The 72,089-nt window shown below is 35.4% G+C and overlaps 1 pseudogene; it reads right to left on the bottom strand.

Moving 5' to 3' along the window:
- Positions 1-17,656: 17,656 nt before the first annotated feature.
- On the bottom strand, positions 17,657-63,651 carry LOC143681559 (vasculin-like protein 1 pseudogene; annotated as a pseudogene).
- Positions 63,652-72,089: the final 8,438 nt, after the last annotated feature.

Raw genomic sequence — 72,089 nt, 5'->3', positions numbered from 1 at the left:
TTCAAGGCAATTTAAGCCTCCTCTATCCATGTTCCTTGACATTCTTTCAGACTCTGCCCTCTGCATGGTTTCAAAATCACTCCCAAATTTTAGCTGTTTAGTTACAGCAGCAGCCTGCTTCCTAATATCAAACTCCGCATGTGGTCTATTGCTACCTAAAAAATTACCTCAAACAGATTTGTCTAAAACAATATACACTTACTATCTGACAGGTTCTGGGAGTCAGAGGTCGTTTACAGATTAGCTGGTTCCTCTGTTTAAAGTCTCACAAGGCTGAAGCAAAGGGTCACTTGGGCTATGTCTTAATTTCCCTGCTGATATGACAAATAGTGCACAGAGAGTCGACTAAACAATGGGAATTTATTGGCTCACAGTTTCAGAGGCTAGGCTTGCTTCTGCGTTGATGGTAATCAACTCTTGGCTTTTCAGTCACATAGTGATGTTCACTTTTTTCTTGTTGTGTTGACTTTTCTTTTCCAGCTCTTCTCTATAGTTTTCTCTTTTATGAGGCCTGCGAAAACAGGATTAAGAGCCACCCTGACTCAGTTAGCCACCTTAATCAAAAGTTTCTATTTACAGTGGATATAAACACATAAGAATGGGATTAAGATTAGGGACATGATTTTTCCTGGGATTCATAACTCAACCTACCACAGGATGCCTTCTCATCTAGAGGCATGGCTAGATAAAAATCAGCTTCTAAACTCATTCAGTTTGTGGGCAGAATTCATTTATTTGTAATCATAAGATTTAGGGCATAGGTTTTGTTGGCTCTTCTTAGAGGCCCAGGCTATTGAGGCACTGTTCATTTTGTTCCAATATTTTTCTTCTTTTTTCTCTTCATTTTCTTTAATTGATACATATCTATTTATTTGACTTAGTCTTGCCATTTCTAATTTGTCAGTAACCTCATCCAGCACATTTTTATTTCTGTTATTGAAACTTATAGTTTTAAAATTTCCTTTTGATTCTTTTTTGGTCATTTCCATTTCTCAGCTGAGATTTCCTACTTCTGCACTCATAAAGATTCTATTTTTGTTTATTTTAACATACTCTTTTGAATTCTTGGAATATATTTCTAATATATACTTCAAAATCTTTTTATGCTAAGTCCACCCTTGTCATGCTCATTTTTTGTTTAGTTTCTGCTGCTTGTTTATGTTATTTTACTGATTATGGATTTTTTTTTCATTTCTTCATAAACCTTTTGATGCAGTACCAGGTGTTTTAGATAATACATTGTCTTATGTGAGTTTTGGTCTTTTCTCCTGAAGAATATTGATTCTTATTACAGCAGGCAGTACAAATACTGAATGATCACTCTGAACTTGTCTAGTTTCGATTTTACACTTTGTTAAATTGGATCTGCAGAAAGCTCAAGGTGTTTCCCAAGCCCATTTCCCTTTGCTGGACTCAACTCCCCTGTTAATTTTGTCAGGGCTTAGTTTTAGGCCCTGTTGGGGCATATCTGGGTTGTGGTGCTTATTCTTAATGCGTGGTTTATCTGGTTTCTCAGCCAAGAGATAGGGATCTTAACAAGGTTTAAAGATATCTTTTTTCCTTGGCACCAAATTCTGTTTTCTGTATCCTCAGCTCAGTGGGACAATTGGACTTTGCTTGGATTCTATTTTTCTGTGCCATAACTGGGAAATTGCTTTGAGTCACGAAATCATATATTTGTGATGCCTGTTAGTGTCCATTCTTTCAGATATTGGACTCTTACACACCTATTTGCAAGATCCATTTTTTGAAAACTTGTCCTATACATTTTGTACAATGTTATAATTATTTGTGGTGGAATAGCTTGCGATATATCAGTTTTTGCTTTCTGGTTAAAAGCAAAATCTAAGTCATCTTTTATAACTACTTTTGACTCACTAAATAAATTATTACTATTTTCAGTAATGATATCATTGCCACAAAAAAGGTGAAAAATTAAACAGCTATTATTAGCATTTTGTTATTATTATTATTAATTTTATGTCACAGCACATAAGAAATCACATTAAATTAGGAATTTTTTTTAATCCTAATAAAGGATATGGTTTCTCTAAACAAAGTTCTGAAAATCTTCTCAAATGAACTACTTCTTAACTAGCCCAAATCTTAGAGCAGAGAGAGAAAGTTGGATCACACAGCAATTAACTGGTGATTACCTACTGGATTGCTGTTTTGAAGAGGTCACTGAATAAGCACATAGCATTATGAAAAGAGTTCATGATGAATTAACAAAGTAGTCCCAAAGGGAGGGATTGGTACACCTTATGTTATCATAATTTTTGAATTTTCCTACTTCACAAATTATGCAGATACATCAAAAGTCTCAATCTTGCTAAATATGTTTCAGGCATATACTTTGCAAAAAATGCATACAGTTTAATTGCTGCATATTGGGAACCGATGGTAAGGTACATAATTCTGCCCACAATTACACAAGATCTGTCTTAAAAGACTGAAAGAATAATCCTATTAAGCCATTCAAAAAAAAAGTATCTCACTCAACATTAAATGAAAGATGATCCAAGGCTTTTTGGTTCTGACCAAAGACTTGCTAATGCCCAACTAGGCTAACAATGCATTGTCAGAGTCTCCTTTGCTTCTTTTGAGTGAATTCTTGAATTGACTAGCTAATATTTCATGTGACCATTTACTGATTTGTTGGTATCTACACTAATGTGAAATATGCTTAACTCCAAGAAGTTTAATGAAAGGATGCAGAGACTATTTCAGCAGTTTTGCAAGTTGTCTGTGATGAGAGCCAGTTTAACACCAAGCCTAGCATTGTACAAAAGGACTATCTTGTATTTGTATAGCCTTCTGGCGCTTTAATGGTGTCACATACTAATATATTTGACTTCACATTAGCCCTGAGGGTAGGTCGGTAAAGAATGATTATTCCCATTTTAGAAATGAAGAGGAGAGTATGAGACTTGTACCAGGTCTTACAGTTGGTAGAATACATAGTTAACAATTTTGAATCCAAAAGCTTTTCCTTTCTACTATATTGCCCTTCTGCTATAGCAAATATTCTTCTGGATAGAGATAGGACATAATCCCACTGCTGCTCAGGTTTATATGCTATTTAACTTTATTGTAGCAGCTAAGAACTTCTGTTCCTTTCTGTTTGTTCAAAGTTCTACTTGAATGACACACTTATGGGGCTACCCTGGTGCATGACGGTGAAGAATGCCTACAGCCTTATATTTATTTGATGCAATCTTTGAAAATTGCTCTGGCTGAAAAATGCAATATAAATGCAAAATAGTATTGGTATTATTGTGTAAATAGTCAATAGTTAATAAATATTTTAAACATTTTTCTGCCTCATGAGGCAGCTATTATTAATATTCTATAAGATACTTAAATAGCAGCTATTCCACCTGGTTTCCTATTACACAGAAAAGCCCTACATAGCCAAATAATTGTAGTATGTTAGGAATTGCAACACTGGTTTAAGAAACATGACAAAAAGTGGGATCTCATTAACTTTCACTTCAATACTTGGAAGTCAGTGAGAATATGCTCTGAGGGCAGCTTTATATAGACCTTTTTCATTTCTTTAGCATAAATAGAATAAAAACTCAAGTTGTAATTAGAATATTACATTCATGTTTACACCATTAAAAAGAGAAGATTCTTCCAAATGTATATATTGGAGTATTTAGGAAAAAATAATTTTTTTCATTATTATCTAAAGTAAATTACCAGGGCTCCGAAATAGAAATTCTTTGTTATTGTGACTAGTGTGGAACTTGAATATGATAAAATTGCATCTCCACTAGAAAACATTACATAGCAGATATTCTATTAATTTTATTTCCCTATTCATGAACTTTTATAATGCTTCCATTAAATGTGCACTATAAATTAACTCTCAAAATTTATAAAACCAATTATTTGGAAGAGGGAGGTAGAGAGTTTTGCTACTTACTGACAACATGACATTGAGCAAGTTATTTAAAGTTTCTAATCCTCAGTTCCTTGATTTGTATTTAAAAGAAAAGAAGACTAACATATAAGGATTTAAACATTTATATTCAAATGTAAAATGTATTCAAAATGTTTAGGATATAAAAGGCACTCAATAGAGGATAGAAATTATAATATTTGTCACTATTAACTAGTTTTGTGATATTTGAAAAACAAGAAACAATATTATGTTTTCTGTTTAAATTTTCTTAACTATTCAATGTAAGTTGAAATAGCACCTGCCTCTTTTCAAATTTGCACAAATGAAAAAATGCAGACAATAGTTGCTGGCTTCTTGTCCAAACCCTTCACTTTATTTCACCTGAGAATTCACAAACTTAATATGAAAACAAGCAAAGAAAACTACTTTAACTCTTGAAATAACGCTGTTCCAATACAATGAATATATCAGTGTACACCATTCTCCTTATCTGCTACATACAAGTACCCTTTTATGCATAGAAATCATGCTCCAGAGAATATGTAATGCACACACAAACACACCTGCATATGCATGCATAGACCATTCTATATGTTACTTTCATAGCGGCTGCTACTCTCATGGGGGAGTTATTTGATGAATGTAGAAATTATTTTGATGGTGAAAAAAACAAAAGCTTTCAAAATTCCAACTAAAAATGAACAAAGGACAGAGCCAAGTTGGAAAGTCATGTAAAATACTTAAAGTCAACAAGATTATAAACATCCCATCTTTTGTATGTTGTCTCACCTTCCCAAACAGTACTGTTTTATCCAGAAGACAGAAACAGACAAACAAATTCCAAGATGCATTCTATGTTCTTCAGTACCTACTCACCCATACATATGGGAAGAGCTATGTATTTACTGCAGTCTCGTCTATCTTTGTGTAGCATGTAAACTGATCTAGGTCTTTATTTTATGTATTAAATATATATGACATTACTTTAAGAAGAGGTCACTTAAATAGAGTGGTTGCATTATTTATTAACCTGCTTCAAGTAATTCTTATATAATGTGCTCATGACTGCCCATAGTTTAAAAGAAATCAACCGTATCAAAGGCAAAAATATAAGAGCCAGAATTATCAAATTCCTAGAAGAAAACAGCAAATTATCTTTGGGACCTAGTGCTAATCTATGAATTTTTAGACTTTAGATCCCAAAACTAGCAACAAAATAAAAAATAGATAAGACCGCATCAAAATTAAAAACTTCTGTGTCTCCAGGAAATTTATGATTAAAGTAAAACAACCGACAAAATGGGAGAAAATATTTGAAAACCACATAACCAATAAAAGTTCAATATCCCAAATATATAAAGAAATCCTTCCATTTAACAACAGAAAGACAATAACCAAATTAAGAGAATATGCAAAAGACTTGAAAAAAATTTCCAAAGATATACAAATAGTCAGAAAACACATGAAAATATGCTTAACATCACTAGCCCTCAGGTAAATGCAAATAAAAACCACAATGAGACACCATTTCACACCTGTTAGAATGGCTATTTTTTTTAATGGAAAATTACAAGCACTGAAGAGAATGTAGAGAAATAGAACGCTGATTCATTTCTGGTAGTGATGTAAAGTGATGCAGCCGCTTTGGAAGACAGTCTAGTGTAGTTTCTCAAAAAGTTTGGTACAGAATTACTTAGACCTGGAAGTCTCACTACTAACTTTTGTACCCCAAAGAATTGAAAGCAGGGACTCGAACAGATATTGGCACACCAATGTTCATACCAGCATTATTCACAATTGCCAAAAGATGGAAGAAAGCCAAGTGTCCATCAACTGATAAACGGATAAAAACATAAGGTACGTATACACAATGGAATATTATTTGTCCATGAAAAGGAATGAATTCCTGATATATGTGGCAACATGGGTGAACCGTGAAGACATCATGTTGAGAGAAATCAGCCAAGCACAAAATGACGAATAGTGTATCGTTTCACTGATAAGAAATAATTAGAATAAACAAAGTTATAGAATCCTATTCTAGAATATAGGTTATCAGCAGATAAGGTGAGAATAGGGAATGGGAAGTTAACACCCAAAATGTACAGGGTTCTTATTTGGAATGAAGGAAATGTTTTGGTAATGGATGATGGTGACGGTAACACAACATTGTAAACATAATAACACTGAAATATCTATCTATCTATCTATCTATATGTATATATGAATGTGGTTTATAGGAGAAATGTTGTTTTAATGGTAACAGAATAAAAAGTCAGATAAATTCATGGAACTGTACTACACAAATAGTGAACCCTAAGATAAACCATGGAGTATAGTTAATAGAACAATAATAAAAATGTGTTTTCATCAAGTATTGTAAATATTCAACACTAAAATGCAAGGTGTTTAATATAGGATGGTGTTTATGGGAAGCCTGTATTATATGGGTGATTGTTCTATCAATCCACAACTTTTCTAATAAAGATGAAAAAGTCATCAACTGAATATATCGAACATTCTTTATTATAAGTAAAAGTCTTAAATACTGATTTTAATCTAATTATATTTCCCCATGTGAATATATTTTGTACAATTATCAAACTTGGCAACTGAGTCAGTTTTCATCCTAGTAAACGATAATTATTTGCATGCATTAATATTTATTATTTAATTTTATTCTTATTTATATAACGTATTTTTGTGCAATATAATCCATCTATTTGCACTGACTGAAGAATATTGAATGTGAATTCTCTAAATTCTTTTACCACTCAATATTTGTTTTGTCATGTTCATCTTTATCTCTGATTATAAAAATTATAACTTATTTTTAATACATTCAGATATAATATGTATATATTAAATGTAAGCATTTATAAACCTAAAATTTCATATATGTAATCTTTATTTTAGTGTCTATATTTAAAATACATTATTGAAATAGTATAACATGATGTGTTCACTCTAAGAGATAAATATAAGTTCAATGTGTAAATCCCTTGGAAGACTAAATAGCATTAAGATGCCAATTCTACCCAAAATGATTTCCATTGTTCAATGCAACCCCAATCCAAATTCCAACAGCCTACTTTGCATAACTGGAAAAGTCAATTATTAATGTATTTGGAAAGGTAATAGGCCCTGAATAGCCAAAAACATCTTTAAAAAGAAGAACAAACCTGGAAGACTCACTCTTCCTGCCTTGAAGGGTTATTGCAAAGCTACAGTGGTCAAAACAGCATGATTTGTCACAGGGACACACATATTGACTGATGGAACTGAAGTGAGGTTTCAGAAATCGACTTTCACGTATAGCCAATTGATTTTTTTACAAGGCTGGCAAGTCCACTTAACTGATATAGAATAGTCTTTTCAAAAAATGGACACCCACATGCAAAAGAAAGAGGACCACTATCTCCCACTATATATTAAAAAGAAAACTCAAAATGTAACAATGGCCTAAGTATAAGAATGAGGACTATAAAACTCCAACAAAATTATATGGGGAAGCATCTTCAAGATCTTGTGTTAAACAATGGATGCTTAGACTGCACATACAGAGCACAAGCAACAAAATAAAAAAATAGATCATTGAGACCACACCAAAATTAAAAACTTTTGTGCATCAAAAAATTTTATCATGAAATTAAAAAGACAACCTACAGAAAGGGACAAAACATTTCAAAACCACATATCCAATAAGAGTTTAATAACTGTAATACATAAGAAAAATTCTACTACTGAACAATAAAAAGACAAAAAATATTAAAAATGGGCAAATGACTTGAATACACATTTCTCCAAAGAGGATGTACAAATGGATAAAAATCACATGAAAAAATGCTCAATATTACTATTAGGGAAATGCAAATCAAAATTACAGTGAGATACCATTTCATACCCACTAGAACAGCTACTTAAAACACAGAAAATTACAAGTGTTGGAGGGTATGTTGAGGAATAGAGACACCTGTTCATCACTGGTGGGGATGTGAAAGTGTGCACCTGCTGTGGAAGATAGTTTGGCAGTTTCTCAGAAAGTTAAGTATAAAGTTACCCTATGTGTCAGTTTGACGATATTATGTACCCCAGAATGTCCATTCCTTTTTCCTACTCCAATCTTGTGGGAGCAGCCATTTTTCTTTTAATTCTGATTCAATATCGTGGAGTGGAAACTTTGATTGTATTGTTTCCATGGCTATGTGACATACCCAGTTATGGGTGGGACATTTTGATTGGATTGTTTCCATGGAGATTTGACACACCCAATTGTAGCCATGAGGTTTTAATTAGTTGAGATTTGGCTCTGCCATTAAAGATGGGTCTTGACTGATTTACTTTAGTCCTTCTAAGAGGAAACATTTTGGAGAATGCTAAGAGCCAACAGAGATACAGGCATTTAAAGGTGCTTGAAGTGCTGGCAGAGAGAGCAGAAGCCTAGACACAGATGTTTGGAAATTCAGAGACCAGCAGGTATCACCATGTGTCTTCCAATGAGATGCTAAGCAAGTCACAACCCAGAGTTGTGTCCTGGAGGGGCTATGTAAAGGCTCACATATGTGTAGAGAGGAAAACACTGGAATCAGAAGCTGAAAGCAATGGAACCAGGAACAAGGACAAACAGATGTCAGCCATTGCTTTCCCACATGAGAGACATTGGCCTTTCTTGAGTCAAGTTATCTTTCTCTGGATGCCTTAGGACATTTGTATGGCCTTAGAACTGTGAACTTGTAACTTAATTCTCTTCTTAAAAGCCATCCCATTTCTGGTATATTGCATTATGGCAGCATTATCAAACCAAAACACCATATGACCTGGCAATCCATCTACTAGGTATATATTTCAAACAAATGAGTCAGGATCTTGAACAGATATTTGCACACTGATGATCATAGCAGTATTATTCACAATTGTCAAAAGATGGAAGGAACCTAGGAGCCCATTGACTGATAAATGAATAAACAAAATATCACACACACACACACACACACACACACACACCACATAATGGAATATTACTCAACTGAAAAAAATGAATGAAATCTTGATACATACAACAATATGGATGAAGTTTGAAGACATTATGTTGAGTGAAATACATCACACACAAAGGAAAATAAAGCAGGCACAAAAGGACAAATATTGTATGATCTCACTGATTTGAAATAACTAGAATACACAAAATCACAGAGTTAGAATCTAGAATATAGGTTACCAGGGGCTTGACCTTGGTTAGAGAATGGAGAGTTAATGCTCAAATTATACAGAATTTCTATTTAGGTTGATTATAAAGTTTTGAAAATGGATGGTGGTGATAATAGTACATTACTGTGAATGTAATTAACGGCACCAAATTATATGTGTGAATGTTGTCAAAAAAGTAAATTTTAGGTAATACATATGTTACTAGAATAAAAATAAAAACAAAGGATAAAACATAAGACTATATAACACAGTGAACCCTATTGTAAATGATGGAGCATAGTTAATAGCACAAATACAGAAATGTTCTTTCATAAATTATAACAAATGTACTACACTAATACAAGGTGTTATTAATAATGTGGTGTATAGAAAAATATGCCTAATATAAACTATGTATTAAAGTTAATTATACATTTTAATATTCTTTCATCAGCTGTAACAAAGGTGCAATACTAATGCAGACTGTCAACAATACAGGGGCATATGGTAATTTTGTATTTTTTACATGATTTTTCTGTAAACCTACAACATCTTTAATTAAAATAAATTTTTAAAAGTGTAATTTCCTATTTGAATTCCTGTCTTAATCTAACATCTTCACAGAGAAGCCATGTATGTGTGTACTTGAAACATATTTTTAAGCTGAAATAAAATATATTTTTATTCCATGAATTTATATTTTTGGTAAAAATAGTGGATACATATTTACTTTACACATTGTAACAGTTGAATAGCAAGTCATAATATTATGATACTGAAGTTCATGTAGCCATTACTCTGTTTTCACTGGTTTTCTCTTATGAGAATGTTACAAAAGTTTAATGGACAATTCTACAAGTGCAAAGGTCTTTGCTTTCTACAAATTATAGAACTTGTAGAAATGTAGCAATGCTACGTTGCTCTCCACTGATACTGTTGCAATTTTTAATTTACACTGGAAGCCAACATTGATGTCATCACATAATAACTTTTCTTTATCTAACCTGATGGGTGAAAATTGTATTTCACTGGTGCTTTAACTTAATGTGATTATTAATTAATCTGGGCATCTTTTCTCTGTGCTTGCCATTTTTATTCATTTTTGATTTCTTAGATAAGTATTATGTCTCAACTTCTTTAGGTCTTTTTTCTTTTGACTCACACTAGCATTTCATGTATTATTAATATTAATCTTTAACGATATTTATCAAAATTATTTTCCTCAATTATCTTATTTAAATTAATCAATAATATCTTTTTTTCAAAAGCTAAATTTCTTACACTAAAATCTATTAATCAGTTCATTTGACTTTACTCCCTTTGTTGTCATGCTTCTAAAGTCCTTCTCTCCAAATTTCAACCAACATTTATCTACATATTTTTCAAGTCTTTTTACTTTTAGTTATAAAATACTTAAATTCTGGGCAGGCCACAGTGGCTCAGCAGGCAGAATTCTTGCCTGCCATGCCAGAGACCCAGGTTTGTTTCCTGGTGCCTGCCCATGCACAAAACAACAACAACAACAAAAAACTTAAATTCATAATATAGGCACCAAGAAATAACAACTACTAACATTTTCTTCCAAATCGGAGAAAAAACAGACAGTTTTAGGTTAAAGGCTTCAGCTTTTCTCTTAGACCACCCTGACTCAATTTTGAGGTGTGATTATATCATAGTACCATTTTATTAATTTATAAATAACTTATTTTAATGTGGAATCCAAGAACAATCTATGTCTTGATGTTTTAGAAAATATGAGATATCTCTGGAAATAAAGTGCTGGATACCAATTATAGGCCTGGTTCTCTTCTTGATGCTGATAATAGAGCAGAGAACAGACAAAGTTTCACCATACAGGATCTGTAGATGATAGACTGTGTGTGCGTGTGCATGTGTGTGTGTGTGTGTGTGTGCTGAGAGGGAATACATAAGAAACCCATTTGTGGTAAAAGTAAGTATTAAACCTATAGGTATAGTAGAAACTTGGCAGTCTTCTGATCTGTTTGGTCCATGCAGATACACGTACCAGTAACATTGTTCTTTCTTTCTTGAGCTCATCTCTTTTTCATATTAATTTTCAACCTCTGTAGGGAGAAATCAGCGTTCACCACAATTTGGATTTTTCCAAACACTTTCTCTAGAGCTATAGGTTCAGGAAACCCTTCAAAGTTGTCACAAATGGTAGTTATACAAAATATATTGCCAGAGAATAAGAGGGAATAACCACCATATTGATGTTTTTTTTTAATGACATTCTTCTGGATTGCTTTTTTAATGCCACATAATTGAGGTTTTATTTCAACCACCCAAACTGAATGTCAATTTCTGAATAATTAGGACAGATTAATTTCATCAACAAATAAGTTATAAAATACATAAATCACTCAGAGACAAACACAAGATAAATTTTCATAAAAAGCTCAAAAACAAGCAAAATTGGCTTTCATATCTGGCCATGACAATATAATCTGAAGCTAATTATATCATTGTCTTAAACAACAATAATATATGAGCAAATGGTTTTCAGTCGCTGGATAACAGACTGTGAACTTTTAGAGATGGTGAACTCATGAGGTAAGTCCAAAGTTTGCTCCAGCTTTCTGTTTGAGGCACATTCCAAGCACCATGGAATTAGAAGAGAGTATAGGGTAGGGAAACCAAAATATGCTGCAAATAACCATAACAGACTATGGCAGCCTTTCTGAGATGAATAGGTATATATTAATATTCAGGGTTGCTGATGAACTGAAGTTTGTGAGATAACATCCCAAAAGCAGAGAGCTGTTCATCCTGAGAACAAATACAAAAACCTCAGAAATACCATGACAAAAGATGAAGAGCAAAGGGGTAAGAAATAAATAAAAAGAGAATAAGAACCTATAGGGTATTATCACATGATTCAAAAGAGATTTAATGGGAGCTGCAGAATGAGATGAGAGAAAAAATTTCAAACTATAGTTGTGAGAAGTTATGTGAGATCCCAACAAGATAAATTAATGGCATGCCAAACTGCCAAAAAGATATATAAAGAAAAAAATCTTAAAAGCAGCCAGAGAAAAAAAAGAAATGCAGACAGGGCTCAGGGAAACAATACAAATAATTACTCATTTTTCATCAAAAACAAAGAGGGCTAGCAGACAATGGAATTATATCTTTAAATTCATGAAAGGGGAAAAAAACTCAAACTGTATCTAGCCAAAACGTCTCTTGAGAAATTATGTGATTTTAGCAGAAAAGCAAGAAAATAGCTGAAATATTTAATGATATAAAAATATTAATCTTCAAACTGCATGTATGTTTACAGCAGGAGCTAATGAGAGAATGAACGCATTAACCCAAGGAGTTGCTTAGTAATTACAGATTTTAAAAAAAATCACTTTGATTTTATGCTCAGAGAATATAAAAACCACGTTTTACAAGAGATTTATAAATTTTTATAGGCATGAATCATTTTTGAAATTTCTGGGGGGTCCTGTAAATTAAGTATCTTAGCATTTTTCACAAAGTTTCCCTACAACAGTTTATGATCAAGAAAAACTGATGGACCTGGAAATGTACTAAGTCTCCCAAATAAACAAATGCGCATTAAATTGTTTCTGGGGCTATGAATCGGAGATATCTTTAATACCGCACCAAACTTTGGGCAATACTGGATTGACATGATTCTATATACATATATATACATGCGTTACTTTTCATAGACTGCTTGACACAAACTGAAGAAATCACCCACAGCCCTCTATCATATGGAAACCAAGAATGTAAACGGTGGAGTCAGATTGTAATCACACACTCCCTACACACATATACCTAGATGAGTTCAGAGTATGAAAATAGTATATTTGAATGTCTTCATCACAATTGATAAAGCCTCTGAAGCTATTTAACTCTTGTAAATAATTTGAGTCTGCTAAAATTGATATTTTATCTACATGATTCACCATTCTAATTACATAAGAGAGAATGCAGATGATTCACACTTGAAAAATCATGTGACAAATTAAATAATATTCTGAATCTCCTTATAGAGTACCCCTCTCCCATTTTACAGCTCAGAGACTTGACAGTTAGAAACTTGGAGTGAGTTAGCCAAACTTATACAGCTTGATTTGGGCAGAATCATAACTCCCAGCAGACTGCTTATAATCCAACATCAAATAGCAAGGCAGAACCCGTGATGGTCAAAAAGGAAGTTTACCTATAGTCAATTCGAGTCCTAAAACAATAAAAAAACTTTAATAAGATTGTATCTAACAATCCTAAAATAAGTAGAAATAAATATATAAACTCTAAAGTACAAAGATTTTGGTGATAGAGTTAATCTCTGTAAGGAAAAGAGAATGTTTCTATTTTTAAAAAGATAGAATGTGAACAATCTGAGGGTATTTTACTTTCAGAACAACTGACAAGTATCTAAGCATGCAGAGAACAGAATTGATTATGCGAAATTTAAGTATATTTAAATTACCCAAAGAACGGAATTCTGGTTGTACATATTCAGGGATGTTAAAATAAGGGAGAAGATCTATCAGAATCTTCTTTTTGAAGGCTTTTATGTTCCCCATGAAGTCACTCATTTTTTCTTACTCATAGCAAGGGCCCCATTATACAAGATAAAATACCTCTGTGAATAGAGTTAAAAAAGAAAAAAGCATTTATCATAGTAAGAGAGAAGAAACATGAACAGTAGGTGGTCTCTTTTTAGGCATGTCAATCAGCTGCTCACATACAATTTAAAAGTGTCAGTGCCAAATAGTCTTATGACTATGTCCTTCAATAGATAGGTGTATCTATTTTGTCCTTTGCCTACACCAAAATGAGCCATCATTTTTGAGCATACTTTATTATTACCTTAGTATATAAAAACAGAACAATAATAACAAACATTTTGAGCTTTTAATACGTGCCGTGTCTATAAATGCTCTGTACTTATATTAATTAGCACATTCCTCCATCCAACAAACCTGTGAGGCAGGTACTGTTAACACCAATTTACAAACTGAAAAAGGGGGTTAGTCACTTTTCTAAGTTAATAAATGCTGGAAACAGGACTTACATGCATGCGGAATGAATCCAAAAGTCTCTATATTACAGGCTATATATGAATGTATAGATCATTTGGTTGAACACTTTTGCATGAATTAATAATACCTCCCTGCAAAACATGTAACAAACTGTATCAGTAGGAATTAGGTTTAACTGCACATGAGAGTAAGTCTTAATTAATGGTGTCTTAAACAATTCACCCTCATGTAGAAGATGAAATAGAGTCATTGCAGGGATGGTGTTCTGTCTCTACACTGTCTAGAACGCAGTTTTTCCAGCTTTCTCCTTCACCATTTTTAAGTTATGGTCTTTATTCTCATTGTTTGTTACGGTCAAATGTCAGCCAGCTATTACTTCCATATTCTAAGAAATCGAAACAGAAGAGAGTGGAGAAAAGGGGCACTCCCCGTCCTTTTTTGTCTTAGAAATTGTTACATCATATTCCTTAACAAGTTAATGGAAACATATTAGTCACTTTCCCATATCTATCTAAAGAGACAGTGGGAGACTTTATTCTGGTAGCCACTAACAAATATTAACGATTCTATTAATGTAGGAGAAGAAGATAAGATATTTTGGAGGAGAATGTGATTTTGATAGATAAAATCACATTCTATCATTTACACATGCATACATGGATGAATAAACAAAAGCCAAAATTTTCAGTCTCCATACTAAAGGGAATATATAAAATAACATTTTTAATTAAATAAATTCTATAAAAATAATTGTACACAATGTATAAAACTAAACCCTCAATTTTTAAACAAATAGAGTATTTGTTTCATTTTCATAAAGTATATAGGAGGCAAATATATTTTCTTGTCCATTGAAAAGGAAAGTAAAATAATAGAATAAGACAATGTGTCTAATGGAAGAAAATCTTCTACAAAATAAATTGTTTAGGATGAACCAGTTCTCACTGCCAAAGTTTAGGGGGCACCAGAAATAACTGCTTGAACTTGAGGTATAAGATGTGTTTTTAGAAAAAAAAATTACCTTTGAAGGGAAGGAAGAAGAATTGGGCAGGTAATGTAAATGAGCTATTATGCAAATCAATCAAAGCTTTGGCCAACTCAGCAGGAAATTTGGAATAAGTGTAGTTTTGGTAGAGCTGCCTTGTGTTGGTCTCAAATAGCAAGGCCTTTCTAGCTCACCTTGCTTGTTCTCTGGTTATAGACTGTCGTGGAAAGGCTTGACCTGTGCAAGGCCACTATTCAGTAAAGGATTAAACTTGACCAAAGAAAGGTTTGGCCTTTTGTCCCCCATTTCTGGGAGGAGACCTCTAAGGCCTTGGGCATTCCCTGACTGATAAAAGTGTCTTTATAACCAGGGCATTGGCCTATGCTGATGGTTTATGCTAACACTATGATTCAGGCTGGGACTTGCAGCTTGATTGCTTGGCAGGACGGCAATTGAGGTTAGCCCCATAGGTGGTTAGTCGTGTCTAAGTGGCTGACACCCAATAAATTCCGAGAACCCTAAGACTTAGGTGAGTTTTCTGGTTGGCGATATTGCATTTTGTCACAGATAACTGTGGGGAGAAATAAGTGCAGTGCATACTACTCCACTGGGAGAGAAAAATAAGAAGCCACACGCCTGGTCACTCTTAAACCCTGCCAGATGTGCTGCTTCTGTTTGCTGATTTTAATCTATATCCTTTCACTGTAATAAACTGTAACCATAAGTACAGTAAACTTTCTGGATTTCTGTAAGTCCTTCCAGCAAATTACTGGACTTGAGGGTAGTCTTTGGAATAACTGAGACTTGAAATCACTCTTGCAGCTGAGATGAACACTGGCTATCTGGCATCTGGAAGAGCAAGTGGTTTCTCTAGGGTATGTGGTTTGCACATTTTTGTGTCTATTACACAGAAGTTGTGAATTCATAAGATAACTTAAATTTTGGAGCAGAAATATCTTCAGAAAAAGCAAAACCACCAAGGATGGAAGTACTTTCAAGAGGTTAATATAAGATTGGGATGATTGAAAGAATCATTTGGGGGATCAGTGTCTATAAAGTAAGTTGATCTGGAGAAATCTGGAAGAATTACAGAGGTGCTTTATTGCCTGGATTTTTGGATCCAATATCCAATCTTAATGTGGTATTAATTGGTGCTGATCACCAAATCTTCAATGTTCTCCCTGTTTCCTTCTCTAGCACCTTGATGGCTAGAACATGTGACTAATTCAGAATCAATCATTTGCAAGCTGAATTATCTGCCACTCCCAGGCTGAAGCAATAAATTGTTTATGTCAGACCTTCCAGTCTTCTTTTTCTCCCCTCTAGCATAGTAAGGTGCAACATATTGATAGTGAATACCCAGTTAATCTGGGTATCTGAAAGATAATGATGAGCAAAGCCTCCTGTTGATTTCTAATAGTCATATAGAATGAAAGACAAATACATCATTTAGATTAGGGGGTTATTTATTACATCAGCATAGCTTAGTCAAGGACTGATATCTTCACGCTTTCTTTACTAAGAAGACTCTTATTTTTTTTGGTTGGTATGTTGACATAATTTTACCCAAATGCTTATGCTCAATTGGAAGCTTTGCCTTGTATTTTACATGTTTCTTTTCAAGTAGCATACTCTTGAAAAAAATCTAGTCTGATATAGATATAAACTAAATCCTATCTGATATGAGTATCAAATAATTTTATGAAGCCAGTCAGTGCAATGTTAAATTGCCAGCAGAGAACACACAATTCAGTCAACCAATGATTAAATCCATGTCCAAGGATGTTTATGAGAGGAGATGGAACATATTTTTCCAAACTGATGTGAAATATTTATTCTGTTAGTTATTTCATGCAGTAGTTTCCCTTTCATAACAGACTTGTGATAACTACATTATTTTTTATTTTATATATTTTTGATAACTACATTTTTTAGATGTGTAAATAATGGTATCAAAATAACCTTAATCTTTGAAATCTCACAGCACTGAATATTAAGGCTGCAATAATAATAATACAACATTTCCTATATCCAAATATTGTACAGCCAAAAGGGGAAAAAAAGAAATCACATATGTTTAGTTAAGGGCCAAAGTCACCCAAGCATCCAAAAATAAAATAAAATATCCAAATTATTGGCATTAATTTAATACAATTATAATTTTGATAGTCACTTTGCCATGGACAATGATTTTTTGAGCACCAGGGCGATAACAGGGCTGACAGAAGCTGTGGCTGCAGACCAGTGCCTCCTTTCTGCACTGCCAGCTCCCACGGGTCTCACCCCATATATTCTGTCTGTGTGTATATATATCCATATGAATCTTTCCACCACACGAACTTCTCTCTCTTCAGAGGGTAACAGTGAAGAACAACAACAAAAGCTGAACAAGCCAATCACTCTCTCTTTGGGATATGATTATTTCCCTTGCACATGAAGTGTTTAACAACAGCATAAGAAAAGTGAAAGTAAGAGTGGTTTCTTTTGTATGCTCCCTAAACACACAAGCTGAATTTACTTGGTCAAATTTAACTGTGATCACTTATATATCTACTTCCACGCGTTGTCATCTGATGTTTCACTGCTGCTGGTTTCTGTGACTGAGCCCTCAAAACTCTACCTTACAAGTGCTCCTCCAAGGGGAGAATAGGCTGGAACTATGGCTTGGTAAGAACACATTCTTCCCAAAGCCATTTCTTCTCAGTTGTTCTGACTTCATGTGGAACTCTTTGAGGTTATCCTCTGGGAGAGGAAGATGGTTCTCATCATTTTCAGGATATTCCTGCCATCCCCTTGCTCTCAATAACCTGTGCTCTGTCTGCTTCCAGAGACCGTGAGAGGCCTTTCCCTTCCTTAATGAACAAGGCTGTTCTGATGACAGTCTTCCTTTCCATTTTCCTTCGGTTCAGGTGTGCTATTCGCCAAATCCTCCAACTTGTCACAACTCCTGCTCTCTGAGAAGTCTCCACTCTAATCATTCTTCAGTGCTCTTAGGAACTCACTCTTCCTATTAGTAGCTTGGTGGGTCAATTTGGTAAGATGAAAGGAGGTGATCTCAGTTGGAGGGGTGATGCTGGAGAGACTCTGTCTGGGCGAGTCTAGAACTGCGCTACCAACCAGATTGCTGGTTTGGTAACAATAATCAGACAAGTACAACAGACTCCTGGCTAGGGGCAAGGGAACTTGATTTGTATTCCATCCTGTAAGTTTTCCATGCACTGGGCTTTGAAGGGGGTGGAGCAAGCTTAGGAACCAGGTTCTTAGAGACACTTGGGACCATGGTTGATGATGTGTTCCATTTGCATGTCGAGATTCTAGAGAGGTGAATGCAGCAGAGAAGGCAGCAACAAGATCCTCTTTGGAAACTTTTTGATGACCAGCATCTTGGAAGGTTGCTTGGCACTAGGTGGGTTTTCCCACATTCCAAAAGACACCCCAATAGGTCTGCATGGCTGATTCTGTTTACCAGCTTCTGGATTCAAAGATGGAAAGTCTTCCTCTTCAAACTGCAACTTTTCACCTTGTCTTCTTTCTTTTCTTCCCTAGTCTCTGTAGATGGCTCTTTCTGAAAGGCAGAGCTTTCCGGGAGTGGAAGCTGCCATTCTGGTGGCCATGGTTCTCTGTGCCATCCCTGCTATGCTGGCTTATGCCATCATGCCCTTGGGAAAAACCACAGCAGTGAGATAGGTTCCCTGTGATTCCAGCATATGCTCCCTTAGAGACACCAGGGTCCACTGAATCATAACGGAATAGTGTGGGCAGGTGCCAGGAATCTCCTGTAACTTGTAGGGGTCCATCGTTTAAAAAAGCCATCAGAGGAATTATGTCGGGAAAGCTCACTCCAAACCTACCTTCTCCACAGGATAGGGTGCTCTCCGTATTTTTCAAAGTGACTTAACTGACTGTGGTACTGAGAAATTTAGCCAAGCAGGAATAAAATTATGCTGCGCTACTTAGGTCCAGTGTCTCTTTTCAGCAAGGTGAGTCATCCAACCTCATGGTCAGGATCCTAGAGTATAACTTTGTGGTCCTGTTTCCAGAACTCCTTGAGTCTGCCAGCTATATCTCCTATGTGGTTCTCTTGTTAAAACGGGGTGCTTAAATAGCCTAGCAAGGAACATGCTTTGTGATGAAACATAAAGAAGTCAGGTTCCATGTGGCTCGCTCCCAGTCCCTTCAACTGTTCACCCTAAATTATCTAGTTTCTGACATTTTCCCAAAAAGGAGAAGAGGGAAGGGGAAGGGAAAAGGAGAGGTGGATGTAAAAAGCATTTTTTATGTTTAAAAGGGGAGAAGTGGAAATCTATTTCTATGTTCTCTTTATTCAAACTTTCTTGAGCAATAACATTGTCCTGTTGCTTAAATGGATGATACATGGACATTTTCACAGTGAGTGAAGACACAGCTCATGCTAAGGTCATAGCAAGAAAAACAGGTGGGCTCATGTTTTGAAAAGTGATGTCATTAAGGTGGTGGAACAAAAATACAACTATAAAAGATTTTCTGAGCAGTTATTCCAGTGGCAAAATGGCCACATGACACAGCCCTTAAAATATAAATCCCATTATTACTCAGCTACTAAAGATGGAGTGTAGATATCTATTTATGTGTTATCCTTTAAAGTCTAAGGACATAAGAAATCTTATTAAAAAGAAATCAGACAGGAAGTTGATATACTTTCCCTTCCATGGAATAGCAGCTTTAGAGGCAATTTCTTGGCAAAAGCTTCCAAATATATCTTCTATTTCTTTGGTCTACACTATTCACAAATTCAGCATAAAACTGAACGAAGTAGAAAGAGGGTGAGGGGATGTTGAGGAGGAAGACAGCTCCAAAGTGAAGTTTTCTTCTCTTCAGTTTTCTTTATTTCTCTTTTTCTGCCCCTTCCTGAGGAACTAATTGAACTACAGGAAGGTGAGATGAAGAATTTTCTATTGCTTCGGTAGAGAAGTGACTTATTCTTTTGGATCCATCTGTTATTATTCATATCATTTAAAAGCACAGGAATCTATCACTCGGGCAACAGCAGGTCTACAGTTAGGGCCAATGCACTGCATCGGATGGTGTGCCCCTAGCTCCTACACCCCACAGTGGTGACTATTCCGTGACCATAACAAAGTTCTCCCCCAAATCTGGAATGGGTTTTGACAAAGCATATGTACATAAAGCATATTGCAGCTACTGAAGAGCACATTAAAGATGAAATACAAAACAGTCCATACAGCTTTCTTCTTAGTGACTTAGGTAACATTGTCAGGAAGGGAGATTGAAGCTGATGGTTGATACGAGGAAATTAAACTGAGGTGGGGGCCTTGTGTGAGCCAGGAAATTGCTCCATTTCTATCAAAATTGCCATCCCAACACTATTAGTTAAGTTCTGAAAAGCAAGGCACAGGATGTTTCATGTAAAGCCCTACCACGTATATTGTTCATGCCATCCATTTGTCATATAAGGTATTTTCTGAGCTTTCATATCATTTGTAACATAACATGTATTGAATATTTTTATTATGTTTCTCTCTTCCTCCTATGTAGACTTAGCCATTTATATGCTGAATTCCATCAGGTATATTTCTAAATTGTCCTGTGTCATATAACACAGAACCTAGTGTTGTGTTAGAAATAATTTGGTTTTGGATGTCAACACTTTTTCTATTTCTGCCTGTGACCTGTATGTCTCTTATCATATTAATGAACTTACAGATGAAAATGCTTCCCCAGATGCCCTAATGAATAAAGAGAGAGGGAGAAACAAACATTAAATCATGTATCTCATCTCAATAATATATCAATAAAACGTTAATTCCCTTTTATCAATATGATCAGATGATCGTATGTCTAAATATTCATCAGTATATGAAAATTTGATTCTAGTCTTCATTTTATAACTGTCTAGATGGAATTCAGAAAGTCACTTAGATTCTTTAAATCTTAGTTTTGCAACAATAAAATAACACATTAAGTATGTATTTTATCATATGTCACCCTATTTATTCTCAGAATACAGCAAAGAGAAATTATATCATTACCTTTACTTGAAAGATGGGGAAAAAAGCCCTTAAAGATTGAATATTTTGCTGACATAAAATGAGGAAAATGGGATTTGAATTTAAAACTTTAGGAAGGCTAAATTCACACCTGTTCCAATAAACCACATCTAAATATTAAATTTATTTTTAGTTGTTAAATTGTTTTATTGAATAAAATCATCCATAGGTGTAAATATTGCATTTATAAAATTGAGAAAGGGACAGTATTTAAATAATAAGGTTGAAAATAAATGTACTAATTCATCTTTTTCTTTGAGGTTAGACAAAATCTAAACTTACAAGTTTTAATACTACTAATAGTATAACTGCCATAACAAAATAAGTAAATGATTTCAAAATCTGATATTTTGATATGGACTATTTTGAAGAAACTAATGTAGCTCATAACTAACTTAAAAGTCAATGCTTATTTCATTTTCAACTATTTGAAAATAAGTAAGTAAAGAAAGATCATCAGAAGAAATAAATAATTGGGACTTAAAATAAGCATTATTGTGTGTCTTTTTAGTTAGGGTAAATTTCTGTGTTCCAAAACCTTGAACTATAAGATAACCACAATTATAATCCAACTTGATATTCTGCACTGGAGAATTGCTGTTGTTTGAGTACAGTATAACAACAGAGTCTGTATTTTCCATTAGCTCCATTATAATTTTTAATTGTAGCTTTATTTTCTCAATATATAATTGCCTTTCATCTTTAGTATATAAAAATCTTAAATGCATTCCATTAATTTTAAAAATTAAACCTTTAAACTATTGTGTAGCATAGCTAACATATAATAATCAATCATTAGGAATCTAAACAATCAGCTACCAGGGTCAGCTTCTTTAGTTAGCACTTGTTACTTTGTATAAATATGATCTTATCACTTGACTTATTTAATAGTCATAAGACTTATGTGTTAATGCAATCCTCTTTTTACAGATGAAGAACCTGAGGTCCTAGGAAATAAGAGTGTTTTACAAGGACAAACACCTAATTAAGATTTTCATTAGCTCACATCCACATATTTTCCAACTATACAGATAGTAATGTCTTCTTTTACAGGCTATTTCTAGTTTTCAGTTTTATTAAGGAAATTGTACCATTTCAAAATTCACAAAATGCAATTTATTTCATTGTGGGTTGTAGTTTATGTAAAGGTCTTTGTGATTCAGAATAGCAGTAGAATACATTCGTTAAGAACATGAATTTTTGGAGTCAGAAGAAAATAAGACTGACTTTCAGTTTTACCACCTATACAAGCTGTGTCATCTTGGACAAGTTACCTTATTTTCTTATGTTTTACACGACATTAGTGGTTGTGTAGATGTTACATTGTTGAAATAACGCATAAGGGATTTTTAGCAGAGTCTGACTCCTAATACTGGTCTAGTATTCAAAGTTTGAATACTATTTCAAAATTTGAATATTTGAAAAAGTATTCAAATATTGCTTATGTTTTTGTACATAATTATTTTGTATTTTATCTTATTTTATTTTTAAGAAAGGTGCAACATGTTTTGTAATTTGGATAATATAGCGCGGTGTTTGTTGTTTATTTTTTTCTAACTACAAAATGATCTTAAAAAGGTTTCTGTTTTTAAGAAACAAAGCAGCAAGGATACAAAGAGAAGGGAATGCTTGGAGAATATAAATGAACATTTAATACAATTAAACTTTTTAAAGTCATTTGGTATTGTGAGAACAGTTGCTGAGATACTGAGAAATAGAGAAGAGCTTTCAATGCTCTCAGAAGCGGGGAGGACAAAGATTGGGCTTTAGGGATTAGAGTCCCTATAACTAGACTTTAAAGTAGAATACCAAAATGCTGCATTCTGATACTAATAAAGAATAATAAATAATTAAAAAAAAACCCACCAGGAGTGAAGTTTTACTTTGTCAGCTTAATAATTGGATAGATTAAAGTTGTTTACCTTCATTGAATGTCAGAAACAAAAACTAATTCTCTGAGAAGGAAGAAAATATTATCCATTATCCAATGTTAACTCTATGATATTCCATCGTAATATCAATCACTTACTAAAAAGCAATCAGGAATAAAATTATACAAGATAGCAATATCAAGAGAAAAATGAGACAGTGTAAACACAGAGACATCAAAATATTGAGTATATCTGACTCAATTCCTAATGTAGGTGTGATTAGCATGTTTCAGAAATTGAGCGAAAGATAAGAATGTAGAGTACAGGAAAAAATAGGAAAGAATCAAGTAGACATTTTAGAAAAGAAGTATTTTAACTGGACAAAAACGTGCCTGGGATTTTTAATATTAGATTGGAAACCAAAAAGAAAATGATGAATTTGAATGTAATTTATGTCTATTTCTGTCCAGGTGTAAGCATGAAGAAAACAAAAGCACAAAAGAGACAGGTAGGACATTGAAAATATCTTACATATTAGTAACTAGCGTCTCAAAGGAAAAATAACAAGGACAATGGGGAAGAATAAATAGTTGAGGAGAGAACGGCTGAGAAATTTCCCTAAACTTCTACATTTATCAAGGAAGAAATTCAAGTAGTCATCTGGATAAAAGTTGGACAAATATAAATGATACCAAATCTCAGAATACTAAAAAAGCCAATGAAAAATAGAATATCTTTAAAGTAATCAAAAATTAAAAGAAATACCACATTCAAAGGAGTAAAAATAAATCTAAAGTTGACTTTTAAAAATAACTGAATAAGCCCAAAATAATCGGACATCTTAAAAGTCATGAAAATTATTATTCAATCTAGCAACTATCCTCCAAATTGAAAGTGATATAGCAATTTATTTTGACCAAAAAAAAAAGGGAGAAAATTTGTCTACAATATAAGCACAGTAAGGAAATATTAAAAGAACTCTTTAGCAAAAGGAAAAATATCCTACATAGGAAGTATAAGATGCACATCTAAGAATTTATAGCAATCCTAAATTTGCATTTTACATTATATTAATCATAATATATAAAATGAAAAACTGTTAAACTGAAACGGAGGTATAGTCAAACCTATGCTGATATTGTGTATTTTAGAGCATCTCTCTACCTCTGAGAGAACAAGACAAATAATCCATGCAGATATAGAAGATCTGAACAATGCAATTAAGAAATATAGCCTGGTTTATATAGATTTTATATTTACATGACATATTATATATGCATATATTAATACACAATACATAATGCATTGTATGCATATATAGTACATATTTAATGTAATATTATATATTAAATATACACTATGCTATAGAATATTGCACCCAGAAATGGCAGAACACAAATTATTTTCAGATTAATAATAATTCACCAATATCAGCCATATACTGTCATTAAAAAGTCCATAAATTTCTCTAAGTTAATTTGTGTCAAGTGCATTTTCTTACATATGGAAACACAAAAATATAAGAAGGAATAAAAAAAGATTGCCCCAGTAATTATGTGGACAAATAGAAACAAATATTGAGGTATAAAACTGTAGCAGTAATGCCGTATTGAATTTAATATATAAGTTGAATTCATGTGTTGATTAATGTATATGGTGACTGAGTTAATATCTTAAGACATTATCAAAAAAGGGACAATAGTACAATTGCATTTAGTAAGTCAAGAATGCATATTGTAATGTCTAGGGTAACCATAGAAACAATAATGAAATATAATTAATAGTAATTTAAAGAAGGATAGAAGACAATAATTTAAAAAAAATAATGAATCCAAAAGAGAGCAAGTAAAGACAGAAATTATATTATTAAATAGGTGGGTCAAATTGAAAGCAAATGGTGAGATCATATATACAAGCTCAAATATAGCAGTGCATGTACTTAAGTATATGTATACCAAATAGGAAACAAGGATTCTTAGACATAATTTAAAAAAAGAAAATATCAAAGCAAAACATAACCATACATATACCTATAAATCATGAACTTTAATATAAGGAGAAGAATATGTTGCAAATAAAAGATTTGAAAAGGAAACATCCAATGCCCAATCACAATGTCACATTTAAACAAATAAAAGGGCTGACTGATAGAAAAAAGCAGTCCAAAATTCAATAATTACACTGGTTTATAATATAAATTAATATTTCATAATAATTATACTTAGATATAGTATTATATCCGATAGCAGTTTTACATGGCTTTATAATGGCTAGTATATCTAAAAATCAAACACTAAACCTTATAATCAGAGAACACATATCTTTTATAATTGTGCTTGAAATATTTATCAAAATTGTCCCTTGTTGGGACATAAAACAAGACTCAAATTATTCGAAAGACTGAAATAATTTCAAGATATTTGTAAACAGTTGGATTAATCTAAATATCAATAATAAAATGTCAATTAGGAAATGCCTAACTCTTTGCAATTATATATTGATTCTCTAAATAGCCCAAAGAAAGTATCACAACAGAATATTCAGAGTTTAATTGTAAAAATTATACAAAATATCAAAAGTTCTAATGCCATTAAAACAGAGTTTAGAGATAAATTTTATAGCCTATAAATCTAGCAATTTCCTCAAGAAATTTGAGGAAGAATAGATCAACCTTAGGGAAAAAAAGGAAAGGCATAATAAAAATAAGAGCAGATATCATAAACATAAAACCACACAATTATTGCAATTATCAAAACCAAAGGGTTGCTTCTTTGAACAGATTATATTGATAAACCCTTACAATAACTATTCTAAAGTATAAAAAGAAAACACAAAACACCAATGTCAAGATTGGAAAAAGTGACATAACTATAGATTCTGTAAATAATCAAAGGTATAAGTTCTGCAAATAATCAAAGATAATGAGAATGTATCATGAAAATTATTTAGCAAATTGTCATGGTCAAGTTCACATGTCAACTTGGCCAAGTGATGGTATCTGTTTGTCTGTTTGTCTGTTGCTATGAGGACATTTCATAGAATTAAATCATGATCACGTCAGCTTCATCCGCAGCTGATTCCATTTGTCATCAGCCAAGGGGAGTGTCTTCTGCAATGAGTGATGCTTGATCTAATCACTGGAAGCCTTTTAACGAAGATTCAGAAGAGACAGGCTCTTCCTGCTTCAGCCGGCGAGCCTCTCCTGTGGAGTTCATCCAGACCCTCCATCGGAATTGTCAGCTTCACAGCCTACCCTGTGGATTTTGGACTCTGTGTCCCCATGGTTACATGAAACACTTTTATAAATTTTAAATTTATGAATATTTCCTATTGATTTTGTTTCTCTAGAGAACCCTAACTAATACAGAAATTTCACAAACTAGAATACTATAGAGAAAATCTTCAAGTACAATTAACCAAACTAACAAAAATTTATTCTGTATCAATTGAAGAAAGTGAATCCATTGTTGGAAAAACATATTTACACATATGCATACACACAAACTTCCCAGAAACAAATCTCTTTTTTTGTTGAAGAAGTCTTATAAACACTGAAAATAAACGTATGACACTGAAGTGAGCAAAGATTTCTTACACAATTCAGAAAATCTACATAATAAAAGGAAAATTACAAATTAGATTTTATTAATGTTACTCATTTTTGAGTAGCAAAAGTTACCATTAAGAGAGTGAAAATAGAAATTATTTGCCTGACATATGTACAAAAAAGGATTTATATACACAGTATTGAACAGCTTCCTCAAATCAATAAGCAAAAGACAATCCAAAGGAAAAGTGGTCAAAATACTTCAAAGCACTTTATAAGAGAGATTGCTTGAGTGAGTAATAAATCTATAAATAGGTATTTAACATCACTGCCAATAATTAAATTATAATTAAAACCACATTCAATAGTATGGCATACCATCAGATTTGATAAACTGGAAAAGAAAGACAATACTAGGTGTTCACTTAAAAATAGAATATCCAAAAATAAAATTGAGCACTCAGATTTCCAATATGCAGGGATGTTTGCTTTGATTGTTGTAATCATTTTGGAAAACTGTGTGGGACTTACTTTACTTACTATAGCTAAATATGCATATATGTAATGTGTACAACTTGCATGAAAATGAGTAAAGGTGGCTTCCAAACCATGAACTTGTTTTGGTAGTGTTTTCACCTTTGTCAAAGGGTAAAGATGTTTTTAGGAAATGTGATAAACAGGTTCATTTTAACCTTGTTTTTGAGAACCTTGTTTTTGTGAAAGTTAAAAAGTGGGAATATGCTTTTACTTTGAAAAGTGTGTAACACAAATATGATGCTGGTATTTGACAAAAGCAAAACAAAACAAAAAAACAAAAAACCCTCTGAGGAAGCAATAATAATCTATTTTATGAGGACTGGATCCCTAATTCCCCAGTCCCTTAATAAAAGTTTTAAAATTATGGCCTGCCCAGGTAAACTATCATTGAACAAGGAGATCCAGGTACTGATCCCCCTGTGTCTCTCATGGGGAAAAAGATATTCTGCAAATGGTGACATATAAATCATGAGACAATCTCAATGTTCTTTTCAGGTCAGGGAAAGAAAATCTTTCTAATAGCAGTTACTGATAAACCAATCCTGATTGAGAGATGGCTAATGCAGCGTAAGGCTGACTGTTCCTATAACAATGTGTCCAGGGTGTGTCCCTAAACCCTTTCTCTTCCTCCTTAGTTTATTTCCTCAGCTTGTTGATGTTTCCCTATATTGTGTACTCTTTGGTGTCCTGAACCTAAGGCCAGTGATGGCAATTAGTATTGAAAGAAGGTTAGGGCAGAAAATGTAGCTTAAGTATTAAAACTTAACTGACCATCAGATCACAACCATTGTGGCCTACTTCAATAACTCTTAAATGTGGATTAAAAGATGCTAATGATGAGTCTCTGGAAGCTAGAGCAATGATTTTAAAGGGAAGGTCTAAAGCAGAAGGAATCTAAGAAGTTTTAGAAACCAGAGCATACAATGGGAAAGACTTACAAAATTTAAGGAAAATATTTTGGAAAATCAGAAGCTCCATGGGTCCCACTTAATATTTAAAGGAAGGAGACACTGGCTTTCTTTTTTTTTTTTTTTTTTTTAACATGGGCAGGCACTGGGAATCGAACCCAGGTCCTCTGGCATGGCAGGCAAGCATTCTGCCTGCTGAGCCACTGTGGCCCACCCAGACACTGGCTCTCTAGCAGGCCAAGAGCTAATAACATAGAGCTGAACGATATGATCAAAAACTAAAAAACAATAAACATGCAAAAAAATAGCACCAATTATTTCAGGCTATTGAGCTCAGAATTCAGAGAATGAAAACATTGATGGCCTGGGCTTTATTAAAAAACAAAATATGAAAAACCATATCAGCTTTTGTTAGTACCAATTAGAAAGCAATTTGGAAAGATTAAATGGGTATGAAAATCACATTCATAAAGATGTAATGGATTTATATGTAGAAAGAATAGAACAAGGTAAGAAATATTAATGAGAATTGTATCATCAAGAGAATAAACTAAACTACACAGCATTATAGCTGCTAGAGAGAAAAAAACTGAGCAATTAAGAGATGAAAATGATTGAGGAAATGGCACAGGATAGATATTGCACTTTTAAAATTAAATATTAAATGAGAAGTGTTTTCTTTAAACACATGTACACAAATTCACAACATAGTCATTATTTGCTCTTTAAATGAATAATGATAGGTTGCCAGTGGTAGAGATCACCTTGTGTGTACACTGAAGATAAAATAAATAAAGATAAAGTTTAAAAATCCAGCAATGATTCTTACCAAAATCTAAGGAAAAACAGTATGTTTAACTATAGTGGACATATTCTGAGTAATGGAGCTGCCCTAACTAGTGTTTAAGAATTATTCAGAATCCACTTCAAAGGAATTAATAATTTGAAAATTATCATATGAAGTTCCCCAACCACTGAGAGGGACCCAAGATATTTATTTTATGGCTAAATAGTTCAGAACTCATGTTCTAGTTTGCAAGTGGCCAGCATGTGATAATCCATAAATAGAAAGGTTTTTAAAATGGGGAATTTATTAAGTTACTTACAGTTCTAAGGCTGTGAAAATGTCCAAACTTAAGGCAAAGCTATGAAAATGTCCAAATTAAGGCACCAACAAGAGGTTACCTTCATTCAAGAAGGCAACTGAAGTTCAGGCTTTCTCTGTCAACTGGAAGGGCACATGCAAAGTCTCCTAGCTTTCTCTCCTGGCTTCTTGTTTCATGAAGCTCCCATGGGACATTTTCCATCTTCATTTCCAAAGGTCTCTGGCTGTGTGGGCTCTCAAGCTTTTTTCAAAATGGTTCCCTCGTTAAGGGCTCCAGTAAGCAACCCCACCTTGAATGGGTGGAGACACATCTTCATGGAACCCATCTAATCACAATTACCACCCACAGTTGGGTGAGTCACATCTCTATGGCAACATCAAAAGTTTCCCACCCAGCAATATTGAATAGGGGTTAAAGAACTCGGCTTTTCGAAGGTATACAACAGATTCAAACCAGCACAATTGGACTAATGATAATGATATCATGTGGAATGTACATGTACCTTCTAGCCCTACAACAATAGGGAACAGAGAAAAGTGAAAAAGGGCTATTAAAAACAGATATAAAGAGATAGTGTGTGCGCGTGTGTGACTGAAAGAGTAAATGAATGAGTGTGCTTTTGTTTGCCAGGGAGTGTACTGGACTTGTTTTCTGTGACTTGCCCCTCCCCTCCATCCCTGCCCCTGCATATGAATGAAATGAACAATCAGAAAGTAGAGAGAGAAGCTGATAAACAGTCCATCATAATACACAGGAATGAAAACATTGAGGGTGCATCAAAGGAAGCTTTCACAGTTTGTGGGACTCCAGTACCATCTCTTTAAGAAGAAAAGGCATCCTGGGCCCCAATCCTACCCCAAATTACAGAGTATCCAATACATGCAAAAGAAAAATCATACATATGCGCAAAATATTGATAACCTCAGGCAGCAGAATATTTTTCTGGAGCAGTCGGTATTTATGGAAAAGGTGAGATCTAGTGCCCCGGTGAAGACCAACCAGTGTCCCCCAGACAACTGCCTCTACACCAAGGCCAAGAGCAGCACCATTTCTGCCTTTGCCGCGGTCCAGCCGCAGCAGAGGGAACGGGCTTGAAGGTGTGGAGGGTTGTCGGCGCGAGAAGAACACCAAGAGACAGCTTAGAGAATTTTCTTCTGAGAAGAGTTGCTTAGATTTATTTTTGCTTAACTGATTTTATACCCTTATTCTTGGCAAGGAAACAGGTATCACAGAATCATGGTTGTGTCATGGCTTACGTTTTAGGTAAAGTTACAGGTTCAGGGAAGCAAAGCGAAAGTACACGTTCTGATTTTCTTAGGAAAATTTACACAAGATTTTAATAGCAGCAAGATATTGGCTTAAACCGCAGACATTGTGTTTGTAGTTTTCTGAGTTTAGACTTTCTTTTCCTATTATTCTACAGGTGAGGCAATATGTCAAGACCTATTTTAATCTGGTTAAAGGTTAGCTTGTTTTGATTAAAAGGTTACATTGTTTACTTAGATTTTTTATTGTTTTATAGCAATGGACCGGTGCCGTGGTGGGGAGTAAATTTCTAGGATGGCTCAATGCAGGGTTTTTTAATTGTAAGTGTTTACTTTCTATGGGGTACTTTTCTGTGACTTGTTCTAAAAGCACTTCTGCCTGCTGTATCTGCAGCATGACTTGCTTAATGGGGGCGTCCCAACCTAATTTTTTCCAAACAGTCATTAACAAGGTTTTGCAATTTGTACAATTTGTATCATTTTTTCCAATTCTTTTGCTTTCTGATTCGTTTTGATATAATGCTTGGAGCACAACCAGCAACAAGAAACACACAATTAGTGTCGTTAATCCCAGTATTTTTCTATTACACCATTTTATGCCTCGTCCTCTTTTGGGGCGTTGAAAGCCTTGCCACCGCCCTTCCTTCCAGGGAACCGTGTCAAACTGGGGAGGAAAAAGAGGGCGCGGCATGCCTTCAATGGAGGTTTGGAGTCCAGCTCAGAGTACAAACCTCCATCAGAGTCCTTGATGATGTTATTGGTATAAAAGGAAAATGGAGACAGTTATTTTAGGCAGTCTTTGGCATGTTTGGGGTTCAAGTTATGGTCAATCCATTCCATTAGAATTCATGTCTCCCAGGGCTGTCTAATGGAAACAAATTGAAATATCTGTATACAAATAGAAAAGGAGGGCGCATTAGGAGAGGCCTAGGAGATGACCATCAGGTAGATCTGTGACTTCCTTAGTAGGTTTGTAGACAAACCAAATTAAGTTAATTGAGTAATATATTTAGGTGAATTATAGATGCATGGGAAACCAGGACATTTTTATGTATAACTACAGAAAGAATAGGAAACTGAAAATAATACAAAATAAGATATAAACTTGAAAGTGTGTTGAACTACACAAAACTAATCATAAATTTGGACAAGCAAAAGAATTGAAACTATATTGCTTAAATAAAAAAAAAAGATCTATGCTTGGACTCCTGACTGCTGAAACCCTCAGTCACAAAGCAAAAGGTTTAGCATTAAAGTCCAGCCAGCCATTCTGTCATTGGTCAGAATTCATGGAGCATCCCTGCATCTCTCAGGAAAATGCTGAATAAAGTTTACTTCAGCCTGAGACAACAGGTCATGAGGACACTTTGACCTCTTTATTCAGAGCAGAGGAAGAATATCCTGCAAACAAATGACAGTCTGCAATAGCCCAGGAAATGATGGACTGACCATTTCTAATAACTGAGTTGTCCCTGTAGTCTTTTCTTCTCCCCACTAGTTTATACTCTCATTATCCGTATGAAGAAAAATAAATGAAAATGTGGCATTTAGAAATGTATGTCTGTGTGATATGGACAACTTTTCATTTTTTGTATTTCCTAATCTTTAGCATCCCAACCCTGAGAGCATTATTTTTAACCTTGAGTCAATACAAAGAGCTCAGCAATTTTCCTCCTAGTTGTATACTCAATATATATGCATACACATATTCACTAAAATATACCGTAAAAGCAGCAATATCCCTAATAGCCAAAAATTGGAAAAAATCCAATTGCTCGTCACTAGAAGGATGGATAAGTAAATTGTGGTATAAACCATTGTATGGAACATCATATAGCAATACAAATCATCACATTAATACTGTTTTTGTACCCAAATCTCACAAAGATAATGTCTAGTGAAAGAAAGCATATGAAATGTATGCTTTCCTTTCTGTAACCTTCAAACCAAGCACAGGTGTCTGTAGTGTTAGAAATTAGAATAGCAGTTTCCGTTGGGGTAGTTAGTGGTTGGAAGGGGACAAACGGAGGTGCAAGTTTTCTGTTTTCTGATTTGTGTGAGCAATGGTTCCCTTCACTATGTGAAAAATTCAAGAATATCTACTTTTTTTATTAATTAAAAAAATTAACAAATCATTTAGAAACCATTCCATTCTACATGTACAATCAGTAATTCTTAATATCATCACATAGTTGCATATTCATCATTTCTTAGTACATTTGCATCGGTTTACAAAAAGAAATAAAAAGACAACAGAATAAGAATTAAAACGATAATAGAGAGAAAAAAAAACCTATACCTCACATGCAGCTTCATTCAATGTTTTAACATAATTGCATTACAATTAGGTAGTATTGTGCTGTCCATTTCTGAGTTTTTATATCCAGTCCTGTTGCACAGTCTGTATCCCTTCAGCTCCAATTACCCTTTCTCTTTTTTTTTTTTAATTAACAGAAAAAAAGAAATTAACCCAACATTTAGAGATCATACCATTCTACATATGCAATCAGTAATTCTTAACACCATCACATAGATGCATGATCATCGTTTCTTAGTACATTTGCATCGGTATAGAAGAACTAGCAACACAACTGAAAAAGATATAGAATGTTAATATAGAGAAAAAAATAAAAGTACTAATAGTAAAAACAAAACAAAACAAAAACCTATAGCTCAGATGCAGCTTCATTCAGTGTTTTAACATGATTATTTTACAATTAGTTATTATTGTGCTGTCCATTTTTGAGTTTTTGTATCTAGTCTTGTTGCACAGTCTGCATCCCTTCAGCTCCAATTGCCCATTATCTTACCCTGTTTCCACCTCTTGCTGGACTCTGTTACCAATGACATATTCCAAATTTATTCTCGAATGTCCATTCACATCAGTGGGACCATACAGTATTTGTCCTTTAGTTTTTGGCTAGACTCACTCAGCATAAAGTTCTCTAGGTCCATCCATGTTATTACATGCTTCATAAGTTTATCCTGTCTTAAAGCTGCATAATATTCCATCGTATGTATATACCACAGTTTGTTTAGCCACTCTTCTGTTGATGGAGATTTTGGCTGATTCCATCTCTTTGTAATTGTAAATAACGCTGCTATAAACATTGGTGTGCAAATGTCCGTTTGTGTCTTTGCCCTTAAGTCCTTTGAGTAGATACCTAGCAATGGTATTGCTGGGTCGTATGGCAATTCTATATTCAGCTTTTTGAGGAACTGCCAAACTGCCTTCCACAGTGGTTGCACCCTTTGACATTCCCACCAACAGTGGATAAGTGTGCCTCTTTCTCCGCATCCTCTCCAGCACTTGTCATTTTCTGTTTTGTTGATAATGGCCATTCTGGTGGGTGTGAGATGATATCTCATTGTGGTTTTGATTTGCATTTCTCTAATGGCCAGGGACATTGAGCATCTCTTCATGTGCCTCTTGGCCATTTGTATTTCCTCTTCTGATAGGTGTCTATTCAAGTCTTTTTCCCATTTTGTAATTGGGTTGGCTGTCTTTTTGTTGTTGAGTTGAAAAATCTCTTTATAAATTCTGGATACTAGACCTTTATCTGATATGTCATTTCCAAATATTGTCTCCCATTGTGTAGGCTGTCTTTCTACTTTCTTGATGAAGTTCTTTGATGCACAAAAGTGTTTAATTTTGAGGAGCTCCCATTTATTTATTTCCTTCTTCAGTGTTCTTGCTTTAGGTTTAAGGTCCATAAAACCGCCTCCAGTTGTAAGTTTCATAAGATATCTCCCTACCTTTTCCTCTAATTGTTTTATGGTCTTAGACCTAATGTTTAGATCTTTGATCCATTTTGAGTTAACTTTTGTATAGGGTGTGAGACATGGGTCTTCTATCATTCTTTTGCATATGGATATCCAGTTCTCTAGGCACCATTTATTGAAGAGACTGTTCTGTCCCAGGTGAGTTGGCTTGACTGCCTTATCAAAAATCAAATGTCCATAGATGAGAGGGTCTATATCTGAGCACTCTATTCGATTCCATTGGTCGATATATCTATCTTTATGCCAATACCATGCTGTTTTGACCACTGTGGCTTCATAATATGCCTTAAAGTCAGGCAGCGCGAGACCTCCAGCTTCGTTTTTTTTCCTCAAGATGTTTTTAGCAATTCGGGGCAACCTGCCCTTCCAGATAAATTGGCTTATTGGTTTTTCTAATTCTGAAAAATAAGTTGTTGGGATTTTGATTGGTACTGCATTGAAACTGTAAATCAATTTAGGTAGGATTGACATCTTAACTATATTTAGTCTTCCAATGCATGAACACGGTATGCCCTTCCATCTATTTAGGTCTTCTGTGATTTCTTTTAGCAGTTTTTTGTAGTTTTCTTTATATAAGTTTTTTGTCTCTTTGGTTAAATTTATTCCTAGTTATTTTATTCTTTTAGCTGCGATTGTAAATGGGATTCGTTTCTTGATTTCCGCCTCAGCTTGTTCATTACTAGTGTATAGAAAAGCTACAGATTTTTGAATGTTGATCTTGTAGCCTGCTACTTTGCTGTACTCATTTATTAGCTCTAGTCATTTTGTTGTGGATTTTTCTGGGTTTTCTACGTATAGTATCATATCGTCTGCAAACAGTGATAGTTTTACTTCTTCCTTTCCAATTTTGATGCCTTGTATTTCTTTTTCTTGCCTAATTGCTCTGGCTAGAACTTCCAACACAATGTTGAATAATAGTGGTGATAGTGGACATCCTTGTCTTGTTCCTGATCTTAGGGGGAAAGTTTTCAATTTTTCCCCATTGAGGATGATATTAGCTGTGGGTTTTTCATATATTCCCTCTATCATTTTAAGGAAGTTCCCTTGTATTCCTATCTTTTGAAGTGTTTTCAGCAGGAAAGGATGTTGAATCTTGTCAAATGCCTTCTCTGCATCAATTGAGATGATCATGTGATTTTCTGCTTTGATTTGTTGATATGGTGTATTCCATTGATTGATTTTCTTATGTTGAACCATCCTTGCATACGTGGGATGAATCCTACTTGGTCATGATGTATAATTCTTTTAATGTGGTGTTGGATACGATTTGCTAGAATTTTATTGAGGATTTTTGCATCTATATTCATTAGAGAGATGGGTCTGTAGTTTTCTTTTTTTGCAATATCTTTGCCTGGTTTTGGTATGAGGGAGATGTTGGCTTCACAGAATGAATTAGGTAGTTTTCCCTCCACTTCAATTTTTTTGAAGAGTTTGAGGAGAGTTGGTACTAATTCTTTCTGGAATGTTTGGTAGAATTCACATGTGAAGCTGTCTGGTCCTGGACTTTTCTTTTTAGGGAGCTTTTGAATAACTAATTCAATCACTTTACTTGTGATTGGTTTGTTGAGGTCGTCTATTTCTTCTTGAGTCAAAGTTGGTTGTTCATGTCTTTCCAGGAACCCGTCCATTTCATCTAAATTGTTGTATTTATTAGCGTAAAGTTGTTCATAGTATCCTGTTATTACCTCCTTTATTTCTGTGAGGTCAGTAGTTATGTCTCCTCTTCCATTTCTGATATTATTTATTTGCATCCTCTCTCTACTTCTTTTTGTCAATCTTGCTAAGGGCCCATCAATCTTGTTGATTTTCTCATAGAACCAACTTCTGGTCTTATTGATTTTCTCTACTGTTTTCATGTTTTCAATTTCATTTATTTCTGCTCTAATCTTTGTTATTTCTTTCCTTTTGCTTGCTTTGGGATTAGTTTGCTGTTCTTTCTCCAGTTCTTCCAAGTGGACAGTTAATTCCTGAATTTTTGCCATTTCTTCTTTTCTGATATAGGAATTTAGGGCAATAAATTTCCCTCTTAGCACTGCCTTTGCTGCATCCCATAAGTTTTGATATGTTGTGCTTTCATTTTCATTCACCTCGAGGTATTTACTAATTTCTCTTGCAATTTCTTCTTTGACCCACTTGTTGTTTAAGAGTGTGTTGTTGAGCCTCCACGTATTTGTGAATTTTCTGGCACTCTGCTTATTATTGATTTCTAACTTCATTCCTTTATGATCCGAGAAAGTGTTGTGTATGATTTCAATCTTTTTAAATTTGTTAAGACTTGCTTTGTGACCCAGCATATGGTCTATCTTTGAGAATGATCCATGAACACTTGAGAAAAAGTTGTATCCTGCTGTTGTGGGATGTAATGTCCTATAAATGTCTGTTAAGTCTAGCTCATTTATAGTAATATTCAGATTCTCTATTTCTTTATTGATCCTCTGTCTAGATGTTCTGTCCATTGATGAGAGTGGGGAATTGAAGTCTCCAACTATTATGGTATTTGTGTCTATTTCCCTTTTCAGTGTTTGCAGTGTATTCCTCACGTATTTTGGGGCATTCTGATTCGGTGCGTAAATATTTATGATTTTTATGTCTTCTTGTTTAATTGTTCCTTTTATTAGTATATAGTGTCCTTCTTTGTCTCTTTTAACTGTTTTACATTTGAAGTCTAACTTGTTGGATATTAGTATAGCCACTCCTGCTCTTTTCTGGTTGTTATTTGCATGAAATATCTTTTCCCAACCTTTCACTTTCAACCTATGTTTATCTTTGGGTCTAAGATGTGTTTCCTGTAGACAGCATATAGAAGGATCCTGTTTTTTAATCCATTCTGTCAGTCTATGTCTTTTGATTGGGGAATTCAGTCCATTAACATTTAGTGTTATTACTGTTTGGATAATGTTTTCCTCTACCATTTTGCCTTTTGTATCATATATATCATATCTGATTTTCCTTCTTTCTACACTCTTCTCCATACCTCTCTCTTCTGTCTTTTTGTATCTGACTCTAGTGCTCCCTTTAGTATTTCTTGCAGAGCTGGTCTCTTGGTCACAAATTCTCTCAGTGACTTTTTGTCTGAGAATGTTTTAATTTCTCCCTCATTTTTGAAGGACAATTTTGCTGGATATAGGAGTCTTGGCTGGCAGTTTTTCTCTTTTAGTAATTTAAATATATCATCCCACTGTCTTCTAGCTTCCATGGTTTCTGCTGAGAAATCTACACATAGTCTTATTGGGTTTCCCTTGTATGTGATGGATTGCTTCTCTCTCGCTGCTTTCAAGATCCTCTCTTTCTCTTTGACCTCTGACATTCTAACTAGTAAGTGTCTTGGAGAATGCCTATTTGGGTCTAATCTCTTTGGGGTGCACTGCACTTCTTGGATCTGCAATTTTAGGTCTTTCATAAGAGTTGGGAAATTTTCAGTGATGATTTCTTCCATTAGTTTCTCTCCTCCTTTTCCCTTCTCTTCTCCTTCTGGGACACCCACAACACGTATATTTGTGCGCTTCATATTGTCCTTGAGTTCCCTGATACCCTGTTCAAATTTTTCCATTCTTTTCCCGATAGTTTCTGTTTGTTTTTGGAATTCAGATGTTCCATCCTCCAAATCACTAATTCTATCTTCTGTCTCTTTGAATCTATCATTGTAGGTATCCATTGCTTTTTCCGTCTTTTCTACTTTGTCCTTCACTTCCATAAGTTCTGTGATTTGTTTTTTCAGTTTTTCTATTTCTTCTTTATGTTCAGCCCATGTCTTCTTCATGTTCTCCCTCAATTTATCGATTTCCTTTTTGAAGAGGTTTTCCATTTCTGTTCGTATATTCAACATTAGTTGTCTCAGCTCTTGTATCTCATTTGAACTATTGGTTTGTTCCTTTGACTGGGCCATATTTTCAATTTTTTGAGCATGATCCGTTATCTTCTGCTGGCATCTGTGGATTTAGACAGATTTCCCCGGGTGTTGGATCCAAAAGTTTGGAAGATTTTTCTGTGAAATCTCTGGGTTCTGTTTTTCTTATCCTGCCCAGTAGGTGGCGCTCGTGGCACACGTTTGTCTGCAGGTCCCACCAGCAAAAGGTGCTGTGGGTCCTTTAACTTTGGAAAACTCTCACCGTCCGGGAGGTTCGCTAGCTGAAGCGGCTTGGATGAGTGCCAGCCGGCCCGGGGTCCGAACGCAGGGAGGGTCGCTGGCTGCCACAGCCCGGGAAAGCACCCGTCCGAATTTCCTAGTCGACCCGGGGCGCCAAGTGTGGCAGTAGGGCGCCAGCCGCAGCGGCCCACCCGGGAGAGTGCACCATTCCCAGGGAGTCATGGGTTTGGAAGGGCCCCCCCCAGTCACCGTTCTCCGTGGGCTGGGGATTTCCGATCCAATTCTCTCAGTTGGTCCGGGGGGCCGCACGTGGTGTGGGCGCCAGCTGCCGTGGTTTGAGGGGACCGCCTGTCCAATTCTCCCAGCCGGCCCAGGAAGGGGGAAGGGAGTGACTCCCGCCGCTTGCCGCCCCGCCCGGTGAAGCCCACGCCCCTCGGCGATCTCACCGGAGTGGGTTCTCTCAGCCAGCCAGCCATTCCAGGATGGGGTACGCTGTCTTTTTTATCTCTGTTGTTGCTTTGGGAGCTGTTCTGAATCGTTTCTACTCCCCTAGTAGCTGTTCTGGAGGAGAAACTAAGATCCGTGCGTCTTACTAAGCCGCCATCTTCTCTGGAAGTCCCCTGCTGCACTTACTTTTAAAAAGGAAAGAAAAAAAAGTCACACAGGTGGACTATTCCATCAGCAGCACATGCTTCCTGTCACTTTCTGCTGAGCCTCAGCTGTGCTCTTTCTAACTCCAATCTGGTCGGTGGCTGCCCGGCAGCTGCGCATTGCGCCGCGGGGTCCGAGCGCGGTGGTCAAGAATTTCTACTTTTATTGTGTATACACATACATACACAAAAGAACTTCAGTACAGAATTGCCAAAATAAATATCACTGTTATATACCATTAAAGCAAGTGTGTTATCTCAAGTGACATGTATTGAGGAGAACCAGAGTTTCTCTTTGTGATATCTACAACTTCCAATTTCGACTATTAATGAAAAATTGTCAACTAATTAATCAATAAAAATCCAGGTGATATTTAAATAGGCAAAAAAAATTTTAAAAATTCAATAATTTTAAATTAATTCTTTATTATTCCCTTAATTTATTTGTCCATCACCGGACTGTAAATTCCATTAGGGAAATGGTAGAGTTTTAAAAAAATCAGTGTCTAGTAAAGAACTTAGCAAAGGATAGATATTCAGAAATACTTGTTAACTTAGTCTCATATGGTGCTAATTATTTCTGTCAAGAGATTAATAGAAAATAATGTCAGACATTTGTAACTATTAAATGAACATTGAAGAGCAGGGATTAAAATCTAATTTTGGAAATAAGAAAAGATTTCTTACAGGAAGTAATACTGGACTAGGTATAGAGCAGATAGCATCAAATTGGACTTTTTATTTTCAATAATGTTATATGAATATTTAATTAATATTTAATCTTTCTGCATTTATCTTTTCAGATCAGGGGCTCACTGTAAAGTTTTCTTTAATCCTAATGAAGAAGGCCTTATTCTCCAAGGGAAAGCAGACCAGAAATTGGTCACTTTTCAGCAAAGCAAGTACTTTCTATGTCAAATTTTGTTGAAGTACACATTTTACTTGTGCTATATAAAACATTAACATTTTCATAATAGACTATGGTTACAATTGAGCTTAGAGTTCAAAATATAACTTCTGAATTTTCTTGTATTCTGTCCTCCTGATCATAATTCTTCGATATGACCTTTTCCTCCTAATAAACTATTGAAAGCTTGTCTTTTCCATCTACCCAAAATCCAGAATATGATGTTCCAGTGCTGAATTCTCTTCATCAGTATGACTCAGAATTACTTTAGGAAAAATATTGTTTAATTTATTTCTGAATTATTTTATTAAATAGCATTCAAAATACAGTATTTCCTCTTTTGTCCGCCGGCCCACCGCGCGGCGCCCACGCCCCACAGCAGCGGACCCGCCCGCCCTCCTCTCCCCTCTTTTGTCCGCCGGCCTGCCGCACGGCGCCCACGCCCCGCAGCAGCGGACCCGCCCGCCCTCCTCTCCCCTCTTCTGCCTTCACCGGCTCCTCCGCCACCAGCCTCGACAGCCTTGCCACCCTCACCTTTCCTCCTCCAGAACAGCTACTGGGGGAGTGGAGATAATACAGAGCAGCTCCCGGAGCCATGAGGGAGATCAAAGGGATGGCATACCCCATCCTGGAACGGCTGACTATCTGGGAGAACCAGCTCCGGTGAGATCACCAAGGGGCATGGGCTTTCCTGGGTGGGACGGCAAACGACCAGAGTCCCTCCCTTCCACCTTCCCAGGCCAGCTGGTAGAATTGGACAGGCAGTCCCCTTAGGCCGCGGCGGCTGGTGCCCCCACCACGCGAGGAACCCCGGACCAACTGAGAGAGTTGGGTCGGAAATCCCCAGACTGAGGAGAACAGTGACCGGGGGATCCCTTCCAAACACGTGACTCCCCCGTCCGGCTGGGAACAGTACACTCTCCCGGGCTGCGACAGCTGGCACCCTCCCGCCACGCTTGGCGCCCCGGGCCGACTAGCTAATTTGGCCAGACGCTTCCCCGTGCTGCGGCGGCCGGCGACCCTCCCCACATTCGGAAACCCAGGCCGGCTGGCACTCTTCCAAGACGCTTCGGCTGCGAACCTTCCCTACGGCGAGAATTTTCCAGAGTTAAAGGACCCACAGCAACTTTCACTGGTGGAACCCGTAGACAAACGTGTGCCACGAAAGCCACCTACTGGGCAGGATAAGAAAAACAGAACCCAGAGATTGCACCGAAAAATCTTTCAACCTGTGGGGTCGAACACCCAGGGAAATCTGACTAAATGTCCAGACGCCAGCAGAAGACAATGGATCACGCTCAGAAAATTGAACATATGGCCCAGTCAAACGAACAAACCAATAGTTCAAATGAGATACAGGAGCTGAAACAACTAATGCTGAATATACGTACAGAAATGGAAAACCTCTTCAAAAACGATATCGATAAATTGAGGGAGGACATGAAGAAGACATGGGCTGAACATAAAGAAGAAATAGAAAAACTGAAAAAACAAATCACAGAACTTATGGAAGTGAAAGATAAAGTAGAAAAGATGGAAAAAACAATGGATACCTACAATGACAGATTTAAAGAGACAGAAGATAGAATTAGTGATTTGGAGGATGAAACATCTGAATTCCAAAAAGAAACAGAAACTATCTGGAAAAGAATGGAAAAATTTGAACAAGGCATCAGGGAACTCAAAGACAATGTGAACCATACAAATATACGTGTAGTGGATGTCCCAGAAGGAGAAGAGAAGGGAAAAAGAGGAGAAAAACTAATGGAAGAAATTATCACTGAAAATTTCCCAACTCTTATGAAAGACCTAAAATTACAGATCCAAGAAGTGCAGTGCACCCCAAACAGATTAGACACAAATAGGCGTTCCCCAAGACACTTACTAGTTAGAATGTCAGAGGTCAAAGAGAAAGAGAGGATCTTGAAAGCAGCGAGAGAGAAGCAATCCATCACATACAAGGGAAACCCAATAAGACTATGTGTAGATTTCTCAGCAGAAACCATGGAAGCTAGAAGACAGTGGGATGATATATTTAAATTACTAAAAGAGAAAAACTGCCAGCCAAGACTCCTATATCCAGCAAAATTGTCCTTCAAAAATGAGGGAGAAATTAAAACATTCTCAGACAAAAAGTCACTGAGAGAATTTGTGACCAAGAGACCAGCTCTGCAAGAAATACTAAAGGGAGCACTAGAGTCAGATACAAAAAGACAGAAGAGAGAGGCATGGAGAAAAGTGTAGAAAGAAGGAAAGTCAGATATGATATATATAATACAAAAGGCAAAATGGTAGAGGAAAATATTATCCAAACAGTAATAACACTAAATGTTAATGGACTGAATTCCCCAATCAAAAGACATAGACTGGCAGAATGGATTAAAAAACAGGATCCTTCTATATGCTGTCTACAGGAAACACATCTTAGACCCAAAGATAAATATAGGTTGAAAGTGAAAGGTTGGGAAAAGTTATTTCATGCAAATAACAACCAGAAAAGAGCAGGAGTGGCTATACTAATATCCAACAAGTTAGACTTCAAATGTAAGACAGTTAAAAGAGACAAAGAAGGACACTATCTACTAATAAAAGGAACAATTAAACAAGAAGACATAACAATCATAAATATTTATGCACCGAATCAGAATGCCCCAAAATACGTGAGGAATACACTGAAAACACTGAAAAGGGAAATATTCACATATACCATAATCGTTGGAGACTTCAATTCACCACTCTCATCAATGGACAGAACATCTAGACCGAGGATCAATAAAGAAAAGGAGAGTCTGAATATTACTATAAATGAGCTAGAATTAACAGACATTTATAGGACATTACATCCCACAACAGCAGGATACACCTTTTTCTCAAGTGCTCATGGATCATCCTCAAAGATAGACCATATGCTGGGTCACAAAGTAAGTCTTAACAAATTTAAAAAGATTGAAATCATACACAACACTTTCTCGGATCATAAAGGAATGAAGTTGGAAATCAATAATAGGCGGAGTGCCAGAAAATTCATAAATACATGGAGGCTCAACAACACACTCTTAAACAACAAGTGGGTCAAAGAAGAAATTGCAAGAGAAATTAGTAAATACCTCGAGGTGAATGAAAATGAAGACACAACATATCAAAACTTATGGGACGCAGCAAAGGCAGTGCTAAGAGGGAAATTTATTGCCCTAAATGCCTTTATCAGAAAAGAAGAAAAGGCAAAAATGCAGGAATTAACTGTCCACTTGGAAGAACTGGAGAAAGAACAGCAAACTAATCCCAAAGCAAGCAAAAGGAAAGAAATAACAAAGATTAGAGCAGAAATAAATGAAATTGAAAACATGAAAACAGTAGAGAAAATCAATAAGACCAGAAGTTGGTTCTATGAGAAAATCAACAAGATTGATGGGCCCTTAGCAAGATTGACAAAAAGAAGTAGAGAGAGGATGCAAATAAATAATATCAGAAATGGAAGAGGAGACATAACTACTGACCTCACAGAAATAAAGGAGGTAATAACAGGATACTATGAACAACTTTACGCTAATAAATACAACAATTTAGATGAAATGGACAGGTTCCTGGAAAGACATGAACAACCAACTTTGACTCAAGAAGAAATAGACGACCTCAACAAACCAATCACAAGTAAAGTGATTGAATTAGTTATTCAAAAGCTCCCTAAAAAGAAAAGTCCAGGACCAGACAGCTTCACATGTGAATTCTACCAAACATTCCAGAAAGAATTAGTACCAACTCTCCTCAAACTCTTCAAAAAAATTGAAGTGGAGGGAAAACTACCTAATTCATTCTGTGAAGCCAACATCTCCCTCATACCAAAACCAGGCAAAGATATTGCAAAAAAAGAAAACTACAGACCCATCTCTCTAATGAATATAGATGCAAAAATCCTCAATAAAATTCTAGCAAATCGTATCCAACACCACATTAAAAGAATTATACATCATGACCAAGTAGGATTCATCCCACGTATGCAAGGATGGTTCAACATAAGAAAATCAATCAATGGAATACACCATATCAACAAATCAAAGCAGAAAATCACATGATCATCTCAATTGATGCAGAGAAGGCATTTGACAAGATTCAACATCCTTTCCTGCTGAAAACACTTCAAAAGATAGGAATACAAGGGAACTTCCTTAAAATGATAGAGGGAATATATGAAAAACCCACAGCTAATATCATCCTCAATGGGGAAAAATTGAAAACTTTCCCCCTAAGATCAGGAACAAGACAAGGATGTCCACTATCACCACTATTATTCAACATTGTGTTGGAAGTTCTAGCCAGAGCAATTAGGCAAGAAAAAGAAATACAAGGCATCAAAATTGGAAAGGAAGAAGTAAAACTATCACTGTTTGCAGACGATATGATACTATACGTAGAAAACCCAGAAAAATCCACAACAAAATGACTAGAGCTAATAAATGAGTACAGCAAAGTAGCAGGCTACAAGATCAACATTCAAAAATCTGTAGCTTTTCTATACACTAGTAATGAACAAGCTGAGGCGGAAATCAAGAAACGAATCCCATTTACAATCACAGCTAAAAGAATAAAATACCTAGGAATAAATTTAACCAAAGAGACAAAAAACCTATATAAAGAAAACTACAAAAAACTGCTAAAAGAAATCACAGAAGACCTAAATAGATGGAAGGGCATACCGTGTTCATGGATTGGAAGACTAAATATAATTAAGATGTCAATCTTACCTAAACTCATCTACAGATTCAATGCAGTACCAATCAAAATCCCAACAACTTATTTTTCAGAATTAGAAAAACCAATAAGCCAATTTATCTGGAAGGGCAGGTTGCCCCGAATTGCTAAAAACATCTTGAGGAAAAAAAAAGAAGCTGGAGGTCTAGCGATGCCGGACTTTTTTTTTTTTTTTTTTTTTTTTTTTTTTTTTTTTTTTAAAGGAAAGACAGAGAGAAGGAAGGAAGGAAGGAAGGAAGAAAGGGAAACATCTTTTTTAAACATTTTCTTGTTTTATTGTATTTTGTTTCTTTGTTTTTGTTACATGGGCTGGGGCCGGGAATCGAACCGAGGTCCTCCGGCATAGCAGGCAAGCACTTTGCCCGCTGAGCCACCGCGGCCCGCCCCGCGATGCCGGACTTTAAGGCATATTATGAAGCCACAGTGATCAAAACAGCATGGTATTGGCATAAAGATAGATATATCGACCAATGGAATCAAATAGAGTGCTCAGATATAGACCCTCTCATCTATGGACATTTGATCTTTGATAAGGCAGTCAAGCCAACTCACCTGGGACAGAACAGTCTCTTCAATAAATGGTGCCTAGAGAACTGGATATCCATATGCAAAAGAATGAAAGAAGACCCGTGTGGTAGTTAGATTCAGTTGTCAAGTTGGCCAGGTGAAAGCACCTAGTTCTGTTGCTGTGGACATGAGCCAATGGTAGGTGAATCTCATCTGTTGGTAATTACATCCGCAGTCGGCTAGGAGGCGTGTCTGCTGCAATGAGTGACGTTTAACTTAATTGGCTTGTGCTTAAATGAGAGAACGCAATGTAGCACATTCTAGCAGCTTGGCATTCCTCATCTCAGCACTTAGAGCTCAGCCCGGGCCCTTGGAGATGGAGAAAGAAATCACCCCGGGGAAAGTTGTTGGAACCCAGGGGCCTGGAGAGAAGACCAGCAGAGACCATCCTGTGCCTTCCACGTAAGAAAAGAGCCTCAGTGGAAAGTTAGCTGCCTTTCCTCTGAAGAACCAACAAAATAAATCCCCTTTTATTAAAAGCCAATCCATCTCTGGTGTGTTGCATTCTGGCAGCTAGCAAACTAGAACAACCCGTATCTCACACCTTATACAAAAATTAACTCAAAATGGATCAAAGATCTAAACATTAGGTCTAAGACCATAAAACAGTTAGAGGAAAATGTAGGGAGATATCTTACGAATCTTACAACTGGAGGCGGTTTTATGGACCTTAAACCTAAAGGAAGAGCACTGAAGAAAGAAAGAAAGAAATGGGAGCTCCTCAAAATTAAACACTTTTGTGCATCAAAGAACTTCATCAAGAAAGTAGAAAGACAGCCTACACAATGGGAGACAATATTTGGAAACGACATATCAGATAAAGGTCTAGTATCCAGAATTTATAAAGAGATTGTTCAACTCAACAACAAAAAGACAGCCAACCCAATTACAAAATGGGAAAAAGACTTGAACAGACACCTACCAGAAGAAGAAATACGGATGGCCAAGAGGCACATGAAGAGATGCTCAATGTCCCTGGCCATTAGAGAAATGCAAATCAAAACCACAATGAGATACCATCTCACACCCACCAGAATGGCCATTATCAACAAAACAGAAAAAGACAAGTGCTGGAGAGGATGCGGAGAAAGAGGCACACTTATCCACTGTTGGTGGGAATGTCAAAGGGTGCAACCACTGTGGAAGGCAGTTTGGTGGTTCCTCAAAAAGCTGAATATAGAATTGCCATACGACCCAGCAATACCATTGCTAGGTATCTACTCAAAGGACCTAAGGGCAAAGACACAAACGGACATTTGCACACCAATGTTTATAGCAGCATTATTTACATTTGCAAAGAGATGGAAACAGCCAAAATGTCCATCAACAGAAGAATGGCTAAACAAACTGTGGTACATACATACGATGGAATATTATGCAGCTTTAAGACAAGATAAACTTATGAAGCATGTAATAACATGGATGGACCTAGAGAATATTATGCTGAGTGAATCCAGCCAAAAACTCAAGGACAAATACTGTATGGTCCCACTGATGTGAACGGACGTTCGAGAATAAACTTGAAATATGTCATTGGTAACAGAGTTCAGCAGGAGTTAAAAACAGGGTAAGACAATGGGTAATTGAAGCTGAAGGGATACAGACTGTGCAACAGGACTAGATACAAAAACTCAAAAATGGACAGCACAATAATAACTAATTGTAAAGTAATCATGTTAAAACACTGAATGAAGCTGCATCTGAGCTATAGGGTTTTTTTTTGTTTTTGTTTGCTTGTTTGTTTGTTTGTTGTTGTTTTTTACTATTATTACTACTTTTTTTTCTTTTCTTTATATTAACATTTTATATCTTTTTCTGTTGTGTTGCTAGTTCCTCTAAACCGATGCAAATGTACTAGGAAACGATGATCATGCATCTATGTGATGATGTTAAGAATTACTGAGTGCATATGTAGAACGGTATGATTTCTAAATGTTATGTTAATTTCTTTTCGTTAATAAAAAAATAAAAAAATTAAAAAAATACAGTATTTTACTAAATAATGCCACAACTTACAAAACTCATTTTTCATTTGTAGTATTTCTCCGCATGTAAAATTGTTTATTTCCTTTGATTTATGGTAAGTGAGGGAACTCAAGAATAAAACAAAATTTAGATTTCTCCTTGTTTCTCAGTCCCAAGTCTATTCTGAACTTGAGAGTTTACTGTTCTGGTAACCCCAACCATGCTATTATTTACAAATTCAATAAGTGCTCTTTAGTTGTGTTTTTTTTTAATCAATAATCAATAACAGGGACTTAATCCTAAACACTACACTTTCCAAATTTTATAGCTCATAACAGCTTGCTACATGTGACTTTTTATATGCTTACTTTCCAAAGGTAGAAAATCCAGACTCAGGGCCAATGCAACAGTGTTAAAGGGCAGACAAAAAGAAGTAAGCCCTATTGACAAATGCTGTCAAGAAATAATTATGAAAGTATCTTTTATATGTCCTAGTTTCTTTTAGAAAAGCAAATTTAAAACATGGATAAAAGTATACCTCATGTATTTTACAGATGCATTGTGATATATAGAAGTCATCTCAGCAAATGAAAATATTTTATGCCCATTTTTCTAAACGTCTTATTAATATGTCCAAATATCCTTAATTGTTATTTTGCTAAGTTTTCAGGGAGGAGCCCTTTAAAAGCTGTACCAGATCTAGTGTATGCGCCATTCCAGACATGCTTCAGCCCATCTGCTCAGAGGCCCTAAGCTATTTGCCTTTTTAATTGGATGAAACTGTCCCAGTTTAGGTTTGCATAATTTCTTGGGTCATAGATCATGGTGTTGGCCTTATCTCCTAAACCTGCTGATTTTCTCAGCTTTACCTGGCATCAAGGAACAGGTTCTGGCTTGATCTTGTTGATGCATTCTGCAACTCCAGTTGTGGGAGCCGATTTGTTCCAACCGTGTTTACTTGAAGTTGTAGCTTTCATAGAAATTACATGGCAGGACTGGATTAACACAACCCAGAAGTGCAGAGGGAATAAAGTTGTTGGGGGAGACATGTATAGAGAGATGTAGGGTATAATAAGGAGCTATATGATAAAGTATTCTGATTATATTTTTGTTGAACCACTAATAAGCCTCTGTAATTCCATGTAGCCTCTTCAGAAATCCCATGCGTCTGAGCAACCAGATGTGTTTACTTGAAAATCTGTGGCAATCGCTATAATTTTCTGAATTTGCTTTTCTTTTCCTTCCTCAACTCCTTATTTCCCTTATGCAACATTCCCTGAAGTTGAAGTACAATAGTAGCTGACACAGGCTTACCTTGTGTAAGATAAACCTTATACAAGTGCGTAAGTGTTAGAATCACCCAATTCTCCAAGGAGTTCTCATTCTTTTCATGAGAGAATAATATTAAAAACAAAGATATGGGCATTAGTTGTATTCATTGCTACTGAGGTACTGCTGTTTCAGCACCCTTTCAGCTGACAGAGCAAGGAAATAAATGTGTATATAATAACTGGTGTAAATACACATATCTACAAATACTTTAACCATCTGTACATACATATTAAGCTAAACATGAGTCATACCACTGTCTCTAACTTTAATTCATTACCACAAGTATCATTGAAACCTCCTTCTCTTACTTATCTGTAACCACCCACTTCAATGGTGAGATACCTGACTTTCACCATCTGACGTCTATTTACTTAATTGCTTCGGTTCCATTATTCACGTATACTGGTTACAGACCTGCAAAAATCTGTTGGTTTTGACAGATGCACACTGTTGTGTGATAATCATTACAGTGTCATAAAGAATAGTTTCATCACCCTAAAATCTCTGAGTTTTACCTGCTCAATCCTCCCTTGCCACCCCACGGAAACCTCTGATAATGTCTAATTTTTTATTATCTCTATAGTTTTGCTCTTTCCATAATGCCATACTTTCAGAATCCTACAGTATGTAACCTTTTTAGACTTTCTTCTTTCACTTAGAAATATGCATTTAAGATTCTTCTGTATCTTTTCATGGATTTGACACCTCATTCTTTTTTATGGGTGAATATTACTCCATTACTTGAATGAACCATAGTTTGTTTGTCCATTAGCCTACTTGAGACTTCTTGATTAGTTTCACTTTTTGATGATAATGAATAAACATCTATAGACATTATGTAAAAGTTTTTTGTGGACATTAATTTTCAATTCACTGGGTTAATACCTATGTGTGCAGTTGCTGGAACATACGGTAAGATGATATTAGCTTTGTAAAAAAAACTGCCAAGTTGTCTTCCAAAGTGATTGTACCATTTTGAATGTCCCCCAGCAATGAATGACTGATTTTGGCCCTCTGAATTCTTGATGACATATAATATTTTCAGTTTTTTTTTTAAATTTTAGCCATTCTAATAGGATATAGGAATGTCTCATTTTAATTTGAAATTACCTAATGACATTTGATATTGAGATTTTTTTCATGTGCTTATCTGCCACTTGTTTCTTTAGTGAACTGATTGTTCAGATAATTTTTCCAACTGTAATTGAGTTGCCATGTGCCTTTCCAGCTGAGAGAGAAGCCCTGAACTTCATCCCTGGGTGGATGCCTTTGATTGGCCATTTCTGTAGACTTGTTTTAATTGGGACATTTTCTCGACCTTAGAATGGTAAATTAGCAACTTATTAAATTCCCCTTTCAAAACCATTCTGTTTCTGGTATGTTATATTCCGGCAGCTAGCAAACTAGAACAAGGGGTGATTTTCAATTTTATCCTGGACATTTTCCCATTATGTTAGTTAATATCTGGACATTCTATATTTGTTTATTTTTATTTTCGCAGACTGTTACCCTGTTAAGGTCTATCCTGAAGATTCTTTCTGAACTAATTCTGTTGGTCACGGTTCCACTAATTTGTGAATTTTCAAAAACTTTGTGGGTTATTTTTGCTTGTGCTAGATTTATGTGGTGCCACTATGGCTCAGGTTGGTTTCTGCTGCTGCGCCTGAGCGTTGCCTATTGGTAGGGAGGGGAGTCTCAGGTATATGAGGATCAAGAGACTTTCTGGGTGGGACATTTGTTGTATGGCATCACCTTGCTGGTGTCTTCAGACGACCTCAGTATTTTCCAATAGAGAAAAGGAAGTCTGGGGCTGTGGAAGCAAAGGAGCTTCCAGTTTGAGCCACTTGTTTTAATGGGTAACTCTTGCCATTGCTGCCTAGATGCTCTGGCATCTTTTAATGGATGAGGGTAGTCTAAGGTCTGGCAGGAAGGGGGAATACTTACCCTGACTCTTATTGTTAGTAGCACTCCTTGATCCTGCTGGTCAATGTTGCATCCTGTTCGATAATGTAAGGGAGGAGTTTTCTTTTGCTGAGTGTTGGGAAAGCCTGGTCTGTATTACCTCCTTCTCTTGGGTGGAAAGTAGCATCCTTCCACTATACTGTTCCTTCAGTTCTGAGGATCCCAAGCCTGTGTGCCCTTGTCTTACCACCTTTCCAGATTCTCCTTTGGTTGCTTCTTGAATTATCTCCAGGGTTTGTCGTCATTCTTAATGGGGAGGAGAAGGGAGAAACTAGTCTATTCCATATCGTCTGGACTTGTGATCAGAGTTGGTATGTACACTTTTTAAAAAAGCCCAGCTTGCCCCAACTCAGCTGTGGCAGTTTACAAAAGCTGCCAAAATGCAATATTCCGAAATGGACTGGTTTAACACAGGGATTTATTAGCTTTCACGTTATAATTCTAAGGTCATGAAAATGTTCAAATTAAGGCCTCAATGGGAGGACACGTCCTCTGAAGAAAGACTGCTGGCATCTGGGTCACCTCTGTTACATGGGAAGGCACATGCTGGCATCTGCTGGTTCTTCTCCCCCAGGTTTTATTGCTTTCAGCTTCTGGCTTCAGTGGTTCTCTCAGATTGTGTGGGTGTGTCCTTGTCTCTCAGCTTCTCTGGGGGCTTTTACTCTGTGCTCTGTTAATTTCATCTCTTAGCTTCTGTTAGGTTTCTGGGCTTTCTCTGTCTTTTATCCTCTCACAAAAGACTTCAATAAAAAGATTAAGACTCACCTTGAATAGGGTGGGTCACATCTCAATTGAAATAACCTAACCAAAAGGTCCCACTCAAGATCTGCCCCCAAAGGAATGATTAAAAATAATATCTCCAAACTATACATCAGCAATTTCATTTCCTGTATTTATTCAAGAAAATGAAAGCAAAAATGTGAACAAACATGTTCAAAACTGATTTATTTATAAAAAACAGAAACTGAAAACTGCTAAGAGATACTCTATATGAAAAAGAGACAAACATACTAGAATATTTGCATATCAGAATACTAATTAGCCATAAAAGAATAATATATTGATATTCAAAACAAGGATGAATTTCAAAAACATTATGCTGAGTGGAAATTGTTACATAAATAATACATACTGTATGGTTCTATTATAAAAGTTCTGGGAAAAGTATAAGATGCATGCCTGTGCCAGTTTGAAACTGTCATGTACCCCAGAAAAGCCATGTTCTTTAGTCATGATTCAATATTGTTGGGTAATCTTTTTGATTAAGTTGTTTCTATGGAGATGGGACCCATGTAATTGTGGGTAGGACCTTTTGATGGTACATTGGTTTGTTAATGCTTCTAGAATGCAACATACCAGAAATGGATTAGCTTTTATAAAGGGAATTTGTTAAGTTACAAGTTTACAGTTCTAATGTCATACAAATGTCCAAACTAAGGCATTCAGGGAAATATACCTTGACTCAAGAAAGGCCAATCTGGTAAAACACATGGCTGGTGTGTGCTAGTCCTTTGGCTTCTCCTTTCCAACAGCTTCCCCCAGGACATTTTCTTTCTGCATTCTAAATGTCTGGGTCTCATGTTAGCTCTGGAGCTTTTTCCAAAATATTTCCCTCTTAAAGGACGCCAGTAAATTATCCCACCTTTAAATGGGTGGAGAAACATCTCCATGGAATCTACTTAACCGAGCACATGAGATTTTGTACTGTTTTAAACTTGATACTGTATTTTATTGTTACTGAGATTGCTTAAGGCATTATGATATTGCAATGGAATTAATGTATTTTGTATATGGAAAGAACATGTCTTTTGGGGGTCCAGAGGGTGAAATGTCCCAGCTTGAAACAGCTGTGTATCCCAGAAAACCCAAGTTGTTTAATTCTGATTCAATATTGTTGGGTGGGATATTTTTGATTAAGTTGCTTCCATTGAAATATGATGCACCAGGTTGTGGGTGGTAACGTTTGCTTAGATGGTTTCCATGGAGATGTGTCTCTATCCATTCAAGGTGGGTCGCTTACTACAGTCTTTTAAATGAGAACCATTTTGGAAAAAGCTTCATAGTCAATACACACACAGATACTTGGAGATGCAGAAAGGAAATGCCCCCAAGAAAGTTGTTTGAAACCAGAACCCAAAGGACCAGCAGATGCCAGCCATGGGCCTTCCCAGATCAGCCTTTCTTGAATCAAGTATTTGTATCCATTTGTTAAAGCTTCCAGATGCTATATACCAGAAATGGAATGGTTTTTATAAATGGAATTATTACATTATAAATTTACAGTTCTAAGGCCAGAAAAATGTACAAACGAAGACATCCAGGAAAAGATACCCTGAATCAGGAAAGGCTGATATCTGTCACATGGGAAAGCACATGGTTGGCATCTGCTGGTCTTTGTTCTAAGTTTCATTGCTTCCAGTTTCTGATGCCAGTGGTTTCCTCTCTAAGGGTCTGTGGGGCTTCACTTACCTCCACCAGGACGCAACTCTGGATTCTGGCTTGCTCAGCATCTCAAGGGAGGGCTCATGGCAAGGTCTGTTGTGCTCTGCCTATATCTAGGCATCTACTTTTTCTGTCAGCACTCCAAGCATTTCCAAACATCCATGTCTCTGTCAGCTCTGAAGTAACTGTTCTCTAAGCATCTGTATCTTAGGTTCCTCCAAAATATTCCCCCTTTTAAAGGACTCTAGCAAAGTAATCAAGACCCACCTTGAATGGGTGAAGTCACTTCTCCATCTAATCAAAAGGCCACCCCCACAATTGGGTGTGTCACATCACCATAGAAACTATTCAATAAAAATTTCCCACCCTAAACAATAGGTCTGGCTCCATAGATTGAATCAGAATTAAACCATGGCTTTTCTGAGGTATATGATAAACCTGCACAATATCTTTCTTCAGATGCCTTACATAGTGCATTTTTATGGTGTAAGAACTGTAAATTTGTAACTTAATAAATTCCCTTTATAAAAGCCAACTCCTCTCTGGTTTAGGCATTGCCAGCAGCATAAACAAATTAGAACAGTACCTTTGCCAAAATTTATGCAGTTAAGATATATGTATTTCATTGTACATAAATTTTACCTTAAAAGTTTATAAATATTTTACTTTTGTTCATAATTTGCATGAAAAAATATTTAGAGGAACTTATACTGACATTTGTAACTTAAATTTTATGAATACACAAAGCTAAATGATTTCCATGGATGATCAGAGCAGTGGAATAATGGAAAGATATTTTTAAAATAAGTTAAAAAATTTTAAATGCAGAACTTATGTAGTGGTTGTTGGAATGTTGAATGTAAAATTCTTTAATTCTTTCAGCATTACTGTATGCTTGCAAATTTTAATAACAAAATACTGAAGAATAACAAATTTTGTTTACCTTTGACATTCACTGACTGAAATTTCCTAATGTCTTCTTTTGGATAATTAACTCACTATTATATAGAGCTTTTATTCTCTTTCTCCTCCTCATGGTAAGACATCCTGTAACATTATTAATGCTTGCATCCACACAAGCATCTTCCTCAGTCAGCAGATGGCTGCATGATATGCTTTATCTTGCACTGTTAAACATTTTCCTGATTTCAGCCTTCTGAATGTTTGCAGCTTGATTGTGTCTCACAAAAAGATTGGTAAATTTTTAACCAGAACTTCTTGAATAAAATGCTTTAACTCAAGGTATTAATACTATGTTTCCAGTTTTAACATAGTGGAGGGCTGATGGGAGATATTAGGGACCATAAAGAGGTTATCACATCATATCATGTGACAAAACATTGTGATGCATGCTGACTCTACTTTTGATCATCCTTGTTTTGATTAGACAGTTCTCAAAATTGAAACTTTTAACATGTATTTATATTAATAATTATAGCTAATCTAAAAAGAGAGCTAAATAACTTCAATTTTTAAAATGAAACTGTTCACTCTAGCAGGACCTCACAAAATATGTCAGGGTTTCTCCAACAATAGTTATTCATATTTTTATAACTCAGTGCCAACTGTATCTTAGAAATAGTATCTTCCTATTTTCTTTGGTAAAAAATATCATTGAAAAGTAGATTTTTGTGTGTATTTTTTTCTCCATATGTTAAACTCTGCATTATACTGTGTTCTATTAAGAATTTTGATGAATAATAAGAAACAGGTACTATTTGTACAATATTTGAAATGCAGGGATTATACTTCTACAGTGTTCTGGTGACGTTTCAGTATCTAGCATTGCTAGCATGGTGAATTTTGCTGGCACTAGAAAAATATTTAGCATCACTCAGTTGCAGCCCTAACAACTATTATAGTACTCTGCCGCAATCTTTTCTTTTTCTAAAATATGGAAATAATTGGTCATTAAAACAGGTCTTAAAGGAATAACATTTTAAATCTCAAAGCTACTTACTACTCTTCAGCTTTTGCATCAACCTCCTCATTTCAAATATTTATAAATCTGAAATGAAGTAATTTTCTTCTGGTAAAAACCATCTTCTCTTTTTGCATGCAATATCTCAGTATTTTATTATAGTAGTTAAAATTGAGACATTTGCTGATCCCCAAATCTGCACTGTTGTTAAATGTACTAATGATGTATTTAATATGCATTATATCTAATTTCTATCTCTTGTTCTAAAATGGGTTATTAAGCAACCATGCAGAAGTAAAGTATAATTGATGTTTTATTAGAATGAATTATTTTATCAAAATTAAAAAATAAATCTGGTAATAGTTATAGACCAACATGCTAGCAGCTAAGAGATTTATGAATCCATTGAAATCCTTAAGTGCCACATTGTTTATATCTTGATGAAACTTACTAATGTTTTGGAACAAATTGACAGTTATATTACTTAATGGCAACTATTTGCTTAATACTAAATAGACTTCCTAGTGTCATTAGTTTTTAATTACTGATGGTGAAAAATGTTAAAATAATTTTAAGTTCCTAAAAATATAGCAAAATATAATCCTTTATTTTTGGTACTATATATGGCCATATCCAAGGATTACTTTCTGAAATACTGCCATCTGGTGGTGTTTTTTGGAGAGCATCTAAAAGTCATTTATTACATGAACTTTTGTAAAGAACAAAAATTGCCCTCTAATGAGATAACAACTAGACCCAAGTGAATACCATGGAAATCTAAAGAAGAATAACTTTTATCTTAATAACTGTGAAACATCTACTCAGTATTCATCTAGATGAGGAGTTCTAAGTGATGTCTCAGAAGCAGAAGATTGTATCTCATTTGCTATATAGATTTATACATCTTTGAATAGGAAACAATTCAAGATGATTTTTGATCAAATACTAAGGAATAATCTCCCTGAAGAGAAAACCCTCTATTTTCTCTCCACTCAATTAATTTCAATCAATAAATACTTATTGAATAATTTTTATATAAATATTACACATTACTCAGCAAACAAACATTGGGGCAGTGGCTGTTCTTTGCTATCATTTTGGCTCTTAATGGAGTTAGGTATCATTTGCATCATGGGGCTATCAATTTCCAAGGGATGTGTTCTTATTCTGACACGGTTGAGTTGGTTGATACTTCAGGATCATTTAAATTGCGCAGATTGAGTTCTCCCTTTAACCCAGCAACAAAAATGAAACTAAAACTCAAGGGTTTTAGATGCAAAGAGAAATGTTTATAAAATTAACAGAAACAGTATACCAGAGAACTTATGAAATGTAAGAGAATCCATTTAGTTCTATGAGAGAATATCAGGTATCAGGAGTACCATTTTATTTGCTGCATAGTAATACTAACTCACTGCAATAAATGAAAACTGTTGAGTGAGGATACTAAATTCCTTTTGGAGGGAATAATGGTTGCTTAAATCTTCTAAATGTGTGTTTGTATTATGCAGGGAATGGAAAGGTGCTAATTGTTTTTGGTTTACTCTGTATTCCTATCTAGCGATTTCTTTCCATTGATTAACTTTGAGATAAGGAATAAAAAAGATGCACAATTGAAGAAAAGAAGAATCACATATTTTGGGGATATGGTGAGAAAACAAAGTATAAGCAGAAGTTTGACCATTTTCCTTCTCAAATCCAAGTTGAAGATAAATATGAGGATAATGCAGGTTGATGACGCAATGGTGTTATGGTTAAGGGAGGTTAAAAAGCAATGTAATTAAATTCCTTTTAAAAACTCAAGCCCAGCTAGAAGATCAAAGGATCTTCTAGAGGAAGTGTGTGAAGACTTACTATCTGTAGCTACAAAAGACAGATACAAAACCAATATAAAGAAAAATTTAACTTACTGTCAATTTAATTTTATCACCAAAAGTGACTACTTGTTTACCTTATTAATTAGATTGACGCCAAATTAAGCCCAACTGTCTCAAAAAAGCACAGGATAAATATTTTTTTCACTTTAGAATATAGGGGAAAGGATATTTGACATGATTTGAGGAGCACTTCAAGAACTTTATAGAAATTTTTGGCAAAATTACCATCTCCTATTTTTTTTTTTTTTTGTATGCTGAATGGTGGGGGTCACATTTCATTTTCTTTTTCCAAGTGAGTATCCCGTTATCGCAGCACCATTTGATGAATTTTTGCTTTGTATGTGTGTGTGTGTTTGCTTGTTTGTTTTGGGGAAGTGCATGGACCGGGAATCGAACCCGGTTCTCCTGCATGTGAGGCGAGAATTCTACCACTGAACTACCAGTGCACCCCAAGCTATCTTCTTTTGAATCCATAACTTCTGACATGTTAATTCAAATGATCAATCATATAACTTTATGGTTCATCTGGTAAAGATACATTTATCATAGAAATATGAAAGTATTATGAAAGTTTAGCTTAGGGAAAGAGAAGTTTCATGCTCTTTTGCACCAAGAGGTTGCCTAGACATTTTATAAGGCACTAAGAGCATCTGATAGATCCCAAATAAAAGAAGAAGGTCTGTAAACACGTTTAAGATATGCTTAGGCTTTAGAAACTGAAGGAGAAGGAGGTATTTTCAAAGTCCTATCAAAGAAAAATGCCCTTAAGCTTTGAGGATTGAAGCAGTTTTCACACAATAAAAGGAAAACTCCTTATGAGGCAACATTGCCCTTACACTCAAACTACCCATTTATTTTCTGTAGTGGAAATTAATGTGAAACTATCAATGAACTTAACCTTGTAATAAGTTCTGCTTTTATCTTTGCCAAATGTTTTGTGCTTCTCAGCAGCCAGTTCAAAAAATTCGAGGGCTTTCACTTTTCATTATGAAACCTTAATTATAGAGAAACTTCAGTATTTCCCTTCTGGATTGAACCCCTGACCACGAGACGTAATCAAGAACATTACTGCCTTTCCTTTCCATGTCTTCAAAGGCTGAATTGGAGTAAGCAGAAGAATTATTTTGAATAAATACAGTGTTGATATTAATGGAAACCAGAGATTTATTTTCATATGAGTGATGAAACCTCAATGAATGCACAGTATTATTAGCTCAAGATAATATTTGAAGTTAATCCATAATGTAAAGGAAAGCTTCTTTTGGTAGCTAGATAATCAGGCATATGATTAGAGATGAAAAACTGAAAAAGAAGTGTCAGAAATATGCCACCTGTAAAAACACCAAAATTCTTTTTCACATAGAAAATAAAACTGATATGCATGTGGCATTTATATATAATATATATAATGCATTTAATTATATTATAGTGTTGTGTACTATAAGGGCACTTTGTACCTGAAAAGCTGTCTATATTAATCTTATTAATATCAATATATAGCAACTTATAAAATATAAAATTGATATGTTCGTTTGGAAATATAACAGGCTAAGAGTTAAATGACCTGTGTTTCTAGAAAACATGCAATTTAAAGATAATTAAAATTTCTATAATGTAATATATTTCATTATGTCGAGAGTTTTACACATAGTTTGCCATTACTTCTTAAAGCGATTTTCTTTCTATAAAACACATTTCATAGAATAGAACTGGTTCTAAACATAAAACCATAAAGAAAGCCATGTTTTTTCCTAAAGTTAAAGCAAAAATTCCAGCGTGCTCTCAGGCTATTTAGATTTGATTATCATTCTCTCAGACAGGATGAGAGAAGGCATTGAAATGTCTCTTTATCACTTGTTACTGTTTTCTCAATAGTGAAAGAGTAAGAATTCTAGGAATTATCTTCTTCTGGAATAAATATTAAAATAACCTGAAATTCTTCCTTCAAAGAGGAAGAACATACTTAAACAAATATGAAATACTTAAACAAATCATACTTAAACAAATATGAAATAATGAAGTACAAGCAAAATCTCTACAGAATTATAGTTCATTTTTTTTGAAAATAATAAAACTGATTAACCTTAAGTATTATGATTTAAAATTATATACTTATCATGAACATATCCATACAAGAAATATGAATTTGTTTATCCATGTCATATAATTCTAGGAAGAGCACTTTGAAAATGAAGAAATTAATTTTCAGTATGGGAGTATTATTTTCAACTTCATATAGTACCTTTTATGTATTATGTGTCCAGCATTCAATGAAGAATATGTTTGAGCATTAAACTAAATAGTATTTGGAATCTGACCAGAGTTCTCAATGGTTTTCTTCCCGTGATAAAGAAAAAGAATTGCATTCAAATGGTTGACATCAATGAAAACCTTCATTTTATTTTTCTATGAACACTGATGAACTACTGAGAATTTGAGCACATCTTCATTTTACTATTTGTAGCTAATTGTTAGAAATTGTGTTTAGATGGCGTGGAGTCACAGATATTTACAGTAACAACTGCTGTTTCCTCAACACACTTATATATTAGTGCTGAATGGAAAATGGATAATGGATAAAAAATGGAGACAAAATTAATTGGGAGAAAGGTTTTTTTTTTTTTAAATCATATATATGATTCCCAAAGGCTTTGATAATTTATGACATGACTTTTTTTTTTTTTACTTTTTTATTGTATAACATAGCATATATTCAAAGCAGAGAAAGAAAAAAAGCAATCATTTTCAAAACACTCCTCTGTAAGTAGTTACAGAATAGATCCCAGAGTTTGTTATGGGCTACCACATGATCCTCTGAGATGTTTCCTTCTAGCTGCTCCAGAATATAGGAGGCTAGAAGGAATAAATTTTTTTATCATCATAAACGGCTTATTTTTCTTTTTCCTGAAAAATAACATATGCACAAAAAAGCAATAAATTTCAAAGCACAGCACCATGATTAGTTGTAGAACATATTTCAGAGTCTGGTATGGGTTACAATTCCTCAATTTTAGGTGTTTGCTTCTAGCTGTTCTAAGACACTGGAGACTAAAAGAGATACCAATTTAATGATTCAGCAATCATACTCATTTGTTAAATCCTATCTTCTCTGTATAACTCCATCATCACCTTTAATATTTCTATCCTTCTCTTTAGGGGTGTGTAGGCTATGGCCATTCTAATTTTTCACATTGGTAGGGTCTGTCAGTAATATGGGAGATGGGACTATCTGATATTCTGGAGAGGCTGGGCCCTCTAGGTTTCAGGATTTATCTGGTCCAGGGGCCCATCTGGAGATTGTAGGTTTCTGGAAAGTTACTGGCAAGTCTAGTGCATAGAACCCTTGTGGAATCTTATATATTGCCTTAGGTGTTCTTTAGGATTGGCTGGAATGGTCCTGGTTGGGGTTTGGCAAGTTACAATAGGTAACAATGTCTAACTGATGCTTGCTTAAGAGCAACCTCCAGAGTAGCCTCTCAACACTACTTGAACTCTCTTAGCCACTGATACTTTATTAGTTATACTTCTTTTTCTTCTTTTGGTCAGGATGGAATTGTTGATCCCACAGTGCCAGGGCTAGACTCATCTCTGGGAGTCATCTCCCAGGTTGCCAGGGAGACCCTCATCCCTGGATGTCATGTTCCACATGGGGGAAGGGCAATGATTTCACTTTCAGAGTAGAGCTTAGAGAGAGTGAGGCCCCACCTGAGCAACAAAAGAGGTCCTCCAGGAATAGTTCTTAGGCATACCTATAAGTAGGCTAATGTTCTCTGCTACATATGTAAGCTTCACAAGAGCAAGCCTCAAGATCAAGGGCTTGGCCTATTGATTTGAGTGTCCCTAAAGTTTGACACAATATCAGGGGATTCCTTGATGATCGAGTTTAATAGTTCCATATTTTTTCTCCCATTCCTCAAGGTACTTTGCCAATACTTTTTGATTATCTGCTTAATATACTCAAGGGTGTATCCAGGCATCAAGTTTAATAGTTCCATATTTTTTCTCCCATTCCACAAGGGACTTTGCCAATACTTTTTGATTATCTGCTTAATATACTCAAGGGTGCATGCAGGCATTACATTAAGTTATACAGGATTAAAAAACCTCATTCTTATTCTGGGCTCCCTGTGTTTCAATTGTTCAAATGAACTATACAGATAGGTTGAGTTAGATTATGTTGGTTCCAGACCAAGTAAATCTTTCTTTCTTTGGTGTCAAAGAGCATGTGTGGTTCTAACATATAGACATTGTCTTCCTTACCCCTGTGTTCTGAATTACTTTAACTTCAATCTCCGTATATAGAAAAAGTGCTTGAATAATTTCAATGTTTTTAAATTTATAAAGACCTGTTTTATGTCCCAGCATATGATCTCTCCTGGAGAATGTTCCATAAGCACATAAGTACTAGAGAAGAATATATATCCTGGTGTTTTGGTGTGCAATGTCCTATATACATCTGTTAGGTTTAATTCATTTATCAAGTTGTTTAACTTCTGCATTTCCTTGTTCATGTTCTCTCTGGTTATTCTATCTATAGGGGACAGTTGTGCATTGAAATCTCCTACTGTTATTGTTGAGATATCTATCGCTCCCTTCAGTTTTGCCAATGTCTGTCTCATGTACTTTGGAGCTCTTTGATTGGGAGCATAAACATTTATGATTGTTATTTCTTCTTGGTGAATTGTCTCTTTAATCAATATATAATATCCTTTTTCTCTTATGATGTCTTTACATTTAAAGTCTTTTTTGTTCGATATTAGTATAGCTACTCCTGCTTTCTTTTGGTTACAACTTGTGTGGGAAATGTTTCTCCATCCTTTCATTTTCAATCTGCTTGTATTCTTGTGTCTAAAATGGGTCTTTTGTAAGCAGAATATAGCTGGATTATTACCTAATCCATTCTGCCAATCTATATCTTTTAACTGGTAAATTTAGTTCTTTAACATTCAAAGTTATTACTGAAAGGTGTTTCTTGAATCTGTCACCTTATCTTTTTTATTTTATTTGTCATATCTATATATTTTTTCCCTTTTTCTCTTTTTATCCTTTAAGTTACCTTTACTGGTACTCTTCAATTCTGTGCCCTCCTCCAAAACTTCCTCTCCTATTTTTCCTAACTGGCAGAACTCCCTTTAGTGTTTCTTGTAGTGCAGGTCTCTTGTTGACAGATTCTTTCAGGATTTGTTTGTCTGCGAAACTTTTAAACTCTCCCTAAGTTTTGAAGGACACTTTGGCTGGGTACAGAATTCTTGACTGGAAGTCTTTCTCTTTCAGGACCTTAACATCACTGCTTTCTTGCCTCCATGGTGCCAGTTGAATAGTTTGAACTTAGTCTTATGTGGTTTCCCTCGTATGTAGTAGATTGTTTTCCTCTTGCCACTTTCAGAATTTTCTATTTCTCTTCAACATTTGACAGACTGATTAACATGTGTCTTGGGGACGGCCTATTTGGATTTATTCTATTTGGAGTTCATTGACCTTCTTTGACTTGTATATTTATATAGTTTATAAGGGTTGGGAAGTTTCCCCCCATTACATCCTCAACTACTCTTCCTAGCCCTTTACTCCTCTCTTCTCCTTCTGGGACACTGATGATTCTTATATTTGTGTGCTTTGTTTTGTCCATCATTTCCCTGAGATCCAATTCAAATATTTCCACCTTGGTTTGCCATTTGCTGTTTTGAGTGTTTGAAATCAGTTGTCCTGTCCTCTAGTTCGCTTATTCTTTCTTCCTCTTCTTCAAATCTGCTGTTGTGTGTCTCTCGTATAGTATTTGGTCAACAGTATCTTTAATCTCTGTGATATCTGCTAGTTTTCTATTTATTCTTCAAATTCCTCTTTATGTTCTTCTAGTGTCTTCTTGATCTCCTTTATGTCATTAGCCATCCCACTTATCTTATTTAGTAGAATTATATGAACATCTTTGGTTAGTTGTTTAACCATCTGTCTCCTCTGGTGTTTTAATTTGGTTGTTAGGCTGGGCTATATCTGTCTACATTGTGATATGCTTAAGTGATCTTCTATTGTTTTTTCCTCATGTAAATATCTTGATTGATTTACTTTGTAAGTTGATTCCCTTCAGTAGTCTGAAGACTTGTGTTTGTGGGATGGATGTGTAACAGGATGCAGGCCATAAGGTGGTGTACAACAGTGCAGTGATGCATTGCAGTGCACGTAGAGGAACAGGTTGGGGATGCCATGCTGGTGCCTGTGAACGTGGGCGCCCAGTAGCTGGGAAGGATGTGGCTTGCTGTGCAGGTGCACAAGCCTAGGGTGCAAAGCCCTTCCTGTGCATGTGCAGACCTTTGCTAGTGGATTGGGTTATGTCTGCATGGACAGGAGGCAGATGTGACTAGGCTGCACAGATCAGTGCTTTTCAGAACTAGAGAGCATGACTGGGGGTCCTGCGCATGCATGAGTCTAGGAGTGCCATAAACTGGTGTACCTGTGTGGAAAGCTCAAGGCAGATGGCTTAGGGCTGTGCGACTGTATGAGCTGGGTGCGAGTGTAGCCTGGGTACAGAGGTAAGTGCCAGCAGCCTTTATGCGTTGGTGACCACCTGCAGGGAGCAGGGAGGGGGAGGTAGTGCTCAGGAGGGGTGCAGGAGAGATGGGTTTGTCTGCACTTGGGGTGGGGGTATGGGGTGGGTATGTGTATGAGGGGTTGGTGGGGCAGAGGGGGGACGGGGTTCAGGAGTGTGGGGTGTGAGGTGAGTTGTGGGTCGTGGGGCTCCGCTGGTGAAGACAGAGCTTTCCATCTTGCAGCTTGGCTTACTTTTTAGTTCCCATCTCCCTGTCCTGCACTCCTGAGTGCGCCGGACTTCCGCGTTAGGCTCCGGTTCTCTGCTTCTCACTTTCTCACCTTTGGCAACCAGGGCTGCCCTATGTGGTGCAGGAGACTCTCCCAGGTCAGTTACAGTCCAGAATCATTGTCTCAGTCACTTTCCCTCCCTTCTCTAACTTTTCCTGGGGTAGGGCTGAACTCGATCTGCCGTAATCTGCCATTATCCGGAATTCTGCCATCTTCCCGGAACTGTGATTTTTTCATACATCAAAGCCCTTTACTAGGGTCTGGGAATTGTAAAGGAAAGGGGAGATAGAGATGTGGAACTGAATTTTTATCTATGTGTTGTCACATTTATCTATGCTATGGTTGTTTTAAAGGGAAATGTATTAATGTGTATGAAAAACTTGCAATTTTCTAGATACCACCTTACTTTAGATAAATTTGAACTTGTCTTATAATAGGGTGAAGAGAAGGGATATAATCACTAAGTTATGAAATTGAAAACTGCATGCTTTTTAATGTTTACTTTTATTAGAGAATTGGCAGGTTTATAGAAAAATCAAACAGAATTTTTGATCTCCTGCAACACAGTTTCCTCCATTGTTAACACTTTCCATTAGTTTGGTGGCTTTGTTACAATTGATGAAGTAATAGTTTTATCATTATACTGTGGTCCATGGTTTACTTTAGGGGTCACTGCGCTATACAGTCCTATGGGTTTTTTCAAAGATTATTCTGGTAAACAATTTAAATTTCCCCTGTTAACCACGTTCAAGTATATATTCAATAGTATCAATTACTTTCATAATATTGTGCTATCATGACCACCATCCATAAAACTTTTCCATCCCCCAAAGAGAAATACAGTACAATTAAGAATAAACTTATTCTCTACCTTCAGCTTGGTCCCTAGTAAACTGTATTCTAGTTTCTGATTCTGTGAATTTGTTTATTCTAATTATTTCATATCGATGAGATCATTCAATATTTGTTATTTAAACAGCATTTCTAAAATATTGCATTTTTCTTAAACTGTTTACCTTGTTTATGTTTAACATTTTTGTGCTGTCAGCACAATGTTTTTAAATGAACTGCAAAGTGCCTGAAACTTAGTCTGTTCTTTAAGTCATCAGAAGCAAATTTAAAATTAGATAACCCAACAGATGAGATTAAAATGGAAAGACCTGAGAGGTGATTAGAATTTTTTTAAAGCAAGAGAAAATAATAAATTTATGTTTTGAAATTGCCCAATGCTTTCAAATAATAAATGACATTAGTGAAAACGAATCAGTAATGGTGATGTCAGTTCTGAGAAAATTTCCGAAAATACATAGGTAAAGTAAAATAAGGAAAAAAGAGTTGAAAATAGGAAATATAATACTTAAAAATAAGGGACTATTTGCACCTTCATACAAGTTTCTTTGAATCTCCATTTCCTGTCTCTAGTTGTTATCCTGGGTTTATTATACACCTGTTCATGTTCACTAATAAGAACAGTATTTCTCTAGTAATCAAGCATTACTTTGCAATTAAAATAAGTCTACTCCATTTTAAATATTCACTTCTATCTAAATATTCAGTGCTTTCTTCCTCACTTATCTAGGACTTCAATTGTAGCCAAATAAACCATCACTAGTGGATCACTTACTAGGCTAGTAAGACTAGTGTTTTCCTTAACTCTGTTTTTTCCTCTCCTCCTCCCCACCTTGCTGAGTATACTTCGTTCTCCAGGAAAAAAGCAAGGTGAAAAGAGATAGAGAAAATAGACTGAATCTGTTTTCTTTTCTGCGTGTTTTTTTCTCTTCCTGGTATGCATTCCTATTTTTGCTCTCTCATGGAGAACAAGTGTGTTTTCTTCTGGAGGCTCTCTAGGACCTTCCCCATTGAAAGTTATTGATATGGGAGACACCCCAGGCTGTGACTTCCTCCTAAACACACCCCTCCAGATCTCAATTTCCAAATTATATGCTAACAGCTTTTTGCTATGAGGAAACATTGACTGGTGACCAGCCATTCTGCACAGGGCATTGTCAAAAGTGCTCAAGCTCAGCTACTTTCAGTGGCATCCGAATAGTCCATGGAACAGACATATTCCCTTGCCAAGCTAAAAGGATAGTGCACTTCTCCATCCTTGTCTCCTTCTCTATCCTCTATATTATCCAGTTTTCCATGAATATATGTTAGGTTCTTTCCAGAATTCTAAGACACTTAACAACCATGTCCACCCTGAAGTGGCTCTGTAGGTGTGATGACTTAAATTTTGTGGGCTTGCTCAAAATCCACAAACAATTTCTAAGAAGTCCTCTTGACTTGGATTGGAAAGAAAACATTCATTCATTCATGTAAGGGGAGGAGAAGGGAAAGATAAAGAGAAAAAGAAAAAGAAAAGACAGAATAATACTCCCACTATGATTAATATCCTCACTTCAATGTGGGAAATTGAATCTAACTAAATAAGCTAAAATATTTTGAGGTTTTATTAATATCTACTATGCATTGCCTAGTACAGTATTTTTCCCACTGAATTAGTACCTCAAATTCATATGATGTTTCCTAGTTTACAAGGTATACTCAAACACACGCAGCTTCATGAAACGTCACAAAAAAATTGGGGGAAGACATTTTTTTATTCAAATTTACAAGGGAGAAAACTAGGGATCAGAAAAGTCAGAAGATAGGTCTTCCAAATTTATATCTGGTGTTGTTTCCAATTGCCATTATACCCCCTGTTTCCAATAGTCCAAACTGTTATAAATTTCACTTATGCAATTTAAAGCAATTAATTATTGCATTCATCATTGAACACTGAGCTTACATAAAGCTGAAATGGGTATTCTGTGACTCAGGCCATGGAATAAAATATAAGCTTTTATAGATACAGAATAAAAAGAGTGAAATATACCCCTACTTAATAAACAAGAAAGTTGAGGAAGCTGTATATATTATGCAAGAAAAGTTTTATTAATACAATTCATTAGATGAATTTGAGCAAAAAGTTTCAAGGAAATGGATATACCCTATGCATATACACACATTTATAATTATGTATTGCATATAATTATTTTGTTAATATTTTTAAATTGATATTTTACTGATAGTTTTTTATATGTCAAAACTACATTTGGAAATACTGAACTTATTCTAATTAAAAAATGCATTCTTCATTTTAAAAAAAAATCACCAGACTCTGTTTTGGCCAGTTGTGCATATCGCCCCTCATTAATTACATTTAAAAGGAATCACAGATATATTTACTAAGTTAGTGCTCCAACCAGAAATTCCACAGCATATTGTAAATTCTCAAATAACTGATATGATTTATTTAGAACCATTTATTTTGTAACAGTTTTAATGAGTTGCACTTAGAATTTGTATTATTTGGTAATGTCTTTGTAGCTGTTTCTCAGCATATTAGATAAGGAAACATTTGAAAGAAGTATCTACTCTCTAATAGGAAAAAATCAAATAAGCTCTGTTTTCTTAGGCTATCTGTATGTTTTATTTTTGCTTTTATTTTCCTAAAGGAAAAGATTAGTTAGCCAAATATCATTCAAATATTTATCTATTAATTACATAAATTTATATGCTTTAGATACATTTTCTCAAGCATGAATATTCATCTAATAGTTCTTGATCTCCTGTCTGACTGGTTTCTGAACTAGATGCCAGAATAGGAATCTTTCTTGTGCTCTCCTCCTAGATTTCCCAGTTGACAATAGCAACCTTGTCTTTATCTCATGAACAATAAAATAGCAAAAGTTTCAAGTAAAATCAGAATATTATGAAGAGACGTTTTTAGTGAAATTAGCAACCATTAAAGTGATGAATTTTGGGAAGTCTGTGTTTGCGTGTATGTGTTTGTGTGTGTGTGTGTGTGTGTGTGTGTGTGTGTGTGTTCTGGGAAATGCAATGGAAGTGCTCAAAGTGCTAATGAAATTTACATTCTTCCTGCTTTTCCTGAGAATGCATCTGAAACAAGAAGGTCATTTAAATTCTTTGACTTTCTCAACCCAGACTCCTGTATTTTTTCAGAACATTTCTTATTTAGCTACCATCCCTGTAGCTAGAAAACTGCCTTAAAGTACAGTCTTTCTGGTTCACAAGCCTAGGATAATTCTCCAAATATAAAATGTAATGCAAGTTGTTTACTCTAAACATAAAGATATTGAAACTCCATTCACCCCAAAAGAAATTGGACTTCAGAGCATTTGAAGGTAAGCATCACAGTTTCAACTGCAGCTATCAGCTCTCTGGAATGGATACAGTTGTGATGAGAATATCAAAAATAGTCGATTCTCACATTTTCTGTTGGCCTTCAATAATGTCTACTCAACAAAGACTTCTGTTTAGTGGAAAAGTTGATCATTTGAATTTATTAATTTTCCAAATAAGCACATCATTGTCCTAAGTCCCCGAAGAAGGTGAAAGAGTATTATTTGATGTAATAAGAAGAGAGCAAAACATTTTTATGACTTTAACAAAATCATTGAGAATGCATATATTGATTATATATTTCTGAGAACCATATTTTATGGTCATTTACTACTGAAGTGAAGAATAAGGCATAAGTAAATGAGGTTATTTCTAGATTATTGTAAACCATCGCTCCTTAGAAGTTCCAGTGACTAAAGAAATTAACCACCAACAAAGCAATCAAACTTACATTTCAAAACATTCTTGCTACTTTATTTCTTTGTCAGTTATATCACTCTAGGTGCTAGTGGCAGAACATCAAACAAACAAACAAAACAGCTAAAGCCACAACAGAATTCATTTTCTTGTTTACTTGAGAATTTTAGAAGTAATGCCTGTTCAAGTAGGATTGAGTTATTTGCTCAAGTAATGTGCTTGAGTTCAATTAGCTTCTTTCTAGATACTAAATAATAGCTTTCATTTTATAGGACTTCATACAACCAGTGAAACCAATAGGATCTTTCTTTTCTTTTCTGTAAGCTCTGATAGATGGCTTCAGACTAATTCTAATTGGAGAAACATAGGTCACATATCTTTGCGAAACTTTACTAGAAGAATGCAAAAGTCAGGTTAGCCCAGGTCTGTATTAATGCCCCACCTATAAAGACACCTTTCAGGAATTTTGTGGACTGAAAGTGGAAGAAATTTAGAGGCAGATCAACAAATGAAACATTGGATTCATTCAGCATAAGAAGGATTTGTGTATTTGGGACAGAAAAATGAAATGAACAACAACAAAATAATAATTACTTAGACCCAAATTTTGGCTGGCTACATTCATATATTCCATCAGTATATAAACTCAGCTTTTAATTCCCCAAAAAGGACATATTATAATCTCATCTGGTTATGACATCCAGTTTTAAATACAGGAAAATTGGGTGATAGCCTGGATGTCCTTGAGGTCTGTAATTTATAGCTACATCATATATTTATTCAGTTACAACATATAATGAGCAACAAGAAAGAGAAAAAAAAGATAAATTGATAATCTGAAAGAGAAGATCGAAAACATCATATTGCTATAATGATTTTATGGCATATATATATCTTACGATATAAAAGAGCAGGGACTCCCTATTCTGTCAATGATCTAAGCTTTTTGTATTGTTTTGTTTTAGATCACTTGGCATTCTCCATTTGTGCTCTTTTGTAATAAGATCCTTAACTATCATGGAAACATCTGAGATAAACATGCAGAAGGCCTTCTATTTTGAAGTTTATAATCTTTAGCACCTAGCTCTTGTTTGTGCTGGTTTGAAAGGATTTATGCACCCTAGAAAAGCCATGTTTTAATCCTAATCAATCTCATGGGAGCAACGGTTTCTTCTAATCCCTATTCAGTACTGTATGTCAGAAACTTTAATTAGATTATCTCCATGGAGCTGTAACTCAATCAAGTGTGGGTGTTAAACTTGATTAGGTGGAGATGTGTCTCTACCCGTTCCACCTGGGACTTGATTAGTTTTCTGGAATCCTATAAAAGAAGTATTTTGAGGAATGATGGCAGAATGACAAGAGAGAAAGCCACGAGATTCTGAGCAAGCAGAGAATGAAGAACCACAAAGCAGAGAGTCTACCAGCCAGGGACTTTTGGAGATGAGGAAGGAAAATGCCTCCTAGGGGGCTGGTAAGGGAGCTAGCAGATGATGCTGTGTTCACCATGTGCCTTTCTACTTGAGAGAGACCCTGAACTTCATCAGCCTTCTTGAATCAAGGTATCTTTCCCTGGATGCCTTAGATTAAACATTTCTATAGATTTGCTTTAATTGGGACATTTTCATGGCCTTAAAACTGTAAATTTTTAACTTATTAAATTCCCCCTTTTAAATATTGCATTCTAGCAGCTTGTGAACTAGAATAACACGGTTTAGGCAAGCAGGAAAGGAACAGGGTTTTGTTATTACAAACATTTTGCAGACAAGACTAAAAAGTAGTACTTTCTGAAACTTTTGTCAAAAATGTAACTTTAAAAATTTTTGACTTCCAATTTAAGAGTCAGCATGTAAAAAACAGGGAGGTTCTCTTTTCCATTCTCACAATAAAAATAAGTTAAGAAACTGAAAGCCAAAATCTTTCCTTAGATTCATCAGAGAACTGAGGTCACAGGGGAAACCACTGAAAATTGAAAAGACAGGCAGATACAGAGAAGCACAGCTTGCTGAGAGCAAAAACCATTGCTAGATCCAGCACTGGGTAGGAATTCTTCAAAGAGTAACTGACTAATTGCTGGAGACTGACCATGGGCTAACTTGAGAGATTAAAACTTCTGGAGGCCCAGGTTTCTGGAATTTTCACACTTCCATGAGTTCTACCACTAGAGATCCCAACCGGTCCCCACAATGAAGATCTGAGGAAAAAACCCTCGTGATTCCAACAGGGGGAAGGGAAAAGTAACCACACTGAAACATGAACAGAGATTCTGTTCTTACTGAATGCCTGCCCTCACCCTTGGCAAAAAACGATTTTGCCAAAGCCTAAATGACAGGAACTTTGTGAGAGTATAACAATGTGAGGAAGAGGAACACCAACTCCAGGCTCCCCTAGTCTTCCCGCTTCACTTAAGGGGTGGAATAAAAAGCTGAGAAGCATTTGTGAAGGTCACAGTTCAAGGGTACACATTCAGTAAGTGACTGAAACCAAAGCATAGGATAATAGAATGCTTGCCGTCTTCTTCCCCACCAGTAGGGCGCAAGGGATTACAGCTGAAAAGAAAAAGGTTCAGAACTTCTTTAAGAAAGAGACTCTAAGAAAGCCTAAAGACAACAGTTGAGACAAAACAAGGACACTAAGAGAAACTTTGGCCTCTGACACCTATAGGTACAGAAAACAATATTCACAGCTACTTCCTAACCAGACAGACGTAAAATCTTACATAAAGATTTATTTACCCCATTTCCTTTTATCCAATACAGCATATCAGAAGAGAGGGAGCAAGCATCAGAATCAGAATCTTATTTAGTAGAGATTTTAAATTATCAGATATATAATTAAAAATAACTATTACTGGTATGCCAAGGGCTCTAATGGAAAAATTGGACAGCATGCAAGAACAGTAATGTAGTGTAAACAGAGAAATTGAAACTCTAGGAAAGAATCAAAAGAAAATTCTGTAAATCAAAAACATTGTAACAAAAATGAAAAATGCTTTTGATGGGCTCATCAGTAGACAGGACCCAACTGAGCAAAAAAATAGTGAGCTTGAAGATATGTCCATGGAAACTTCCCAAACTGAAAAGCAAAGAGAAACAAGACTGAAAAAGGAGAATAAATTATTCAACAGCTGATGGACAATTTAAAAAGTTGTAAAAATATGCAAAATAGGAATACAGAAGGAGAAGAAAGAGAGACGGGAGAAGGAGAAATATTTGAAATAAAAATGGCTGAGAATTTTACAAAATTATTGACAGACACAAAACGCCAAATCCAGAGACCTCAAAGAACACAAAGTAGGATATACACCTAAAAGTCTACAACTCAGCATATTATATTCAAACTGTAGAAAATCAAAGGCAAAAAAGAAAATTTGAAAAAACCAAAGGGTAAAAATAATTTTCCTACACAGGAAAAAGTATGAAAATTACATGAGACTGCTACTCAGAGACAATGCAAACAAAAAAACAGATAATTCAGTAGGCCCATATATATTAAATAAATTAGGTAAACAATTAATGCTCTCTCAATACAGAAAAACACTAAGCCAAGACATTTACTACTTGGTGAATTCTACCAAATATTTAGAGAAGAAATTATTTCAAATTTTCCAGTCTTTTCTGGAAAGTAGAAACAGAGGGAACACACCTTAGTTCATTCTATGTAGCCAGAATTACCCTAACACCAAAACAGATGAAGACATTACAAGCCAGGAAAATTACAGACCAATATTTCTGGTGAACATAGATGCAAAAAATCCTCAATTCAATATTAGCAAATTAAATCCAACAATATATAAAATAATTATAGGGGGTGCAAGGAGAGTGCAGTGATAGAATTTTTGCCTGCCATGTGTGAAATCCATGTTTGATTCCCAGTCCCTGCACTTCCCAAAAAACAAACAAAACAACAAAAATAAGCAAAAATTCCACAAATGGTGCTGCGATAAGGGAATACTCACATGGAAAAATAAAAAAATATGATCCTGCCATAACACCATACCAAAAAACAATTAAAAGTAATTATATAGCATGACAAAGTGGGATTT

Source organism: Tamandua tetradactyla, chromosome 1 (genome assembly GCF_023851605.1).
Source record: "Tamandua tetradactyla isolate mTamTet1 chromosome 1, mTamTet1.pri, whole genome shotgun sequence".
Lineage (NCBI taxonomy): Eukaryota > Metazoa > Chordata > Mammalia > Pilosa > Myrmecophagidae > Tamandua > Tamandua tetradactyla.
Note: the sequence above shows the minus strand (reverse complement) of the source record. Positions and strands in the feature narration are given on the sequence as shown.